Raw genomic sequence first — 72,089 nt, 5'->3', positions numbered from 1 at the left:
TACAATAGAATACTACTCAGCCATAAGATGACATGCTGCCATTTGCAACAACATGGATGGGTCTTGAGAATATTATGCTAAATGAAATAAGTCAGTCAGAAAAGGCTAAGAATCATATGATTTCATTCATATGTGGAATGTAAAACTGAAACTCATAGATTCAGACAACAGCATGGTGTTACCAGAGGGAAATTGGTTGGGGGGTAGTAAAGGTTAAATGGGGGCAAACATATGGTGACAGAAGATGATTTGGTTTTGGTGGTGGGGACACAATGCAATACACAGCTCATGTATCATAGAAATGTACACTTGAAACCTATGTGATCTTATTAAACAATGTCACCCCAATAAATTTAATTTAAAAAATAAAGGCAAGAAAAGTAGAGGTTTGTGATCAGTTGGCTACACTATCCCAAAACTTGTAAACTAACTTTATCCATCCATTCAAGTACTATGCCCCATTCAAAGGCAGTTGTCTTACCCTTGCATGTTCCCAACACAAGCCAGAAGGGGTGATACAGTTTGTGTGCAGTCTGATCAAAGCCAGATGAACACATCAACAACCATCTGTGGCTTTCCTGGGAGGCCATATTGTGCTTACATGTTCCAAATCATCATGGGTCTACCAGTCAGTGTGAGAAACTGTGCCAAGAAGTATTGATACTGCACAAAATCAATAAACTGGGGCCATGGCTAAATATTTATTGGGGCAGACAGTGATGCCATGTTGGCTTGGAAAATTCAATCAAGGTTTGTCCAATTATTTTGGGCTTAGATTTGAATGAATTAGCTCTTAGTTATAGAATCCTAGAATGTCAACAATAGGAGGACCCTTAGAATGCATCTGGCCCTGTGTAACCCTGATTTTTCAAACTTTTCTTTTGCAAGAAACACTTTATTAATCTGGTGAGATCTTGTGGTGCTCTTCTCATTCATGTGGTGGTGCAGGTATTAGATCTTGCTGCTTGGCCTTCCCCTCTCATCTGCATCCAACTGCAGAGGAGAACAGGAAAGTCCAATGAAGTTAAAAAGGATCATGGATGCCCAGCCAGTGTGTCTCAATGGTTGAGGGCCGGACTATCCACCAAGAAGTCACTGGTTCAATTCCTGATCAGAGAACATGCTTGGGCTGCAGACTTGATCCCCAGTGGGGGGCGTGCAGGAGGCAGCTGACAGATATTGATATTTCTCATCAATGTTTCTATCTCTCTCTCCCTTCCTCTCTCTCTAAAAAAACACACAATAAAAACATATTTTAAAATAATAATAACAAAATAAAAGGATCATGGAATAGTGGATTGGGGGAAAGGGAGTGTAGAGTCATTATCTTGGAGTAGGAGTCAAGACAGACTACAAATCTGCTTCAGCCACAGGATCTGATATTCCACCATTTAAATTCATGCCTGAAGGGGCCTTTTAGCTATGGTCATTTAAACTGGTTAGGGACATCTGTTTCCTGGGAAGGATGACACAATAACTAGCAGACTCATTAGCAGGAGTGAGTTTATTTAAATAAAACTCATTGCTACCTAAACTGACAAAGTAGATCCAGAGACATGGAAGCATGCTACAGAATGAAGACTCACAGGGAAGGGGGGGAGGTGGGAAGAGATCAACTAGAGAATTTATATTCATATATGCATAACCCATGGACACAGATAACAGTTTGGTGAAGGCCTGGGGAGAGGGCAAGAGTGGGGAGGAGTGGTCAATGGGGAAAAAAGTGTGTGTGGGGGGACATCTGTAATATTTTCAACAACAAAGATTTAAGAAAAACCACATTGCTACCAACTGTCAAGTCCAGAAGAAAAGCCTGAGGGCAGGAGACAGAGGGAAGTAAATGCTCTTTTTTAAAAAAATTCAACTCAGAGAGAGGAAAGAAAGGAGGGAGGGAGGGAAGGAGGGAGGATGGGAGGGAGGGAGGGAGGGAGGGAGGGAGGGAGGGAGGGAGGGAGGGAAAGAGATAAGTATCTATGTGAGAGGGAAGCAAGGATGGGTTGCCTTCTGCATGCACCTGACTGGGATCAAACCCCCAATTTGAGTATGTACGCCCACCAGGAATCAAGCCCACAGCAACGTTTTGGTGTATGGGACAATACTCTAACCTATTGAGCCACACTGGCCAGGGCATAAATTCCCTTTTTAGTGTACATTGTGGAGGCAAAATAAAGCAAAGAAAAGCAGAGATAAGGTGAAACTCCTCTTATCTTAGCTGGAATCCACCTCTGTACCTCTCTGATTGTGCATCTGTCTTTTTCTGTGCCTCTGTGTCATCTTCCACAGCAATGTATCTAGTTCCTTGTCAGTTTCTGTGCATTCTCATCCTTGTGTTCAGGTTGTCTATGCTGATACCTGTCTGATGTGAATCTGTCCCTGCCTATGTGTCAAGTCTTTCAGACCTGTGTGCCTCTTTGCTTCAGAATGTGTCTGTGTCTGCCTGATTTTGTACACGCATGTGTGTGCATGTGTTCTTCTATGTGTTCAGCACTCTATGTCTGTGGCTTTTATTTCAGTAGGTGGTTGTCTCTGCCTTTCTGTTTCTGTTTTCAATGCTTTACCCCACAAGAATGGCTAATGGTGGGAATGGGAGGAAGGGAGCTTTCTTAACTAGGAGGGAAATCTAGAGATTCTGACCAGGCTTAAGACCAGGCCTATAGAAACACATTGAAATCATGTGTCTCACAGCCAAAGAGAAAAGACAGAACAGGAAGAACAAAAACAAACAAGAAGACATTTATGGTACTCTGAAAGGCAAAAGTAAATGAATGGGACTATATCAAACTAAAAAGCTTCTGCACAGCAAAAGAAACTGCCAACAAAACAAAACAGCAACCAACCAAATGGGAGATGTTTCTCTAATTTCTTCATCTGCTTTTTCCCACCCAACCTCCCTTCCCCACTCCTTTTGCTTTCACTCTGTCTCTTTATCTCTGATTTTTCTATTTTTATATCTTTTTATTACTTCTCTATTTTATTTCTCCTCCTTTCTCTTCTTCTGTTTTTATTTGTTTTCTCTCTAGATTTATCTTTCACCATATATTTTCCTTTTAAAAAAACTTTTGGGTTTTTCCCTTTATCTTTTATTTTTCTTTTTTGCTTCTTTCTTAATCTGTTTTTATTTTTTCCTTTCCTCTTAGCTCCTCATTCTGGATTTATTTTTCCTCTTTTTCTCTTATTCCACTTGTATGTTTTTTGCGGTCCATTATTCATTTTCCTCTCCATCTTTCCCTGTCCCTTTTTTATCCCTGTCTCCATTTCTTTTTCTTTTTTTCATGTTTCTCTTCCTGTTGCCCATTCTTTTCATCTCTCTGTCAGCCTCTTTTGGTACTTTGTCTTCCCCAAAGATGTTTCAAGCACCAAGAGTTTTCCTTTTTTAACCTGAGCTGGGCTATGGGTGGGTGGGGTTCATTGTCTGTCATCTCATTTAATGGTGGGTGGGGTTGTTGCTGTTCCTTGGAACCTAACCAAAACATCCTCACTCCCTGCCCCCGGACCCTGTCTGCAGTCACACTGCGACTCCAGAGTGCCACTAGCATTCCCTGCACGTCCCATGCACAGCAATGAGCCCCCAGGTGAGGTGGGAGAATTCATCAGCCACCCGACAGGGCTAACAATTTACTCCTGAGAAATAATCCATATCCGAATAATGGATCACCCCGACTCCCTGAGACCATTTTTCTTGGCATTTAAATGGCACCAGAATCCAGGGGCAGAGCCAGGACTCTATCCCAGCTTTATTGGTAGATGAATAGGCTGGAATAATAATATTAAGGATTATGATAAGGAACACTTTGCATTTGCATGATGCTTTTAAACTTTATAAATTTAGAGGAGATTAACCTTCCTTGGCTCATCACTTTAGAATCTCACACACCGTGGACCCTGTTTGCAAATTCAGAAGCAGGGGCTTTTAAGTGACTCTAAGTAATTTAGCCTTTTACTGGCTAAAATGGGAGGAAAACTCTATTTTTATGGCTTCCCGAGACTCTCCTCTGAATGCTAGGTGGCCTTCTGATCTCTGTTCTGTCTGTGAAATGGAAGCCAATACTGAGAGACGGTAAAATGTAGAGGTTCATTGTCAGATAGACCTGGGTTTGAATCCTAGCCGTGATTTAGCTAGCTGTGTGGTTTGGGGCTAGCTAGTTACTCACTCAGAACCTCACTTTCTTCCTCTATAAAACAGGGATCCTAATAAAATGCCCTCATAGGACTGTTATGAGGATGAAGATAGATTATGCATGTAAAGTGCTTAATATAGTGCCGGGCTCATAGTAAAAGCTCCATGAGTGCTAGCTGAGATTATTACTACTGCCTGTCTCTTTGAAGGGTGTTGAGCTAACTCATACAAATGCATGAGAAAATTGGTCTGGGGGAGTTGAAGAGATAATTGATGAGCCAGCTTCCACAGAGGTGTCCCAGAGGCTTCTATGGGGGAAGGGACCTGGAAGGGTGAATTCTAATGATGGGAGGAGCTAAGGATTCTCCTTGGGCTTGGAGGACTGGGTGGCTTCTGGGGTTCTGGAAACAGGCATATAGAAGGGAAGAGGTTGGGGATCTGAGATCAGGTCCTAAACATGTCTCAACAGCATGTTGCTCACCAGGATCAATTGTTATCTGTCAATTCCAGCTGCCTAATGTTCTCCTTCTCAGGGTCTCAGTTGTCAGCTTCCCTGTGTCAGTTCTCTTCCATAGAAGCTGGACAGAGGACCACCCCACAACACACACACCTTTGGGGAATGTTGAAGCTAAAAGGATTTGCAGAAGGCCAGCAAAAAATAAAACTGATGAAATCTTGTGCAGGAGCCTTTTGTGTAAATGGAAAGTTCACTATACACATGTAAGAATAATTATTAATATCTCCGATAAAAACAGTAGCAATCAATCTTTAGAGCTTGTTCTACGGAGTGTGGCTGTTAGAGGTTGACACATCATCTCAGATGGCAAGACACATCCCCAAGGTCCACCTGCATGCAGAATCACAGCCCACATTCTTCTCCCCCTTTATTGGGACTGCATCTCTCAGAATCACGCACATAATTCAGCCTTCAGTGAAATGATTCTGACGTTATTCAGGCTCCCTAGAGATTGGATGCCGTGCGGAGGCGGGTAGTGTGCGCTACTGACTTCAAGCTGCGAGAAGGGGAGAAATTGATATGTCTTCCAAGCACCAAGGGCTTGATTCCTTTGGAAATGAGAAGGGCTTTGTCAAAGCCTGATGGTTTTTTAATAATTCTCTCAACCGAAGAGAGCACCGTGCTTATCAATTGACAAGTATTTAGTGAGAACCCTCTGTGTGGGACCTACAAAGGTTTGGCTGAGCTGACAATGTGGTTGAGGAGATAGACCACATACATAAAGATTATTGACAATATAAAGCAGTCCCTTCAACAAAGAAATGCAAGCAGCAGGAGCAAAGTGGAAACATATAAGATACAGAGTCAGAAGAATTGACGTCACAATCTCTCTGAGCCTTGTTTTCCCTATCCTTTCGGAAAAGCAGCGTAGTGGCATTGAGAGAACATTCGGTTTAGAGTCAGATCAACCTGACTTAAAATTTCAATCACCTCACAAACTAAGGGTCCTTGAACAAGTTACTTAACTACTATGATGCAGAATTATCTTATGTATAAATTGGGGTAGAATAGTAGCCCCTACCACATAGGGTGGTAGTGAGGATTAAATGAAAGTACACTTGTAAAGCACTAAGCATAATGCCTAGCACATGGTAAGCACTCAATAAATAGTTCCTATTATTATAATATGCAGGGAGAGGGAAAGGTAGGGAATGCTTAGAAATAGAAGGGTTTTAATTTTTCTTTAGCTCTTTATATGCCTGACATTACATTTTAGAGGAATGCAAACTCAAAAATACTTATATGTAAATAATAATTATACTATCACTCTGTGATATGTTTTATATGTCTCTCCAGTATTACTCACTAAATTTGGTATGATCAGATTTACAGAACAATGAAATAGCAGGGGAGGTAAATTATATACTCCTTGTGATCTTGGGTACCTCTCTGAGCTTCAGTTTTCTTATTTGTAGAATGTGGCCAAGAACAGCTACTTTGCAGCGTTGTTGTGAAAATTAAATTAAAATGTGTATAAAACACTTCGCACAGAATAGCTTCATTCCCCTTCTTTCTTCTGTAGAAATGGGAATAATAACCAACCTCACTGGGGTATTACCAGGATGAAGTCAAGTAAATATACAGGAAATGTTTGTAAACCCCAATAACAACCTTTACAGAACATTTGTTGTGCAATTAACAAATGTTAATTAATTATGTAAACATTTATTAAGTCTCTCCTATATGAAGTACACTGTTTTAGGTGCTGTGAGTGATCCAAAGAGATCAGGGACATTAGAGTGGATGATTTCCTTCACGCAAAAACAGTATTAAGGACAGGACCTTTAGGGATGCTCCCATGTAGGATACCAGAGGAGAATGCAAACCCAGAAGGAGAACACTGATGACAACACCAGTATAGCATTTCATCCTCAGAGCCAAGGGGAGAGTTTCAATAAGTGGGAAGCAATTCATAATGTAGCATTTTGCAGAGAAGGCAAATGAAATTAAGATATAGATGTGTCCCTTTGGATTATGGCTCCAAAAGAACACTGGTAGCTGCAGTAAAAGGAATTTCAATGGAGTGTGTGTGTGTGTGTGTGTGTGTGTGTGTGTGTGCATGTGTGTGTGGAGGGAAGAAGACACCATCTTGATGTGGCTTGATAAATGAGTGTATGAAAAGAAGTGAGGTGAGCAAGTCTACACAACTCTGTGAAGGTATTAAGGAGTTCCTATTAAGGAGACTGAGAAAAAGAAGATTGGATGATAGTTATAAGGGTCAGAGAAGGACTGTTTTCGTATAGGATTTTGAACATTTTTGTAGGCTATGGGGAAGAATAAGCCCATAGGGAAAGAAAGGAAGAATAAGCAGATGAAAGGGTTATTGAACAGGCAGAAGTCAGAGATGAGACCTGAGAGATACAGCTAAGGGAAGTGCTAGTTCTGTGCTTGGGGCTGTGACATTCTGATGGAGTCCTGAGGTGGAACCCTGTGGAAGGGGATGTGCCGTTGACACCTAGATTTTAGTATAGGCAGGTGGGGTGGCTACTTAGGTAGGAAAATTTCTCCGAAGTTTGTATTTTCAAACTTTTTAACATACAGTAAATTTGAAAAAATGGTACAATAAATGCTTGTACATGCTCTCCTTAACAATGTGCCATACTGGCACCCTCTCCTTCCGTTGTAAACGCCCTCTCTCACTTTGAAAGTATTTTGCTGATATCATGATACTTCACTCTGAAATACTTCAGCATATATATCTAAGAATAGGAGTTTGGGGAAGCTTTGTAAGGGCTCTAGAATTCTCAGCTAAGGTAAAGTCTCCAGTCCAAAGTGGGTCAGGAAGTATATACGGTCTGAAGACCAAATTCAGCTTGGATATGAGTAGTGTGAAAAGGAGCCAATTAGAAAGAAAGAGGCACAGACCCTGGTTCAAATATATGTTTCAAATCAAAAGAATGACGAGGGGGAGGAGGAGGAGAGAAGGAAGAGGAAGAGGAGGAAGAAGAATAATAATGATTCCGGGCAACGATTGGGGGTCACTTCACTTCCCCAAGCTTTAGTTTCTTCATCTATAAAATGGGTGCTATGCTAATCTTTGTCCTACCAACCTCCCAAAGCTGTATGGGGTTCAGATGTGGAAGGAGATATGAGAGCACACTGGTAGCTGCCACACTTAAACATATTAGAACAAATAATTTGCAGAGACGACTTTCAGAGTTAGTTTTTCTTCTTTCTGACATTTTTTGTTCCCCCTTAATTTCTACTATTACCCCACCCAACCTGGTTGAAGCTTCTAGAGTTGGAAAATTCTCACATCCTGCCTACCCCTAGCTCAAAGAGCAAACTGCTTTACAAAATTAAGAGAGCATTTGAGATTTTTAACTTGATTTTATCATTTCATTCAACCAGAGGGGTATGTGTGTGGGTGATGCACTTGTCAACTAAAAGCAATTTTTCTGCCTCCTTGGGGACTGAAGCATAATCGTAGTTCTGTCTTCCTGGTGTCAGAATGAAACTTGCATTTCCTGAGTGGTGTCAGCGCATTGACAGACAACTCCTGGGATCTAGTGAGGGGTACTGGAAAAGAACAGGCTGGGGAGGGTGATTTGAGAGATCTGGAAGCTGGTCTCAGTTCTTCTTTCCTCCCTTGGGTGACTTTGGGCTAGTCACTTATTGTCTTTTACCTCAGCTTTTCATAACTTAAAAAATAGGAATAATTACTTCCCAGTTCTACCTCACAAAGATGGTGCCAGGACCTTGTCAGGCTTCTGTGATATGAAAATGTTTGGAAGTAATAGAGCTACAACCGCAGGGTGGGGAATGTATCCTAGGAATGCTAAGTAGCTGGAAAGGAACTTCAGGTTTTCCTTGTATAACCCCATTTGAGAAGCGATGTAACCGAGGACCTTCTGAAGTTCAGAGAGATCATGCATAATTTTACTATATGTTCACTATGAACCCAGATAAATCTTTCCCGAACAGAAAAGCAGGGAGGAAGTCTTAAGGTCTTAAGGCTTGTAGCCCCTTTTAGAGAGCACATATAATCCCTGTACATATCATGTGTACCTTTTGATAGGACTCCTCAAGAGGGGGTTAGGAGGCATGGTTGCTAATCTACCATTTTTTCCCCATGAGCCTGGGAATAGAGTTCTTTGTTATCTTCTGAAATTGTGGAGAGCTTCATAACAACCTGTGGAGGGAGGTGGGCATGGGGACGGGGATCCCCATTTCATAGAGGAGGAGCCTGGGGCTCAGGTTGGAAAGCAGACATACTTGCATTCATCCAGCCGGTCAGTCAGCATGCCCATTCTCACTCCTAATATTTTAATTTTAAATGCCATGGTCTTTCCACTGTGCTTTAGCTGTTTCTTGCCTGATGCATGGAACCCAACAGGTAAGAAGTTCAAACAAGATAATCTGACATACACAAGGATTTTTAAAAAATCCAAATGGAATATGCTTATTTTGAATACTACTAGCCCCTATTAGGAATCAAGTTTCCAGGTTTGCTCAAGTTCTCATGCTATGTATTTACCCACATACCCCCCAAAATAGAGTGGGGTTAAAGAAATCAAATTTTCCTGATGTCTTCCCCAGTATTACTTGTAGCTAGAGTACAATGGGAAGAGACAGCGGTGGAGGGTTTTCAGGGAAAGATGTCTTTTCTCTATATTAGAATTTCTTTAACTTTATTTTGTATTAGAGCTTCCATAGGGAGCTTGCTAAAATGCTGTTTTCTGGTCCTATGCCCAAAAATTGTTGTTCAGTAAGTCTGGAGTGGGAGCATTGTTACAGCACATCCCAAGTGATTCTGATGTATCTGGCCCAATGGTTCATACCTTAGGAAATCCTGATCTCTAACAAAGTTTATGGGCCTTTGGTTATTGGAATCCCCTTTAATTAGAAACTGTTTACCTGGGGGCCAAAAACTTTTTTTAAGAAACTTGAAACCTATATAATTTTATTAACTAAGTACTTTTGAGTTTTAGAAAAAAAGATAGGAAGGTTTGAAGCCTTCCTTCTCACAGTCAATAAGCCTCCAGCTTGTCTTCATTATTGTGCCTTCTTCCAAGTGAGAACATGTTTTCTTCCTGCTAAAGACCTCATTGCAAACTATGACTCAAGTAAGGAGCAGGGTGTTTAGCTATTAATTGGATTGCAATAAGAGACCCTTAAGAAGCAGCAAGCTGTTGAGCTCTAGGCCTTGAGCTTTCAGGGTGAGGGCAGATACAACCAATATGCCCTTTGTGAACACCGACCTTGGGGTGAGGGGTTGCAGGTCCAGGCTAGCAGGCTCCTGGCTGCTCAGTTGGAGTGCTAGGGACCTCTGCATTCTTGGAGAGGAGGTGCCATAACTGATTATATGTTCCTGCACAAGAAGGGAGTACTGCACCATACCCACAGACCAACTTTTAGCTTTTTCTTGGTCACCAAAGCCAGCCCCAGTGCCCTGTAACAGTAGAACAACTCCAGCTTAAAAACCCTAGTCATTTTTTCAGAAAAGTCAAGGTTATAATTTTTCTATAGGTAGTGTTTTTTTTAACTCCAGAAAATGTTTAGTAAAGAAAATTTGAAAAATACTGAAATATGAAAATAATAAAACAGTTAAAAATTGCCCATAATTGCAATGCTCAAATACAATCACTATTAAGATTCTGGTATGTTTCCTGTTAGCTTTTCTTTCTATTCATAGGCTTATTATTTATTTCCACTGTTTATATAATAGTGTACATACATTTTGCATTTTGATTATTATTTTTTAATCTTCACATGAGGATGTGTTCTTTTAAATTGATGAGGGAGAGAGAGAGAGAGAGAGAGAGAGAGAGAGAGAGAGAGAGAGGAAGAGAGAGAGATTGGTTGCCTCCCATATGATCTCCAATGGAGGATCAAACTCAAAACCTACGTATGTGCCCTGATAGAGAATCAAACCTGCAAACTTTCGGTGTACAGGAGGAGGCTCCAACCAACTGAGCAATCCTGGCCAGGGTTGATTTTTTAAAATTTAACTATGCATTTAAAAATAATTGTGCAATAATTCATCGAGAGAATGGACATTATATACAGAGCACAATATCTTCAACAGAGAGGACATTGAACAAATATCTGTTGAATGAATGGATGGATTGATGAATGAATGCATTCCCTTATTATGTGACATTTACTTAAGGGCAAATATTTTCAAAGGAAACTTAGCACTATGTAATTAAGTGGTAGAAGAGGTGGGTCAAATAGGGAGGAGGGAAAACTGCTAACTTGACTGCTAAATAGTTTTTTTCTTTTTTTGAGAATTCTGTACTCTATTTCCCCTTTTCCCTTTTTCCCCAAAAAAAGAATGTACTTTGGCTTGCCTGGGGCTCATTCACACTGTTAATATTCCCATTTTACAGTTTGGGAAAACCAAGCCTCGGAGAGGTTAAATAATCTTCTTAAAATTACATAGCTAGTACATAGCAGAACTGGGCTTCCAATCTAGGTCTGTGAGCATCCTTAGCTTTATTCCTTTGCTACATCACACTCCTTGCAGAAAAGGCCAATGAAAAAGGATAGCTGTCATGAGTTTGTACCCTAGGTAGAACTACTCTGGAATCAGAGAAACTTTGAGAGGTAACTGAGCAACCTGGCCAGGGCTGATTATTTTTTATTTAATTATACATATAAAAATAATTGTGCAATAATTCATTGGGAGAATGGACATTATATACATAGCTCAATATCTTGCACAGAGAGGACAGATTGGATTGGAATGGGCAGATAGCCTTTAGGCTTTCAGGAACCAAAACAACAACAGCAACAAAAACAACGACACTTTCAGCTGGGTGGGCCTGAGGGGGGGGGGCACTGAGGCCATTATGAAAAATGGTGATGAGTAAGCTCATGGGAAGAGGTAAGGTCAAGGCTGGAATTTAAATATCCAGAGCCTGAAACGGGACATTTCTAGATGTTAGCCTTGTCTGGCTTGGAAGACTAGGTATTTGTACCACAAAAATTGGTAAAAGAGAAGGCCTGGTGAATATTTGTTGTCTTTGATTGCCTTTAGAAAACAGAGAAAATTGGAAATGATTTAGAAATTGATGCAAAGGCAGAGAAATAGCATGTTTCCCAGATAGGAAGAAAAATGAGTCAAAGCCCTTTAAACTATGACTATAGCTCTACTTTGCTAAGAATTACATGGCAAAATGCAGGCGATTTTTCCATTTTATGCACCCCTTTTGCCACATTAATGCAAATATCAGTGGTTAGCAAAGCAAATGTAATAACTGCTCTCCCTGAAGGACCTGTGATTGCAGCCTCCACTCCTCAGGCCTGGAAGAGGGATTTTCATATTTCTTTCTACATCCTCACTAGCATTTTGATAGACAGTGTCCCATTTTCCCAGTGGAGCAAAACAAGGCACAGAGTCATGTCTGTACAACTGCCAATGGAGAATTGAAGGGAGAAATTAAAATTTTTGTTTATAAGCCCTTCTTGCTCAATATGTTCCAACTCTGGTAGCGGCTTCCACCCAGGATTTGGGGCTATGCCTAATTTAACACCATCAAATGCCCCAAACACGGAACCCATTATGGTATGTGCCCCCATGTGTACTTAAAATTTAAAAATACAAAGCCATAAAAACAAATGTAATGAAATCCAAACAGTACCACTCCCCATTGAAATATCAAATATCAAATTATTCCTAAAAATAAATGTTGGTGCCCCTCCTATGCCAGTGCCCTGAGCAAAAGCATAGATGATGGAGTCCATACATCAGCAGATACTGGTGTGCACCCCATATTTATACATACTTTACACTGAGTTCTTTTATTTGGGAATCAATCCCCTCAAAACAAAAGTTCTCAGACAAGAAAGCATCTCCTGCTTCCTGAGGGAACAACAGGACCGGGACAGTAAAATTACTCTCAGCTTTGGGGTCCCTTGGGGGACAAAACTCTTTTCTCCTACTCGCATTCTTGGTTTTTCTAGAACGGAGCAGTTTTGTAAAATCACACCTGGAGCTACTAGGCTAGGGCTCAGGTGATGCCTCCCCCAGGACAGGGAGTTTCCAAAGGGTTAGAAGGTGCCTCCCCTTTCGGTTCAGGGCTCCCAAAGCAGACGCCCTTTCCAGCTTGGATTGGGCCTCCTGAGGGCTGAGATGATGTCTCCGCTAAAGCATAGGGTTTCTTAGGTCTGGGATACAGCCTCACCCTCAGATCTGAGGCTCCCTGGGACAGGTGCGCCATCTCGCCCTCAAATTCCAGCTTCTGGGGACAGGCCCGCTCTTAAGCGCCCGATTAAGGGTTCCTGGGGGCAGGGACCTCCCCTCCCTCTCAGATTCGGGGCTCACCAGGACTGAGATGGCGTCTCCCCTCAGACTCTGGGACCTCTGGGGTAGGGGAAGGGTCCTGCCTTCAGTCAGAGCTTCCCCGGACAGGAGCTGTGTCGTGGCCTCCCTCCGCATGGGGGAAGGGGCTGTGGGACCAGCGGCTTCCCCTCTGGCGAGGGTGGGGGTGGGTTCCCTGAGGCCCTGCCCCCTTCGTGACATGCCCGAGGTGTCCGGTGACCAAGACACTCTTAGCAGGGTGCAGGGTGCGGCTCAGGGCGTGGTCAGCGGGGGCTACTTAGGGCTGCCAGTGCGCGGGACAGCGCGGAAGCTAGTTTCCAGGCTGCCAGGCACTCAGCGAGGGTCATGGCGTGGATTCTGGACTGCCTGTTTGCGTCGGCCTTTGAGCCCCGCCCCCGCCGTGGTGAGTGGGGACCACCGAGTACGGGGCGGGGGGCGGGGGCTAGAGTGCTTGGCCCGGGGCGGCTTGGGGCTGCAGCCCCAGCTGGGAGCCCTGGAGATTGGCTGGCCTCCCCCTTGCCTCCCTTCCCCCTGGCTTTTAGCTAATTGTTCCTGGCTCAAGGGACTGCCCCGTCGAGGCCTGGGCATAAATCACCAGCTTTGCCCGGAATACCGAGCAATCGCGCTAATGGCTCAGCGGGACAGGGGGCGAACATGGGGGCGGAGCCTTTGGCTCAGCCTTCCTCTGGGACAGAGGGAGAGAGCTTTGAGGCCAGACCTGCAGAAGCGGCTCCGCAACCCAAGGGGCCTAAAGGCCCAAGGATGACCGTCCCTAGCAAGGCACACAGGACCCAGGGGACCGTAAGATGAAGGGGAGGGCCTTTGCCTTGAAGCTTGTCCCCCTTGTCCCATTCTTAAATACAGAATATCAACATGGGCCACTTAGAGTCGTGGAATTCAATCCCTTCAAGAGATGGTGACATTGAAGCCCAGAGATGGGAAAGGCCCGCTCAAGGTCATACAAGGAGTTGTCAGCAAATCAGGTCTGCTGAAGTTCTGCCAATTGCCCACTGCCCCAAAATTCCCAATGATGCAGGCCTAGGGTCTTTAGTCTGGTCCTTCCTTGAGTATTTGAGATTAATTCTTGGTTCCCCTATCCCTGCGGAGTTGAGTATATAGATGTGCAAAGATCACAGCACTAGTACGAATATGTGGGTGGCATTTCACCCGTTTCCTGGCACTGCTTCTATAAAGTATATTTTGGAAACCGATTATTTTTTTCCTCCTTACAGTTTCAGGAGACTGATATTTTCTTTTTGAGATTTCCCAGGACCCCCACACACACTGTCCTTCACTCCCCCTTCTAGGCCCCACCCCCTCCAGGCTGCCACCTGCCCCCACTGCCACCTGTTTTTCCATAGTCTCCACCTCCCAAATCTATATTGGTGATAGTGCGTCATTGGTCACCAGCCATAAACCAAACCTGGGGTTGTCTCCTCTTTCCTCTGCCCCCCTCATAGGCGGGGAGGGGAGGCAGGAAGAGGAGGGACTTCAGCAACTTAATTCAGCCCTAGTGCCCTACTGAGAACCATCCCAGGAGCCTGACCTACTGCTAAGGAACTGCAGCATGCTTAGCAAGTACAGTTGCTGACAGGCCCCAAGGTCTCTGAGAAGGAAAAAGATCCACATGCACACAGTTTAAATTTTGTTCTGTATACTTTTTTAAATGTGATCCTGGTGAGTGGAAAAAAAGGGGAGGAGTTATAGGATACCTTTTAAGACCTTATGGCTCAAACATCCAACCCTCGAAAAGGGAGTAGGGGGAACCATTACATCCCTGCCTGGCCTAGTAGGCTGTGGAGTGACTCCAGTGAGTTCAAGGGGATGAAGGATTTTTTATGTATAACCCCACCGGGAAAGGTTCAGTATCACACCAGCAAGTCCTTCCCCATCAAAAGACAGCCATGTCTATTAGGTTTAGAAGACTTTTCCTTAAACTGAACCCAAATCTATGTCCTTGCCCTGGACCTGGCCTTCATGATCTTCCCAAGGGAATAGTGCCGGCCCTTCCCATTCCCCCAGAATCTTCCTTCACCCTTGTTCTTATCCAGGCCAAATCTCCCCAGTTCCTTAATCTGGTTAACATGTGACATGGCTGCAAGGCTCCTATCCATATCTAGCTGCTCTTCTTTGAACATGTTCCAAGTTGAGACTACCCAGTGACCTTGCCAAAAGAAGATTTCCAGCTGTGCTCCTGTAAATATAGTCCTGGATGGCTGACTTTCCCTCTTTTGGAAGCCCACGTCACACTCATGTTACACAGATACAGAGCCATTAATACACACATATACACACATTCCCACACCCACACATACCCATATACAAAGTCACAAATGAGCACATGTACACACACACTTGATATGTATCACATACTTTTAGCACACGACACAATATACCCATTTGGCACATGCATACACCACACACAAATCCCATGTACATACCACACAGTTCACACAACTAGTTTATTTATATTGGAAGTATTTTCAACTGAAGCTACTCCTTTCTTTTCTTTTTTAAGTAAACCCAAGTTCTTTTCAGTTGCCATTCTGTATTTAGTTGGTGTTTGGACCCAAACACAAGACCTTATATTTACTATTTCATTTCCAGTCTGATGAGACCTATCCCCCCACATATGCCAGCGGCACACCACTGCCTACACCAGCTCTTTTGCTCATACAGTAGCAACTAATATATGATTCTGGGCCTTAGGCTCATTCCTTCTCATGTATGATCTCACTTAAGTCACAGAACATCATTTCGAAATAATTAGCCTTTTGATACAGTTTTTTTTTGTTTTGTTTTTACCAGGTAAGAACACATTCACTGTACTCCCCTTGATAAATGCTGTGCAACATGAAATAATAACTTTGTGAGAAATTATTGATATTCTTTAGGGCTATAATTGCCATTGGTACCTCTTTTCGAATGCCTTCCAGAAATCCTCAGTAGTCAGAGGTAGGGAGAAGTAGCTGGCCACTGACTGGGAAGAGTGGAGGAGGTATTCTAAATGTTCTATTACTGACCCACCCCCCTTCCTTGGAGATGGTTCATACGTCAGAGCAATCTTTTGAGGGTGACAATGGGCAATGGATGACCATATGAAAACATTTGGTAGAGGCATCATTGAACCCTGGGAAGAATGGAGGCCCAAAATGGTCTTTCTCAGGGAAAGGGATAGCACGATTGACCCACTTGAAAATTCTCTCCCCAGTTCACTCTTGGCATTGGATTGAGCCTCAGACAAAAGGACTTCTGAAAAGCAGCCAAAACTCTAAAGCTGAAGAGACCCTTGAGCCCACTTTACATACAAATTTGATCTTTTCTTGGAGATGGGATCTAATGGATTTGCTGAGGCCAGGTCTGGTTGAGCTGCAACAGGATTATTTTCTAGAGCTGAAGCGAGTTTGCCAATGAGACACTCCACTCACTTGTTATGGTATCAGATAAGCACCCCCATTCACCAATGGCAGGACTTCCCAAAGTTCCTTTGTAAATCACTTGTTTGCACCTCAACAAAACATTTTGCCATAGGGGGAAAAAAGTGACACTGTAGAGTTTAAGTTTACAGGTTAGCCCACACTTTACCCACCATGAGGATAAAATACAGAATCTGGGTGATGAAAACTGGCAAAAAAAATAGTATTCTTTCAAATGTACTATTTAGAGCTGATATTCATCACACTAAATATCAAATGATGGAAAACATATTGGGAATTGATAGAGCAGGACACCGGGTCCTGCAGGGTGTTTATGGCAATGGTGAAAGCAACATCATTCCTTTTTTACACTTATCTACTAAGACAACCTCAATGTCCAACAATAATGGAATAGATAAATAAACTATATGACATATCCACTTGTCAGACTAGTCTACAACTATAAGACTATGTTTATGAAAATTAGGTAGCAACATAGAAAATGGTATGATTATAACTGTCAAATATGCATTTCTGAAACACGAAGAAATTTTAGCAACAAGGTAAATAAAGTAAGAGATTCTGTTAAGTTGGTGGAGTAATAGTGATTTTTTTCTGATTCTTAAATTCTCTATCAGGGTTGTTCTTAAATCACTCTAATAAGTATCCATGCTTTAAAAAAATCTAATTGAAGGCCTCTGATATGCAAACAGTACATGCAATAATCTAGAATACCACTGTGTACAATTTAATATACAGAATTTTTTCCTTCTAATTGTAGATTAAATGCATTGGCTAGATTAGGTCAGCCATATGTGATCTTCCTAATGATCATAAAGTGTTCCCTAACAGTAGGCAGGAAGAAGAAGAAGGGTTTGAATACTAGGCCTTAATTTATAGTGTTACTATGAGCAAGTTATTCAACCTCTCTTCAAATGATTTAATAATGCTGACATTTCCAGACTATAAACATTATTATTATTATTATTATTATTATTATTATTGGTAACATTATATTAAGTGCATTCTATGGCTCAGGTATCAAAAGATGCATTTTATACCTTCTCCAAGTATTTACTATGAATCAGTCACTTTACATAAAAAATCTCATTTACCTTACCTTTTGTAACAACTCTCTGGTATTATTATCTTTATTTTATAGACAAAGCTGAGAGGTTTAGTAACTTGCTCACTGCCACACAGTGACTGAGCAAGGATTACAACTTATTTGCTCTGATTTCAAAGCTTGAGTGAGATCAAAATAGATAACATTTGCAAAGCTCCTAGCACTATGCTGATATGCAGTAAACATTTAGTAGGTGGTCAATCTGATGTTGATGGTGTTCCCTTGCCCAGAATCCAATTTTGGTTTTTAGCACTATTTGATTACTTATAGATGCCTTTCTATGAAAAGGTGCACATTTAAACTGGAAGATACAATGCAGATACCACATGTGTCCTCATCACTGGGGCTCTGAGTCACTAGGAAACGATTTCTGTTTCCTTCTGGCAGTATCATTTGTTCTCACATGTATCAGCAGAAGTAGGTAGATGGCATGTTTAATGAGCCTTGGCAGCTACTGTCACATCTCAGAGACACCTCTTGAAATCCATACAGCTTCCTCAAGATGGGAACCCAACACCCAGCAACCGGTAGGTCCCTGTGCTCAGGGAAGCTTCTTAAATGCAGGGGCCTATCCTTAACCCCTACTCCAACTATTCTTTGTGTGGTATAGCTGATCCTTAATTGATACCCCTCCTTCTTCTCTCCTCAAAGTGGAGGCTACAGGATTTCCTCAGAAGCAGACATGGGTAGGAGCTGGAGAAGTTTTTCTAAATTCCTAAATCCTCAGAAGGACTTGAGAATAGATTAATTTGCATGGTGGAGTCGATTGTCAGTGAGGGGTAGAATGCAGGATGAATAAGAGGGGTGAAGGAGAAAGGAGGAGTTGAAAGCATCTTCCATACACTTGAAACACCTGAAGCCCATTCTCTCAGAGCTTTTTCTGCCACAAAGCTCAATACTTCTCTAGTCTGTAACCTTTTATTTTTTTTCTTTTTAAATGTATTTATTGTCTAAAGTTTTACATATGTCTCCTTCCCCCCCTCCCCCCGCCCCCGCCTCACGCCCCTCCCCCAGCCATTCCCACGCTGGGCAAGCCCCCACCGCCCCAGTGTCTGTGTCCCTTGGTTATGCTAATATGCATGCATACAAGTAATTTGGTTGCTCTCTAATCCACCCCTCCCCTGCCATTTGTCTCTGGATCTATTCTTGTTCATCAAATTATGTTGATCATTATATCCCACATATGAGTGAGATCATGTGATATTTATCTTTCTCTGACTGGCTTATTTCGCTTAGAATAATGCTGGATGGAACTGGAGAGCATTAGTCTGTAACCTTTTTATCCCTCCTTAGAATTATATCCACCCCTACCCTCAACTTCTTAAACTCCCCCCTCCCCCCCACTCCCTTCTTAAATGCAGCTTTAGCTTTAGCTTGTAGTGACTTATTTGAAGCAACAGCATCCGGGAGGAAAGGGCACAGATTAGGGTCTTCTCTCACTTTACCATTTTTATAAAGAGTAGGTTTTATTTTCCTCTAACTGCAAACAGATGAATAACAACTAATTGGAGCTGTATGTAAGGTGCTGCAAAGTATATCTCAGAGAAACATCATCTTTTCCCTCATCGTCCCATCTACCCACCAAAATTGGTGACTGCTAGAAAAAGGGTTGCCTTGGGAGCACTTCTTAATTCCTAGAGTAGAGGTGAGAAAAACAAAACGAGTTGTGGGACAGTTCAGCCAGGAAATATTCATGCCGTCATTCTCTTGAACACATTGGTACATATTGAGGAGATAGGGTTGGGGCCGGGTTTGCAGTGAGGGTTGGGAAATGGGGTCAGGGGAAGTCTAGAAGGCAGTTTGAAACTTTCCAGTCTGGAGTATTACATCTGAAACCTGGCTCTCATTAACACTGCCAGGAGAAACTGCAGAGTGAGAATTGGACTTAGGGTCCAATTCTTCCGGGGCTGCATTAGGCTGAATTAGGCTGATCAAAACATCATCCTAAAAGAAGAGGGGCTATTTCAAGAGTGTCAGACAAACCAGTAATGAGGGAAATCGGCAACTCAATTTGTTGGCTTTAATCCCTGAACACCTTGGTTGAGAAAATCTAGGCTATAGGAGAAGGGGTGGGTGAGGGAGAGTAAATTGAGGGAGGGAATTAACTAACCTTTTCATGAGCATTTGCTATACATATTAACCATTAGGCTTCTGCTTTCCACATTTTACCTCCTTCAGTCGTCTGAGCATTTCTAAGGCAGATGTTAGCATCTCCAATTTACAGATGAGAAAACTGAGGTTCAGAGAGATGATGTAACCTTCCCAAGATCACCTAGCAAGTAAGTAATGGAGCTGGGATAAAAACTCAAAGCTGTCTCACTCTAAAGCTCCTCTGCTCCATGCAAAAGATGAAGGTCCTGAACTTTAAAGGGTTTTACTCTCTTGGGGAAACCAGGATCTCTTTTAATAAAATTCACACTTTGGTGCCCTGCTCCTATAAGTCCTTGTTTTTAGGGTGAAAATCTCTATTTACATTTGGCAGTAATGTGGGTTACTAAAGCATTTTTTCCACTTTACAATTCCCCATATAATCCTCATGTTATGGACTTTAAAGAGAGATACTTATAGTGGAGATTTTAAACTCCAGAGAAAAGTGTGTGTGTGTGTTTAAGTGTTGACAGGGGTCCTGGTAGCCCCCTCCTATCCCACCATTTATATGGGTTTTGAGGGAGGCCTTCCATTATACTAATTTAGAGCCTCTGGTTCAGAACTGCATCTTTGAAGCCACAGCCCTCGAGCTTTTGGCTTCTTCAAAATTGAAGTTTGTTCCCCATTTTACAGGTAGGAACATTGAGCTGAAGTAAAGCAGAATCATCATAAATCCAGGTAGGACTTATGGGTGGGACTAAACAACAGGATTTAGATAGGTGGTCAGGTGGTGTGGGGTTGAGGAGTGGGAGGCAGAGAGAGAACCTTCAAAGAGGGAGAGGAGGTCTCATAGAGACTGTGAGGGAGTGGAAGTGAAGCTAGTATACTCAGAGGAGAGTGAGAAGGTGTCAGGCTGGCTCCATACCAGCAGGGAAGCCAAGTTCCTGAGACCACATCCTGGGAGACACAAAAGTTTGCATGAATTCTTTGCAGGAATTTACCAAGGGGCTTCAGCTAGTCTGTGTCCTGGGTGGCTTAGACTGGCTTCTCTAGCCTTTTTATTTTTTTTATTTTATTTTTCAAAAGGAGACTTGCTGGCTACATAGTAGTTTAGAAAGTGTTTTTCCTTCTCACTCAGAATGAGATGCTGACCTAGGCCCAGCTAGGGGGAAAGCTTTATGGATGTTCCAGCTGCTTCTCCTCCGCACACCAGGCTCATTTGTGCCAGTTGAAAGGGCACAATAATAACAGTAGCAATTTAAATCGTGCTTCTCACTTCCCCCATGAAAAGTGGTGAAATGACTCACCACAGTCGAATTGTCTATCTTGATCCACCCCCTGACCTCTTCACTGGAGTCTAGGTTTGTTCCCTGGGAGCTGAGCTGGAAGTCAGAGTTTCCAGCGGCCCTATAGCTGTCACTGAGTCCGAACCCCCCCAATAAATATGGTCCCCCAAAATGCTATGTATTGTTTTAATTTGGATTTTTCAGATGAGGCTGCTTAGAAGGCATTAGAGCAGCATGATCCCCATTAGACAAGCTCAGTACTCCACTCAATCATGAATAATAAACAATGGGGCCCATTCAAGATTCTTTTCCTAAGAGGTCTCTGCTTGTTTTTCCTATGTGAAGTTTGAATTGGAGATAACTGATCTGCTTGAAATTTACCAATTTCTAGTGGTAATGCTATAAAGAAAGGTCTGGGGGAGCTGTGAAATAATTCCCTTACTCTATCCTAACCCTGTCACCCCCATTTACCCTCCATACCCAGTTCTCCTGACCCTGTGGCTAGAAAATGCTCATTCTCTGCTTTCTCTCAGCACCAGCCTAAGAAGAGCTCCCAGAACTGGAGCTGGTGAGGTGCTTATGAGCTGAGGATAATTACAGATTTTGAGGTGTCAACAAAGCAAGTAATTAGGTGGCAAAGGTATCAGCTGTCTGAGAGACAAAGAAAGAAATTATGCTGAGCACTCTTAGCGCTGTCAGTAAACATAAAATAAATATTTGTTGTGAAGTGATACTGTTTCATAGAGACTTCAATGCCTAGAAGGAATCAGGGGACTCTTGGTGAGGCTGCCTGGTACAGAAGAAAGTTTTAGAGAGCGTGGCAGACCTGGTTTCAAATACTAGCTCTGCCTTCTGCTGGCTGTGTGACCTTGAGGAAGTTTCTTAACTACTCTGAGTTTGATATGTGATGTGTAAAATAGAGATAATCACTGCTTTATCTACCTCATAGGGTCATTGTGAGGTCTCAAGGTGATAATGTATGTAAGAGCACTTAGCACAGTGCCTGGTACACAATAAGTGCTTAATCAATGGTAACATTATTATTAGGATCACTATTACTTTTCTTACTGTATACCACGCGTTCTCTACTGGACCTCAGAGTTTAAAAAGAGAGACAAATAATTAGTTATGTATGATCATGTTATGAGAAGTATGAAGAGTGTAACTATGTTGGCTCAAAGGAGAGAGTCCTCAACTGGGAGGGAGAAGTATAGTAAAGTAGAGAAAGTTTTGTGAGTCTTGAGTTAGGTCGGGAGGCCCAGGGGTTGTGGGGAGGGATTCCAGGCAACTGGATCTGCCCACACCAAACCAAGGAGGTGTGAAACATCCAGGCCCAGAAAAAAAATAGTTGGGCTCTGTTGGGCACAACCTGGGATCTCCTGGGGTGGGGGAAGTGACAAAGAATCTTTCCAGTTTACTCCCACCAGCCCCTGCCCCGCGCCCTAGGCTCCCTACCTGGCCAATCACGTGCAGCACCCTCCTCTTCTTTCTTCCAAGCAGCCAGGTAAGCACACACCTTGCCGCAGCGGGACGCACTCCGCGATGGGGTGGGCGGGGTCTGGGGGCAGGCTCAGAGCGGGTAGATCAAGTGGGCAGATCCAGCGGCAGGCGACCCTGCCCTGCTCTCGGGACCCTACTTCCTTCCTCCTGCCAATCCTGGCGCAATGCCCCCAACCCAAATTAAAAACAAAAAACACACCAAAAATCCACCAGGCACACGGTCACCTGGGTTCTTTAGATGACCCCGGTGCTTTCACACACCACACTCGTACACTCACGCGGCAACCCTCCCCCACAAGACACACAGTTTCCAGCTCTCCAATGCAGCACATACACTGACCACATGCATTCCCACCACACACATGAACACATCACACCCAAAGATACATACATACTGCACCCTCAAATACATAAACCTTTGAACACACACACCTTAAGTAGGCTAACATATAAAAGCACCTTACCCATGAACACACACACACACACACACACACACACACACACACACTATACACCACAGCAAACACCACCCATAAATCTACATTCACACAATACTTCTAAGGGTAAGCACACTCACCACAGTACGACCACCAACCTTTGCAGAAACATACATTAAACACACCCACATCCAGACCACACCCACATAATCACACTATAATGGGACAGAAACACAACCTGCAAGCATGCAAACACAAACACCACACTAGCACATGCTCCATGTCCAAGCATAAACCAAATACACTCCACATCAAGTACTCGGATTAAAACATGCACCGCACACACACCCCACACCCAGCCCCACACCGAATGAACATACAGAAGTACCGCACTCGCGCGCGCGCAAACACGCTAACATGCATACATACATACACACTCAGCCCGCCCCCTCCTTCCCTCCTGGCGGAAGAGAAGGGGGCGAGGAGGGGAGGAGGAGAAGGAAGGTGGGGGGATGGGCGAGGAGGTGCTGGCAGAGATGCTCTTTTCCCTTTGACCTGGGGTTTGCCTGCTCCCCATTCCCAAGCCAGTGGGGTGAGTTGGGTCCAGGCAGGGTTCAGTCGGAACCCTGGAAAACTGGGAAGTACTGGGATCAGCCGGTGGGCGACTGGCGCGAAAGCTCGGCAGGGACCCTGATTCAGCGTACAGTAGACCCCGCCAGAAGCTCCTCCTCCCTGCACCCTCCCCAGACCCTTTGCTGCCGTGACCTCTGCTCCCCACCCTTGGGGGTGGGGAGGTGGGGGTTGCTTCTTCCCCGCCCCCTACCCGAGAGATTGGGCAATTGTTATGGGTGGAGGACTTTATTGGTTTTAACAAGGAGTTTAGATCTGCAGACAAGCTTTTTTTCGAAACCTGTTATAATCTAGCTCGAAGACTCAATGGAGAGCTCACTGTCTTGCAAAGCAATTACTTTTCTACTTAAAAGGCAATGGCTGTGAGAAATCACTGACACCGTGCTGGACACATAGTAGGGAGTTATAAACGTTCCTCCCTCCAGCTTATGTCACCAAATCTGTCAGGGTTTTCTGCAGCCCAGAACCAGCCCCAGACAGCTTTTGAACAGTAGGTGAGCTTTTTTGCCTTAGCACACAAGCCCTCAGAACATAGGTCTTGGTCCGGGAGCCACTGGCGGTAGGGGGCGGTAAAGTTACCAAAGGTGTTTGGCACTTTTGGTAGTGTAGCGCCCTCAGGGAAACTCTGAGGTACCCGCCCACTGCAGCGGGCTACATGATCACTCCAGAATTCTCCGCAGCCAGATGACCATCTGGTTCCTTTTCTTGCCTCTTTTCTGTTGTGAGGCACGGCGGGTGAAGGAGAGGTGGAGGAAGAGAACCCCCGTCCACTTCGTCGTCTTGCAGTGCAAAGGGCACAGGCTTCGAGTCATTTTAGGTTTGAATCCCATCTGTGCCATCCCCAGGCTGACTACCTTCGCAAGTCACTGGCTTAGGTCGCAGAGTGGTTGTGAACTTTAAAGGAGGAAACACGTAAAGTGCGTCTCAGTTAAGATCCCAAAGATTTTTATTTCCCTTTCCTCTCCTTCACCTTCATCAAAGATAAAGATTGCATCTTGGAAAAGGAGGGATCAGAGGCTAAGATGGAGATGCCCCTCAGCCCAGAAAGGCAGCAGATGGACAGTGGTTCATTTAGCATTCAATATCCTGCTGTATTTAAGGGAAGTGCCTGCACCAGTGATTTTAGCGATGGCATTCACTAGCCACAACAAATTCCAGGTCACAACCTAGTCCTTGGGACTGCAGTGAGGACATTCTGCCCATCACCTCCACCCCTCTCAGGGACTTTCTAATTCTCTCCCCCCGAATTCTTCTCTCCCTTTTCAAGTTTCCCATGTTATTTTTTTATATTTGTAGTGAACACAAATTGGGTGTCAGGGATATCTCCTCTTACTTATGTCTCCCTAATGCCTAACACAGTGCCCGACACAGCACAGGCTGTGTACATGAGGCAAAGGGATGCCCTGGGTGCAATCCCTTGGAAACACTGAGACCTGAGGGCCCAGAAGGAGTTATTATTGTATGGAATCTATACAGAGGTCTCCCCTAGGTACTGTGAGAATGAAGGGTAGTGGTTTTTGGATAGGGAACTATTCCATTGCTTCTCAAAGCTCTCAAACTCTAAGCCTGCCTGGAAGGGCGTTGTCTCACTGCAGCTGAGGCTTCTGCAGTCAATTAAGAAGAAAGCCTCTTTCCTGGAGGGCAGAGACCCTGGCCAGCTAGAGGGTGAGTCACTGTCTCATAGCTGGGCAGCAGAGGTTGCGCTAAAGTGGCAATGAATCAGTCCAAGATGGCATGGGGAGATTACCTGAGTGATGATGAGAAAGGGGATGAGGCAGAAGCCTGAGCCCTTGAGACTGGGACTGTGATAGAGTGTCTATAGAAATCTGCATAGAGTCAGCTCCAAACACTCCTTCAACTTCCACCCCCACCAAGTCTAGAAAGATAGCCCTGACAGACTTCTCAGCAGAGGAAGTAGAGTGGAAAGCACCCTTCCTGGGGGGGGGGGGGGTGTTTGGAAGACCTGGGTTCCAATGCTGATTCTGCTACTTGCTATGTGACATTGGCAAGTCCTTTTCCTTCCTGTATACAACACCAAAGGGAAGTTAATGGAGCAAGGGGCTCTGTGCTAGGCCTTGTGCTAACTATTTTACCATGCTTTCAACAATAAAGATTTTTTAAAAATTTAAATTTATATACACAAATAAAATAAAACAAAATAAATACTTTACCAATGCTATTCCACACACTCTTCCTCATACTGCTATGGGATGAGCATGTATCCCCCTATTTTGCAGCTGAAAAAACTGAGGTTGAGTGATATTCAGTCATCCACCTTTTCTCTAATATATCATGCAGTCTTTTTGCATTTACGTTACCAAGCCAACTACCTGCCAGTCCTCTGTCTATTGGCTCCCTATGCACTCAGGTTTAAATCATGTCTCCCAACGGCCCCCAAAGCCAACCCACTTTTCCAGCAAGGTAACTGGATACCTGGTTGGGTTTCTGTTTTCATCTTCCAGGATGCCCACCCATCCCTAACTCAAATCTTTCACTGGTATATTAGTCTAAAAATCCCACATTAGAAAACAAGCATCACCAGAAAGATGCACCCCAATATTAATATGCCTTATCACAAGGGTGAGAGAACTGGCTGCAGGATGCTACAGTGAGGAAGGGGAGCAGAGCTGCCAGGGCCAGAAGGAGGAGTTTCAGAAAAACCCAATGGGAGAGGGGGAGAGAAAGAATGCCAGGGACAAATTGGATTGGCTTCAAACTGCCACTTCCTCCCTTTCTCCCTTTCCATGATTTGGTGCTCTGAAATATATGAAGGGGCAGCACCAGCCCATTTTCAGTAGGAGGAGAGGGAGAGATCCTCTCCTTCAATGGAAGGGAAACCCACCCTGACCATTCAAATTACATTCCTGTGCTGGGTAAGACATTTAATTACTGGAGGTGGGGGTAGAAAAAAGGAGGAAAGAAAGCAAGCATCTTCCTGGTAGTGATGGTGATAGGTACTTAAAGAGCGCCACCAACGCTGCTGCCAGAGCCAGAAGTTCTCTCCCTTTGTTAGGGGATAAGAGAGACTTGCCATTGAGCTCTGGATCTTACTTCCAATTCAGGTCCCTGAAAGCTACATTTCTGAGCCTTTGGTGGATAAGTTCATGTCGTTTTGGGCTACCCCAATACCTATGTATGCCTGGAGTCAGCAGTTCAGTATGTCTCTAACCTTTCCCCTTCCATTCCTTCCATCTCTTTTTTTTTTGCCTAGGCTCTGCTTCCCTCTTCTTCCCTCTGCCAGGCTCATGCATATTCCTGTCTTTCTGTGTCAATAGCACTCTCCTTTTTTCCCACCATTTACTTCACATAGGAGAGGAGAAATTTCAATTGGGAAGGGGTATAGTTGTGTATTTGAAATTTTTCCCACTTGAGATCTTGCATTTGTAACCCAGTATTGCCTTTGTTGTGTCAGATGAGAATATTTAGTGCTTACGAATAATATTTTTTGTTTGCTCGAATAGTAATCTGTTTATATGATTATTGGGCTGCAGATTAGAAGGCAATTTTGGAAGAGGTATTAGAAAGTAAGATGGTTGGGGCAGGTGTGGATGGTTTTCTGACTTCTCCAGATGCCAATAATATAGAAAAAGAACCATGAAGACTATAGGTTTGTGTGTGTGTGTTATGTGTGTGGGGGGAGGGGAAAGGGGAGAGATTACTGAGACCATTCTCATCCATATGTATAGAGCACTTTGTGATATTAGTTTCTGTTTGCTCTTGTTGCTCATTGAACTTTGAACAAAATGATACTTTTCTCTCTGAGTTTGGAAGAGCTGAGTACCTGGATAAGATGGGAAACAAGGAGCAGGAAGAGTAGGGCAAGGGCTAAAGGGGTTGTCCCTTGTGTGAAAAGGGCCAACAAGGGATGTTCCCTGCCCTCAAATGCCTTACAAGTCAGGGAACAAGGGAAGAAATGAGGGGTAGCAAAAAATGTGTTCAGCTGGGATCCAGGAATGATGGGCCTTCCTTTTGGCTCTGCCACTAATTAAGTCTGTGTCCTTTTGTAAGTTTCTTAGCCATCTGCACCTCCAGGTCTGCCTTTCCTTTACCTGTAATGTGAGACTGTATGGCATGGTCAGGGGAGAGGAAAGTCAGAGCACTGAGAGGAAGAGATTCTTGGGCTGAATATTGAAGGAAAGATCAGCTATGAATAAAGAGAGAGAAGCTTGTGGGGGTACAATGACAAACAGTGGGCGTAGCCAAGGGAATTTAGCAAACAGGTATGCGTAAGGCAATGAGCTGGCTGCCATGTGGAAAATTGCAATGAATCAGCCCCTGCCCCTCCGAGGAAGGCTTTACAGGGAATTGGGGAAATCTGAGCAGCAGAGCTAAGCGCTAGCAGCGCTAGCAGCACCAGCAGCTAGTCACAGGACAGGCTGTGGCCGCACCACCGCAGGACTGACCAGCAGGTAATGCCACCGCTATTCCCTGGCAGGATTAGGAGAGTCGCCAAGAGGTAGTGTAGGGACAGGGCTCTAGGCGCCTGAGTACAGCCTGTTGAGGGGCTAGAGTGGGAGGTGAGGGCACTCCAAGTGGACTTGAGGAAGGAGGTGGGTGAGACAGGAAGCTTGAAAGTGCTGAACAAGTTGCCCAGGTTTTGGGGCAGGCAAATTATTTAATTTTTAAAATTCTCCCTGGGGGTAGGCTTGAATGGGACTTTATTTAACTTTAGGTTCTATGCTTTCTCGAGCCACTTAGGGGCAGGACATGCATGGTTGAGCCGGGCCAGCTTGGCAGCATAGAGGCAGTCAGGGGCCCATGACTACCTTCCCAGACTGAGGGCTCAAAGTCATCTGCCAGTGGGTTCCTGTCCCTCTCCCTCTCCCCCTCCCCAACCCCTTCCCACTGCCACCAGTCAGGGAGCCCACCCCTGCAGAGCTGCGGGGCTGGGCTGGGGCTCTAGTAAAGAGGGAGAGAGAGACTTGCTTAAGAATCTCCCCCCTCTGGAGCCCTGAAGCCTGTGGAGCAGAGGGGGTGCTTTCTTTCCAGCTGTGGACAGAGTCAGCATGGCTCTGTGTCCTAGGGTGGGCTAAATCCTGTAGAAGAATCAAGGACTCTGCAGATGTGAGGGCCATGTTTCTACCTTGCTCTTAGATAAGCAGGATAATAATAAATTACCCAGGTTGTGTTCAGAGCTTGGAGATGGTCACTGACTTGCCCAAGGCCACTCAGCTGCTTAGTAACTAGGCAGACCTCCAGTCTGACTCCTGGTCTAGGGCTTTTTTCACTGCATCATAGTTAAGACAGTGGTCTAATTTTTAAGAGGGATAGGTAGGTAGTTAGACAGGCAGGTTTTCATGTTTTTTAAAATATGGTTATTTTAATGTAGTTTTAAAATATTATTCCTTTCATGAAAACTACTGGGAAGACATTTCCCGCAGCCCCAATTCCCTCTGACAATCACTCAGATAGGATTTTGAAAAAAGAAAACTGGCAGAAAATTGGATGCTTGTTGGGGAAGATACAATTCATCAGAGAACAGAGAAGCAGGTGGGGGTATGGAAACAAAGATAGAGGAGGAGTAACACTCAGCACAGATTCTGAGAACAACTTTATTCTGAAGGTTTCCTTGATAGGCATTTGTCCAGATGGTTATGGGAGTGTTCCCATTGGTCTTTTCTCTCTCATTCCCACGTTGTAGAAACCCTAGCTGTGGTCTTGGGGCAGGGGCGGGAGGGGGCGGGGGGGGGGGCTGGCGGTGGTGGTGGTGGTGGTGGTGGTGGCGGCGCAAATGCTTGATAACTCTCCCTTTAATCCAGAGTCTCATTTCCCTTTTCCTCTCTGTTACAGTGAATGCATTAGAGAGATCTATTTTCTCTCTCTCCCGCTCTGTAAAAATGCATATGTGAGGGAGCATGAGGACGCATGTGTGCATAAATATCTGTCAGAGGGAATATGTGTGTCTGAAAGGGAGTGTGTCTTAAAGAGGGGGGCTTATGGGGCCAAAGGAGTTGAAAGGATGGGGAAAATGAATGAGAGTTTACTGAGAATATACTGAAAACCTACAACTGAGTAAGGGTCTGCTCAGAGCTGGTGGACCTGAGGAAATAGTCAATTCTTAATATTCCTTAAAGGAACAAAGGAGAGGAAATGTATTTAAATTAGTTCTGGGAATGATGATGTTATGCCCATGGGCCATTCTCGACAGTCTTTCAGACTATTGATATTTATGGGACCTTCAAGTAGGTTGTAAAATCCCAAGGGCAGGAAGTGGGGCTTTTCACTCCAGATGGCTCCCTCTTTCCTCCACCATGCTTGCATGGATGGCTTGCACACTGTGCTGAAGAAGCCAAAGGAAAGGACTAAATCTCTTTTTCAAGCCAGTTAACTTTTTTCTGCATTCCACAGCCTATATTAATCCTCCCACCCCCACAGTTAGGTGACTTGCATATCTGATTATGAAACAGTTCAAGTCATCCTGCTAATAGGATATAAGTACCCATTTTTGCCTCCAAAGGATGGTGCAAGGGCATTTTTCAATGGAGGCACTATCTGCTTCATTCCAGATAATAGCACTTTCCCTCAGTCTTCCTCTCAAATTTGACTCTCAGGTATTTTGGAGAGCAATTCCTCACCTTGCTACACTTTGTAGGATTCTTTAATTCCACTCTCTCTTTTATTTAGTCTTTACCACAGCCATACCTAATAGGTATCATGGTTCTTATTTTGTAAGGTAGTGGAAATGAGATTCAGAAAAGTGAGATAATTAATTTATCTAAGTCACTTGGTTGGTGAGTGTGAACTTACATGTGGTGAAGCTGGGATTTGAACTCAAGTTATAGTCCATACCTCAGGACCTTTAACAGGATGTCGTGCTGTCAAGCTTGGGTGTGGACTGGAGTGAGAGATGTTGTGGGAGGAATACATAGGACTTTTGGTGCCTTTCTCCTCTAGTCCTCTCCTATATCTTTCATAATAGTCTTTGTCAAAACCGTATATCTGTATCTTTATACCTATGTGTTGGTATATCTACCTCTCTAACATCATCATTTATCTAATTTATCTACCTTATCATTCAATTTAATTTACCAATCATCTACTTTTATTTCTATTTCCCAAGAATAGTGTATGTAAACAAGACCTCAAAAATCCAGTCACTTTCTTAGGAAAGAAGGTAATCTTGATTCAGACTGTCCCAGGTGCAGACAGCAGTCTGTGATGCATACCAAGAAATAACAGTTTGGTGGGAGGGGCAAGGCCAAGCCTGAGTATATGTAGGGACAGCTGGTTCTCTGATCATATACCTCCATGGCAATTTTGTGCAACTTAAGGTAAGTCACAGCCTTTCCAGAGCCCTAGTTTGTTATTATCTGTAAAATGGGGAAACATAACACCCAACCTACGTCCTTCCCAGGAGTTGGTATGAGAATAAAGTGGCATGATTCATTTATTCATGAATCATGAATAGCTGTCTTAAATATAAGACCGTTATATTCTCTCAAAACCTTCAGAGTTTATAATCATGTGATTCACCCAACAAAATCTTGTTGAACACCTGCTATGTGTTAGGGTATGGAGATCATGGACATATGGAAAGCTTTTGAGAACATGAAAAGCACAGGGCATTTAAAATTGTTTTACCTCTTATTGGTGGAATATCTTACTTTTTCCTTTTTCTGCCACAACATAATAGAAGCAGCAGCCAAAAGGAAAAAAAAAAGATTAAATGGTGTCACAGCTTGTGATGCCAGCACTATCATGCACTCTGACACATACTGCAGATTTTAGTGAGAATATCTAAATCTTGTTGTAGTTGATGTCACATTCACCTTGTTTATACTATCCTTTGGGATGTTTATAACATAAAGACTGACTTTCACTAATCTGAATTTGAGTTGTTTCTTTAGTAAATAAAGTTTTAAAAGGGCATCCCACATTCTATAGAATGAATACAGTACTTATTTTACAAACAAGTTGTAATTTGTGGTGGCTGTCTGCTTTTGGATATGACCTGGCCTGGCTTATGTAATCAAGTTTTGATTATGTATCCATTCTTTTTATTTTAATTATCTAGCTATGCAATATTTTGCAGATATTAAGATCAAAGGTGGACAGGACAGAGGAAAGAGCCTTAGAATTGAGAAGAACTGGGTTTTTTTCTACAATCTGTTGTCAAACTGCCATGTGACCTTGTGCAAACCCCTGTTCCTGTCTGAGATTCAGGTTTCTGAATTGTAGAACGGAAGCTTTGGACTAGGTGTTAGCCAAGATCCCTTTTATCTCTAAGTCATTCTAATAGTCTAAGAAGTTAATGAAGCATTCTTTTCTTTAAAGCAGAGTTTTTCTCAATATATTTTAACAATATACCTCTAGTTTGTGAGCTTCTGCTATGGCATGATGGCCTGACTCCACATATTTAAGAACACTGTCCCCAAATTTAATTATCTTCTAGCATTATCACGGCATAGGATAAAATGAGCCATTTCATTCATTCTGCTGTCTTGCTGAAATGGAGGTTATAGGATAACAACTTAAAGGCTAACTCATTAATGCTCAGGGATGAATGAGATGATGTGCCAGTAGACAAAATTGGTGCTCAAATGTTTTCATCTAGAAACCTGTATCTTTTTCTCAAACTGTGATAAATCAATGGAGAATGTATCTATTGTCACAGCCTATAGACATTTGAATAACATAAATGCAATGCCTTCTGGGCACCCAGCCCTGTCCACTATCAATATCTTAAACTCTGAGGAGCTCTCAGAGGCTTGGAGCAAAATCCTGATGTGGCATAAAATGACTAATTTATAAAAATTCAGACAATGGCATCAATACAGCCCCCCCTTTTTTCTCACAGAGATTTACTAGTGAGCACTGCACCATCCCTAACTATTGAATTGGGGCAATGGAGTTAATTAGTCTTCCAAATTCTGAAGTCTGTGGATTTATGCCTAGCTGAGAGCATTTCTGTCCTGGCAATGTCAAAGCAGGTGACCTTTCTGACTTTAATTTGTTTCTCCAATTGTACCATGCATTTTGGGAGGATGTGAGGAACAAACTTGATGCCACTCATGTGTTTCCTCTTTTTGAATTGCTGGGGACTTGATCTGGTTATGCCTCTGCTCTTTGTTCAAATTCTTTCTCTTGTATCTGTTTATATCCTAGTTCCTTTATTGATCCAAATGAAATTATACATTCTTTTTCTAGTGACAATCTAAAATTGGATGGGTTGAAAGAAATATATTTTGAGACATGTAAACATTTTACTAATCTGAATAATAGCATTTGAAAGATTGACTTATGCAGTTATTTTTTCTAAATTTTGTAAAATTATTTTTTATACTTGACCCTGATGCCATTGGAGATTGATGAAGAAAAATCTATTCCCAACAACCTCTAAAGATGTCTTTACCTGTTTTAATATAATTCAAATTTAGTAGAGATAGATAAGAGTAAGTCCTTGGATGTATTTATAAAAATTCTAATTTTATATGTTTACTTTTGAAAGTTGATATTTTCTGATAAAGTCAGGCCCTCTGCAAAAAAAAATCTTCATTATCAACATGTTTATTAAAAACCCCTGCTAAATATCACACATACATTATTCATTTAATTCTCACACAACTGCTGAAATGGGTACTGCATCATTTCCTCATGTTTTAGAGGAAGCTACTGAAGCTCAGAGAATTCAACTAACTTTCTTAAGGTCACACAGCAAAGAAGTCATAAACTTTGGCTTTGAACCCAGTTCCATTTAGCTCCAACTCCAGTGGTCACTACAGATATTTGTCTAAGGATACTGTTTTTGAAAGACAGGGCTTGCTTTCATCTTTTTTCTTGAGTATCTTTTTGATGTCCTGGTCACTTTAGGCCAGCACCATGTTATAGGGGGAAGGGGAAGACACTTTGGAGCAAGAGGGGTCTCTTGGTAGTTAATTCCCTGTGAGGAACCTCCGTTTGTGTTCAGTTTAGCAAGTCAGGCTCCAGTGCAAGTATTCAGATCTCAAGAACCTGTTATGCGCTTCTCTCATAGTGTTAAGTCTGTTTACTCATCCCCCTCCCAACCCTACCCATCTGCTTCTTTTTTGGGCACATTGGCCTTTCTAACTCTGCTTCTGTCGTGTATTCTTCTAGTGTCTTGAGAGGGTTGAAGGTAAGCAAGACAGTGTCAATTTTGCTGGCAGAACTGCAGCATATGATTGCTCTTAAGTTTAACTCTGTATCTTTGAGCAGGAGGCAATGACAAACGGTTTATTCAAGGCCTTTGATTTCCATCAGAATTGTAAGCATCTAGGCTGACTCATCTCTCAAAGGCTTTTCTCTCTCTCTTTTTGGCGGGTGTTGTTTTGAGGTTTTCTTGTTTTTTTCTTACCTTATTTGAGTGGGGGGAGAGGGATTGATTTTCATCTTGATTTTTTCTGGTGAAAGAACCAGCTATACTCTTTGGAATACCAGATGTGGCAAGTCTCAGCAAGAAGAAATAGCTGCAACTACAGAACAGGTACAACAATGTCTGAATTGGGGCAAGGGGAGGGAGGGGGGCTATGTTAGAAAAATGAAGCCAGAGCTGGGTTGTGTGTGTGTCTGGATGAGACCCTTGGCTAACAGGTTCTGGATCTGCTATTGTGAATGGGGGATTGCTAGAGGCTTACTCTGGGTCTGTGGTTAGGTTATGTGCATGTACCCTGGGTTAAAATGGTCATTTTGTAGATGCAGTTTTTTGATTTGGCTTAGGCATTCTTTTTGGGTTGAGGGGATGGTGTTTTGCAGTTGAAGGACCTTTCAAAAAACCTAGGGTAAGAATTAAAAATCCATAGAAAAACTTCTCATCCTTTCTCATACTGCACTTTAGTTATCCAGCCAGCATATATTTCTAACATGTGTGGCTTTGATCATTAAGAAAAATGGGCAAATAGAATTTTGGAAACAAAAGTAGGGTGGAATTTTTTTTTTGGATAGAGATAATTTATATAGATTGTTGAATGATAAACTTCTACCTACCTTTTCTCTGGCAAAACAACATTATCTAGTCTTTATACTCTAAGCCCCATCCCCAATAATATATAGAATATTATCATAAAAGTCCATGGGAAAGATAATCTCAGAAAAATGGCATGTGACAACTTCCCTTCTTGTCAAAAGGTTTATTTCCTCATATTCCAAATTATCTTCTCTGTCAGGAACCAGCATGCACACACTCACCTAAATCATAAACTTCAGAGCTGTCTTAAATCCTTTCCTTTTCATTACAATAAAAAATTCCCCTAAGTCCTGTCAATTCTACCTATAAAATCCATCCCCTGCTTTAGCTCTAGTGACACTTGACTTGTGTCAGCATCTCTTGCCTCTTGGCTGATCTACCTACTTCAGGCTCTCTACCCAAACCAGGATTTTCACTACTGTGTGTGATTTTTCCACGCTGCAGCTCGGACTCTGTCACTCCCCACTTAAAACCCTGCAGTAGTCCCCTTTACCTTCTGGAGAAAGTCCAGATTTTTATCATGGCTAACAGGGACATTCATGATCTCACCCCTGCCTATCTAGATTTATCTCCTTCCATCTCCTTTATACAGCTTTAAAAAAATAACAACCTCTCTCCCATCTCCTTGCCTTTACACACTGCTATTTCTGCCCCCCCCCACTCCCCCTCCATCCCTCCACCCTTGTCTCCAGTCAGACTTAGATGTTTAGATGTTTCCAATCCAATGTTTCCTCCTTTCTGCTCTCACAATACTTTGTTTATATCTTGGCCAATTGACTTATCACAAGGTTTTGTAAATTGTTGCTAACCTGTGTATCTCTTTCACTGCACAGTTAAACTCTTTATGAAAGAGTATTATCTTGCTCATATTTGAATCTTCAGTGCCTGGTACAAAGTGGGCATTTAATGCAGGTTTATTTTTATGGATAAATAAAATAGCAAAGGAGTTATAGAGGTGAGGATGTGTAAGAAAGGATGCTGTGTGGGGTCCAGGCAGATCCCACTGGGGGATCCTGAGCAGTTTGGGTGCAGTATGAGATAGTGGGCACCATGAAAAAGGGACAGGTTTTCCAGTACACTAAGACAAACTTCACTCTGATCACCAATCCTGAATAGAGAGTCTTACTAGAATTGTCCTGGAAATGATGTTTGTTTGTTTTGATACAAATGGATGTTTTTTTCATAAAAAATAATATCATCAAGTTGCAAAATTTTTGGTAAATAGATAAAAGGCAAACAAATCCCCACCACTGAATATAGATACTGTATGTTAATATTTGAGTACAATTCTTTCAGTCTTATTTTCATGTGTGTTTTTCTTCATGTAGTTGTAATCATAATTAATACAACTCTGTATTTTGTATTTGTGGTTTAAGAGCTCTTTGTAAACATCATTTTTGGTGACTAACAGAGGGAAAGAAGGAGGAAGGGGAAGTAGAAGAGGGTATAGAGGGGATAAATGAAGATGGAAGGAGACTTGACTTGGGGTGGTGAACACACAATACAATATACAGATGATGTATTATGGAATTGTACACTTGAGACTTATATAATTTTATTAACCCATGTCACCCCAATAAATTCAATAAAAAACAAACAAATAAAACATAATTTTGATGATTGTATAATTACCCATACTGTGACCATTTCCTAATTTATATAATTAGTCTCATTGCTGGGTGAACTTTTTTACCCTTAATTTTTTACTCTTATGGCTCATGTAAATATGGTTTTTCTTGTCTGTAGGAAGATTTCATTAGGATAGATTCCTAGAAGGGGAATTACTGGTCAAAGGGCCTGGGGATAATTTTTGGCTCAAGACTCATGTATCCAGTTTGCTTTCTGGAAGAATTGTACAAGCATACAGGGCTCTTAACCTAGACCAAAGTGCTATTTTCACCCAACCTGGACAACATCGAGTATTACCATTAGAAAATAAAAAATAAATTGCATCAGCATTTGAATTAATGGAAAAATATTACATTATTCTTGTGTCAATGTGCATTTTAAAATTGTGAGTAAGGTTTCTCTCTCTCTCTCTCTCTCTCTCTCTCTCTCTCTCTCTCTCTCTCTCTCCCCTCTCTCTCTTTCCAAATTATATTTTCTCTTTTCTGGACTGTCGGTTCAGGGCTGATTTTTTTTTTAGTTGGATTTTTTTTTTAAAAGCAACCAGAGGCAGCTCTGCTCCAGGGTGAAGCCGCCTCCCAGTTCCCCCCCCCTCCCAACCTCCCCCCCACTGTTCCCTCCACCAGGTCCAGTGACAATTGGATGATGCAGCCTTGATAATCATCCGATTCCAGAATGGGTGGCTGCACTCCTTTTCTGAAGGCAGCCAGGACAAGGTGCCCCAGAATCATGCCCCCTTTGCTGTTGATTTCCGCCTTCATTTTTTTAGTGAACGTCCTGGGAGGAGCCCCAGGACACAACCCGGACCGCAGGACGAAGATGATATCAATACACAGTCTCTCAGAGCTGGAGCGCCTGAAGCTGCAAGAGACTGCTTACCACGAACTCGTGGCCAGACATTTCCTCTCTGAATTCAAACCTGAGAGAGGTAAGCAGTACCCCGGAGTGTGGCGTCCTCGCTCTTCCGCGAGTGGACCCTCCGGGGCAGGAAGGGGCGAGTTGGGGGGTCTAGACGGGTGGGTGGGGGGCACGATCCTGGTCTCAGATCTGTAACGGGGGAAGAGTGAGTTGAAGGGTGTTTGTTGAATTGCAGAAGAGATAAGATTACTTGAGTTGGGTCAAAGGCTGGGAGTTTGAGGGGCTGCAAGTCGGACCCGCAGATGTTTGGGACAGACAAGTTGATAGAGCACAGGTGAAGAGACAGACGCACCAGGTGCGGTGCTAGAAGGAGTCAGAGTGGGAGCGAGGCGCAGAAAAACACTCCGAGAGAGGACTGGGAGAGACAGAGACAGCGCGGTTGAGAGACAGAGAGTAAAGGAGACGGCGAGACACTGAGAGAGAGACACGCACCAATCCCTGCGTAGAGCAAAGGCGGGAGGTGCGCTAAGAGCGCAGCCCAGCTCAGCTGGCAGGGAGCGAGTGGGATCCTGCAGTGGACGGGGTTCGAGTGTGCCTGGGTTCTCAGGAGGTAGGGGCTCAGATGAGCAGTTGAGGGAAGTGGAGGGGGTCGCACCGGCCGAGAGGCGCTCCTGCATTAATATAAAGCGCAGGGGCAGCAGATTTGGCAGGCGCGCACAGCGGACGCAGCCGGAAAGGAGCGAAGCAAAGGGCGAGGAGACCCCGCAGGCAGCCGCAGCTGCTGGTGGTGGTGGTGGTGGTGGTGGTGTGTGTGTTTGTTGGGGGGGGGGTTGGAGCGTGGGGACAGCGTGGGTTGCTGCTTCTCCTGCCGCAGCTCGTGGAGCCGACGGCATCCCAGCATCACGAGCGTGAGCGTGTCCACAGTAACTTGGCAACTCCTACAGTGGAGGCGCCACAGGCTGAGCCCTTCGCTTCGCCTGTTGCACTGTCCCAATGTTCAGAGCCCTGGAATTTATGTTTTAAGCGTTGTGTTGAGGTACTAGTGGTGCATAACAACATGCACGGTGCCACACGGCGCCTAAAATTGTTTGGTTTGGTTAAATTCTTGGAGTCTCCTACGCGGTACATAGGATTAAACCACTGTTAAACGGGGAAACTGAGGCTGGGAGAAAGCAAAAACACTTTTAGCGGCCTGGATAGCGCTGTTTAACCCCCGCCCCCCCTCCCCGTCCCCCCATTCCTGCTGATCAATGCATTGTGGTGCTTTAGTCACTTACAAAATCCCATTTGTGTGTGTGTGTGTGTGTGTTTTCTTTTTTCTTCCCATAGCTCTCCCTGTTGACAGTCCAAACACCTTGGAGAACAGGTTTCTGATTCTAAGAGGACAACAGAGGGGTGAGAAGCGCTTGTACTTTTCCTTAGGAAAGAAATGGGATGCTGCATCCTTTCTGTATTGTGCCCCTGGGTACTGTAGACTGGGCGGTGCTCACTGCCCCTGGGGACTCCTCCCCCACCCCCCCTACCCCCCACCCCCCGCCAAGAAATCGCATAAGGGAAGATTTCAGGAAATGGAGCAGTAACTGCAGGGGTGCGAGGGGCGGTCCCATTAGATCTGCCTAAGCCTTCCTTCTTAAGACCCACCCTAGGCTGATCTTCCTGAAGGTATTTTCCTCATTGCTTCAAGGTAGTCATACCCTGGCAGGACTTAAGGAAGGGATCTTGAGCTATATTGGGGTAGTTGAGTGAAGCCAAACCACTGCAAGGTCTTTGGGCTCACTCACGGCGGGGGAGGGGGGGGAGGGAGGAGGGAGGGGGGAGAGTGGGGGAGAACGCTACGAGTCTGGAGGCGTGGGGGTTGGCTTTGAGAGGTTGCTTAGAGGAGTGTTACAGCCTCTGCAGTCCCTCCTGATTAGAGTGCTGCTAAGCGTTTACACATCTCATTCTTTCTCTCCTAGGCTCCTCAGCTGCATCACTCAAGACATTTGGCATTCGTCTGGAAGAGGTGCTGGTGAATGAGTTTACCCGCAGCAAGCAACTTGAATTAAGAGCCGCGATGCAGATTGAAGAATCTATCAGTCAGGCTGCAGGCCGCCGCCGTCGTCGGGGAAACGTGGTGCAAAGGATGTTTGGCCGCATCAGGCGCTTTTTCAACCGAAGACGGGAGGAGCCCTCTTTGCCCAGAGAGTTCACTCGCCGTGGGCGTCGAGTGAGTTAAACCTTCCAGGTTTCAGGCAGGGGCCCTTCCAGAGATGTTCAAGGTTGTGGGGCAGGAGGGTCAAGGCCTGTGTCCTTGGAGGGAGGGGGAGCTGAACAAAACATGTTGTAGGGATGTACTTGGCTTGGCACAGAAAGAATGTCTCCTATCATGAATGTGATACAATACTCAGGAAGGTTTGAAACCACCCCCCTGCTTCCCCATTTTGAGATACTCTGGATTCTCCACAGGGTGCAGTATCTGTGGATAGCCTGGCTGAACTGGAGGACGGGGCCCTGCTGCTGCAGGCCCTGCAACTTTCCAAAATTTCCTTTCCAATTGGCCGTCGACTTCTGGGATCCAAAAGGAAAATGAGCCTCAATCCGATTGCTAAGCAAATCCCCCAGGTTGTTGAGGCTTGCTGCAGCTTCATTGAGAAACATGGTAAGGGGGACCAAAAAAATGATGATTAAATTAAAGTAGAAAGCAATTAAAGAGAAAAAATGATGTTCTAGAAATAGGGAGAGAAAAGAGATTGCAGGATGACAGGCTTGGAACATTCGCCTGCCACCAGTTGGGTTCAGGATGCAGCTGGGAGGGGAAGGGAAATGCCCTGGGGAAGGGGATCAGAGATTCTTAGCATACCTGCTCTTTTCTTTCAGGCTTAAACACAGTGGGGATTTTCACCCTGGAATACTCAGAGGAGAGAGTGCGTGAGGTAAATTGGGTTTGTTTACACTATTGTTTTTTGAATAAGAAAAAGCAGGTGAGGTGGGGGCTCCCCAAATTCCTGGAGTTTCATGTAGCAGGCACAGCATATTGCCAGCTTCCTCCACTGAAGCCTGAAACTTATTGAAGAAATGACCAGGAGGAAGCCTGTGGTGGGCAGGACAGGCAGTCCATGGTATTCTCTCCCCTTTTATAGCTCCGTGAAGAATTTGATCAAGGTGTGGATGTAGTGTTTGACGACACTCAGAATGTGCATGATGTTGCCGCACTTCTCAAGGAATTTTTCCGTGACATGAAGGACTCTCTGCTGCCAGATGATCTATACATGTCCTTCCTCCTGACAGCAAGTGAGTCTTCTGCTCTCCCTTCTTCCTTGTTTGGCAAGGAAAGGAAATAGTACAGGGAGTGTGGGGGTGTAGGGACAGAGCTCAGGCTGCAAGACCCTAGGAACTAAGACAGAATAAACATCTAAAGATGAAAACACCTCTTCAGATTACTTCCCTTATATCTTTTAATAGTCCATTATAAGTCTGCCTTTAGAAATTTCTCCAGAGTTTCTTGAAGCTGTGTGTGTCCTCTCAGGATAAAGAAGAACCTACTTTCTGCAGAAGGCATTTGATTTTGATGAAAACCTTTCTTGTTTTGGGGGCTTCTGGGATCAAATGCTGTGGTAATGAGCAAAGAAAAGATGCCCCTTGGACTTTCTCCACAGCCTTCAGTGATTTTTAAGCAGAATCACATTTCTCTTGGTTTTAGGCTTCTGCCAAGTCTAGCCCCCTGAGCCAGCCCTTATTTTTCTTCCTCTAGCTCTGAAGCCACAAGACCAGCTTTCTGCCCTGCAATTGCTGGTTTACCTGATGCCACCCTGCCACAGTGACACCCTGGAGCGTCTGCTGAAGGCCCTGCATAAAATCACCGAGAACTGCGAGGACTCCATTGGCGTTGATGGACAGTTGGTAAAAAGCTCTGGGAAAGGGTAATGAGGGCTGTGGGTGGAGTCATGTGTGGGAGTATATGAGAGAGACAGAGCTGGAGAAACAGAGGGAGAGGGAAAAAAGAACAAAAAGATGTTTTCATTTATATGACTTTCATTAATACCTTAGAATCAACCACTTTCTGCTTTGTTTTACCTAGGTTTTTGGCAACCGTATGACTTCCACCAACTTGGCCCTGGTGTTTGGATCTGCTCTCCTGAAGAAAGGGAGATTTGGCAAGAGGGAATCCAGGAAGACAAATCTGGGGATTGACCACTATGTTGCTTCTGTCAATGTGGTTCGTGCTATGATTGATAACTGGGATGTCCTCTTCCAGGTATTTGGAAATTTTGGACACACTTATTTCATGGCTCTCTCTCCCCTGTTCACAAGGCAGGGATAAGTTGTGCATATGTTCCTGAGGGTGACCAAAGGTACCTCAAAATCTCGCAGTCTAGAAGTTGTTCCCACATTAGATGGTCATGGTGCCTTCAATCCTGGGTAACTGATAGAACTGAATATAAAATTTTAAAAGTTGTATAATAGAGATTAACTTGATAATTTTACTCCCAGGTGCCTCCCCATATTCAGAGGCAGGTTGCAAAGCGTGTGTGGAAATCCAGTCCTGAAGCCCTTGATTTTATCAGACGCAGGAATTTGAGGAGAATCCAGTGAGTGTTTTCTTGGTTTGTTTATGCTTAGCCAGAAAAGAAACTTTTGTGGGGGTTTGCAATCCAGATAAACTTTTTGTTAATCCATCCAAGTACACAAACTGACTTGCTTTTTCAAATTCAATCTCATTCAGGAGTGCACGTATAAAGATGGAAGAGGATGCTTTACTTTCTGATCCAGTGGAAAACTCTGCTGAAGCCCGGGCTGCTGTCCTTGCTCAAAGCAAGCCCTTTGATGAAGGTCAGTTCCCTGCTGGAGATCAGACCCTAGCTGAAGGTCAGGCCCTTGCTGAAAGTCAGTCCCTTGGTGAAGGTCAGGCCCTTCCTGAAGGCCAGGTATTTGCTGAAGATGAGCCCCTTGAGGAAAATGAGTCCTCTCAGGAAGATGTGGCAGTTAATGAAGAACTAGTATTTGAATATCTCAATCAAGGAGCAGTCTTTGGAGAAGTCCAAGGTCTCGAGATCCCAAATGACTTTGAGATTCAAGGTCCAATTCTTGAAGACATACCAGAGCTTGATGAAGAAGATGATAATGACAATGAGGATGATGACGATGATGATACTGTGAATTTTGATGATCTTCCTCCTCTTGAGGATATTCTAGATCCAGATGATGAAATTCCAGAACTCATTGAAATCCCAGACTTTGAAGAAATACCATATTTTGATATGGTCCCAGACCCTGAAGGAGTTCCAGATGTGCAAGAAATCCCAAACCCTGGAGAAATCCCAAACCATGACCTTGAAGAAGGACCAAATTTTGAAGACTACCAAAACCTTGTCCTTGCAGAAGTTCCCTATCTTCATGTAATCCCAAATTATGAAGAAGCCTCAGATACTGATGAAATCCCAGACCATGCAGATGCCTCAGATAATGATGAAAACCCAGATTCTGAAGAAAACCCCAATCTTGAAGAGGTTCCAGCTCTTGATGAAATCCCAAATGATGAAGACTCAAATGCTGAAGATATTTCAGACCACGAAGAAACCTTAGAAGTCAATGGGACTTCAGACTTTTATGAAGACCTTGATTTTGTAGACGTCCCAGCTCTTCATGTGGTCCCAAGCCCTGAAGAAGCCCCTGATGGTCATGAAATTCTAAATCATGAAGAATCCCCAGAGGTTAATGGACTCTCAGACTCTGAAGAAGTTCCAGCTCTTGATGGAGTCCCAAATGATGAAGAAACCTCAGGTACTGAAGAAATTCCAGGTCACAAAGAAACTACAGAGGTCAATGGGATTGCAGGTTCTGAAGAAGAATCCAACCCTGAAGAGGTTCCAGCTCTCCATGTGGTAACCAGCCCTGAAGATGTCTTTGATTTTGATGATATTCAAGACGAGGAAGAATCCTCAAAGATGAGTGGAGTCCTAAACAATGAAGAAGCCTCTGATGTCAGTGGAATCCAAGACTCAGAAGAAAATTCAAATTTTGAAGAAGACTCAGTTCTTGGTGTGGTTCCAGAGCCCAGGGATGCTCAAATTCACAACGAAATTTCAGGTTCTCAAAAATACCCAGACAACACTTTTGAAGAAGATGAAGTTAGCAATGTGATTCCAGAGCCTGAAGATGTCTCCATTTTCAGCACAATTCCAGACCCTCAGCCAGACCCTGCTGTCAATCTTGAAGAAATCATGAATATGGAAGCAGTACCAATGCCTAATTATCTTGACTCTAAAGAAGTTCAGAATCCAAAGGCAATCCAGTTCTATAAAGATGCCAATGTTACATTTTCCATAGATACCACCCTGCTTAAAAACAAGTCCCAGACTGGTCAAGTAATGAATTACAAGCCCTTCCCAGAGTCATTGAAGATCGACTCCTGCTTTCTCCCCTCCATGAAGTGCTGTAAGCTTCCGGCTCCAGCTTTATTACTCATTTGCTTAGTTAAATTAGTTAGGCTGCTTGTAGGGTGGTGGTGGTTGTTTGGAGGCCACATTCTTCCCCACCTCCCAGGAGATAATGTCTATTTGCTCTAAGCATGGGGTATCTGTCTAACTCTTTCTGTTCTCTAACCAAGTTCTTTTCCCCCACCCCCAGCTTCCACAGTGGGCCTAGATTTATAAATCTATATTCTGCTCTTAGGCTGCAGTTTTCTTACAATTCTAATGGGAATAACCATTCCTGCCCTAACTTCTTGCCTCATATTGTATTTGAAGCTCAAAATTAGGTCTTAGTCCTTGGGTGCTGTGCAAAGTAAGAAGTTAACATTGTTACTATTTTCCAGGTTCCTCTGAGGAGCCAGCTGTGCCTCCCGGCACTGCCCGTTCCCATGACGATGAGGAAGGAGCGGGTAACCCCCCCATTCTGGAGCAAGACCGCCCATTGCTCCGTGTGCCCCGGGACGAGGCCAAAACTGGCATCGGCTATTTCTTTCCTTAGATGTTTTTCCTTCTATAAGGTGCCGGACAGGGGAAAAGGGTGGGAGATGTTACTGGAAACATTAAAGAGTGTATCTTGAAGGTAAAGATCTGAGGGTGAGAAGGAGTTCCACCTGATGCTCGGGTCAGGCTGAGAAGTCCAAACACACTGCCAGCCCTTTCACTGGGGATGCTTGGTCCCTTCAACTGGTAAAAGCAGAGATATTTCTGTGTCATGCCCAGGCTCCCTGGTGCTACCTTGCCTTTCTCTTTTACCCCTGATCCTGGCTTTCCAACATTACAACCTTTCCTTTAATTGATGTGACATTTGTGGTAAACGCCTGTTTCAGAGAAGCTCACAAATCTCGAGGTGCTTTCCCTTCCCCAAAGGAGATTGCATGTTTTTCCTGACTTTCCTACCCTACTCCCAAGAGCTTAATAGGAAAGGCCCTCAAGAGGCATGCTAGGATGTTAGGTCAGCCTACTGACAGCTGACAAACAATTAATGCTAAATCATGTCACACCAACTCATAGCCGTGTCCCCGCAGCAACTCCACCACCTCAGGATATTTCTTTTTCCCCAAATTATTTAGACCAATGGCTCGTCAAACAGCCACTCCCAAAATTATGTGCAGTTTGGCTCAGGGCAATCTCAAGTATAAGTCTAGCTAGCTTTTCTTTGGTCAAAAGTTAGAGGAAAAATTTGATTTTACCTTGATTTGTTTTACAGACAGCTGGCATTCACACCCTGTTGTCAGCAAAACGGTTAGATATGGACACATAGTTCCAACTAGTTAAAGTCACCTGATTACAAATATTCTTATCTATCGTCTCTGTAGTTTCTCTATGCAGGACGGTACAAATTTGGGGGACACACTTTGGTAACACAGATATGGGTTATGTATGACATCCAAAATTAAACCTGATATCGAGGGATAACAACTGCTAAGGTTTATAGAATGAAGAATGTATTGTATTGAGGGATAGAAATTGATCACATTTTGGGCAACAACCGCAGAACTCGATGATTTGTGATTGTTAAAACTTCTCTGGCATTTAATCATTAATAAACATCTGTATTGTGACAGCAGCATATTCATGGTTTACTGTGTGTGTTTTTTTCATTTAAAACATTGTTGGGAAAGCTCTGGCTGGAGCTGAAGTGGAAGGAAAGGTGGGGAAGAGGAATAAAAGATAAGAGGGTGATGTCTACTAAGGGAGAAAAGTGACATGGTATTAAGGGGTGGAGTGAGTAGAATAAAGAGGAAAGGGTGATGTGAAACAAGGGGATGGAGAGATCGAATAAAGGGGGCTGATGTGGACTAAAGAGGAGGAGTTGATTTAGAATAAAGGGGAGGGGTGATGTGGAATAAAAGGGTAAAATGGAAGAAAGGAAAAAGCTGTAGTTGAATAAAGAAAATGGAAGGGTTAAAGTAGAATAAATGGTTAAAGAAGGGTGAAAGAAGTAGGGGAAAGGAATAAAGCTTAAGAAGGCCTTTAGAAGTTGGGGTTGGGGGAGATTAACCCAGGAATTTATATGCATATATGCATAGCCCATGGACACACAAATAGTTTGGTGAAGGCCTGGGAGGGGTGTGTGGGGTGGAACGGGTCAATGGGAAAAAAAAATCAACCAAAGGACTTGCATGCATACATATAAGCCAAACCAATGGACACAGACAACAGGGGGATGAGAGCATGAGTGGGGGGGGGGGGGGGTGGGAGGTTGGAGGTTGAGGACACATTTGTAATACCTTAACTAGTAAAGAAATTTAAAAAAAGAAAGAAAGGGGCATCTGTAATACTTCAAACAATAAAGATAAATAACAAAGAAGAAGGCCTCTAAAGAGAAAGGAGGGGGGATGGAGAGATTACTAGGTATCCTCAATTGAGAAAATCCCCTTGGGTTGGTGAAAAATAAAAATCTAAACATCTGAAGACATGATTTATAAGGATAAGAGAAGAATGTGCTGCTGTTTGATTGATGGGAACTCCAACCTTTCTTGAAAGCTTGAGACATCATAACATGATTGGAAATTTCCTGTTAGGGGTAGGGCTCCAGAAAAGGGAATGATGTGTATTATTTATTTTTACACACTTTTCTTTAGAATATTTCTTATGGATAGATATTTAGAAATATAATATTTGGTCCCTCCTGTAATAATTATAATGATAGTTAACATATTGAGTTTTTAAAAAGTATCTGAAACTGCTAAAAGCTTTACATGCATCATTTTATTTAATATTTACAACAATTCTACCAAATACATGCTACTGTCATCCTTATTTTTTTTCTTGAGGAAAATTAGATCCAGAGACACCAAATAACCTGACTAAATTTCAAATGTGGTTAATGGAAAACAGCTATAAATATCCAAAGCTGGGTCTTTAACCACTAGATATACTAGCCCACCAATTTTATGATTCTTCATTGACACAAAGATGCATTGTGATATCTGCAATCAATATTTTTTGGATAGAATTTGAACTTTTACAAAGTAAGCTATAGGTTTCTTCCTAATAGGTCCTTTCTTTCCAGATAGGACCAATTGTAAGAGAATAACTATAATATCTCTGGCATACCCTAGCACCATGTTCGGCAAACTGCGGCTCGCAAGCCACATGCAGCTCTTTGGCCCCTTGAGTGTGGCTCTTCCTAAGCCTTAGGAGTACCCTAATTAACTTAATAACAATGTACCTACCTATATAGTTTAAGTTTATAAAATTTGGCTCTCAAAAGAAATTTCACTCGTACTGTTGATATTTGGCTCTGTTGACTAATGAGTTTGCCGACCACTGCCCTAGCAGTTGTATCTAGAACAGCCGTGGACAAACTACGGCCCGCGGGCTGGATCCGGCCCATTTGAAATGAATAAAACTAAAAAAAAAAAAAAGACCGTACCCTTTTATGTAATGATGTTTACTTTGAATTTATATTAGTTCATACAAACACTCCATCCATGCTTTTGTTCTGGCCCTCCGGTCCAGTTTAAGAACCCATTGTGGCCCTCGAGTCAAAAAGTTTGCCCACCCCTGATCTAGAACCACTACATATTAAAGCCAATGAAAAATGTAAAGCACATCCATTCCAACTTTCTTGTTATACGAATTGCCACGCTAGTGCCCATAATAACTTACCCAAGTTCAGAGATCTGGATAAAGATCCAGGCAGGCTTTTTTATTGCCATTCCAGGACTATATGGGACCAAAATAGTAAAATATGTCTTTGTGCTTTTTCCACTCAGCTTAAAAGCCAACAAACAAATCAGATGACAAACAGGAAATTAGATTATTTCAAAATATTCCCTTGACTTCCTGGTCTTACCTGAAACCAGCTTTCCTCCTGACCCTATTGATTCCCCTATATTTTTTCCCAGTGCTGACTACTAACCAAGAGGTTGGGGCTGAGAGTGATGAATAGATGTGAGCATTATCTTCACTATTATTCGTACTCTAAGGACCAGCTCAAAAGGCATGAGACTCCAAGTCCTGCCCTTATCTTAGATGCCTTCAACAATATACACATGAAAAACCCATCCCATACATGCTGGCCTCACTTTCCTGCCCTTTAACTTCTTAATACTCTGACCACCCTCCGTCACCTGGCATCACTGAGCATGAATTCACTTCTGAAAGACAACTCCAATATCCCATTGTCACTCAAATCTCCTAACAACAACTGGGTCCCATGTCATTTGTTTTTTTACTTCATTTAGGTGTTCAGTGCCTCCAAGTCCTCCCTTTTTCTCTTCACTCCTTTCCTTATCCAGGCAGGATCTCAGGGCAACTTGATTTAGAGCTCACTGCATCTTTATCCCTGTGATCTCCAAATACATCGTCTGCATTATTTCATCTCAGTTTTGGGTCCCTCCAAATGTCTGATTTCTTCAATCTTATAATAACCACTATGAAAGAAAGTAGTAGTAGACTGACGAACAGGGACAGATCCAAAGACAGAGAAATAGCGATCAGACTGTCATTCCCCAGAGGGAAAGTAGGGGAGGGAGGGGGCAAGGGGAAGAAATCAACCAAGGGACTTGTATGCATGCATATAAGCCAAACCAATGGACATGGACAACAGGGGGATGAGAGCATGAGTGTGCGGGGGGAGGATGGGGATTTAATGGGGGGGATGAGGACACATTTGTAATACCTTAACTAATAAAGAATTAAAAAACAAATAAAAAATAAAAATAAAATTAAAAAAAGAAAGAAAGTAGTAGCACTCCAGATAATGGTGCATCTAATAGAATTTTCAGCCTCAGCTGGGCTCTCAGACCAATCAGCAATCATTTCACATGCCCCACGGCATCTCCTTCTCTAGCTCTCCTCCCATTTATATTCCATTTCTACATAATTCCCCTCAAATAATAGTCTCTTTCACTTGAATGGGCAAATATTTTCTACCATTCAGTAGGTATGGAAACACCCTAGGTGTCCATTGATAAAGGAATGGACAAACAAGTTGTGGTATAAGTGTATACAATAGAATATTATTCAGCAATTAAAAAGAATGAAATCTTGCCATTTGTGTCAAGATGAATGGCTCTTGAGGGCATTATGCTAAGTGAAATGTCAGAAGAAAAAGACAAATACAATATTATTTCACTTAGATGTGGAATCTAAAAAAATACAAATGAACAAACAAAACAAAAACAGACTTATAGATACAAAGAACAAAACTGATCATTGCCAGAGGGGGTGGGAGTAGAGGGATGGGTGAAAATTTTAAGGGGAATAAGAGGTTAAAACTTCCAGTTATAAAATAAATAAGACATGGGGATGTAGTGTACAGCACAGGGAATACGTCAATCCTATTGTAATAACTTTGCAGTGACAGATGGTTACTAGACTTATTGGGTGATAATATTGTAAGGTATATAAATGTCAAATCACTATGTTGTACACCTGCAACTAATATTGTATGCCAACTACACTTGAAAAAAAAGAATGAAATATTCATATGATCATCTGAGTAAATGCAGAAAACATTTATTTTTATTTTATTTATTTTTTATTGTCTAAAGTTTTACATATGTCTCCTTTTCCCCCAATTGACCCTCTCCTCATCCCTTCACAGCCCAGGCAAACCCTCACTGCCCCAGTGTCTGTGTCCATTGGTTATGCTAATATGCATGCATATAAGTCCTTTGGCTGCTCTCTAACTCCCCCTCCCCTACCATTTGTCTTTAGATCGATCTATTCTTGTTTATCAAATTATGTTGATCAATATATTTCACATATGAGTGAGGTCATGTGATAGTTATCTTTCTCCAACTGACTTATTTCGCTTAGCATAATGCTCTCCAGTTCCATCCATGCTGTTGCAAATGGTAAAAGTTCCTTCTTTTTAATAGTGGCACAGTATTCCATTGTGTAGATGTACCACAGTTTTTCAATCCACTCATCTGCTGATGGGCACTTAGGCTGTTTCCAAATCTTAGCTATGGTGAATTGTACTGCTATGAACATAGGGGTGCATATATGCTTTCTGAATTGCAGAAAACATTTGATAAAATTCAACATCCCTTCTATATAAAACCCCCAACCAATGGGTATAGAAAGAACATACCTCAACATAATAAAGGCCATATATGAAAAACCTACATCTAATATTATATTGAATAGTGAAAGATTTAAAATTTTCCTCTAAGATCAGTAATAATACTAAGATGCCCACCCTCACTACTCTTATTCAACCTAATGATGAGCCTTAGCTAGAGAAATCAGACAATATCAAGAAGTAAAAGGCATCAAGATAGAAAAAGAGGAAATAAAATTGTCTTTATTTGACAATTATATGTTTTTTTTGAATCTCTACATTTTTTATTATATAATAAAATATCAATATATTTTTCCAGTAATCAGACTTACTGAAGAGTTTCAAGAATTACATATTGTAAGAGAGAACTCTATTCCATAAAGGGAAATATCTGTCACAAAGTATATGGATTTTATTACACTATTATTAGCTATAATCCCTATGCTGTACTTTATATCCCCATGACCATACTGCAACTACCACTTTGTACTTCTTAATCACTTCATCTTTTCCACCCATTTTCCAGCTCCCTCCCATTTGGCAACCATCAAAATGTTCTTTGTATCTGTGAGTCTGTTTCTGTTATGCTCGTTTGTTTATTATTTTGGGGGAATTCCACATATATGTGAAATCATCTAGCATTTATATTTATTTGTCTGACCTATTTCACTGAGCATAATACCATCTAGGTTCATCCATGTTGTTGCAAGAGCAAGATTTCATTCTTTTTTAAATGGCTGAGTCATATTCCATGAAACTACTAGAAGAACTCATAGGGAAAAAAGTCCTCAACAAAGGTTTTGATGATAATTTTTTTTGGATATGACAGCAAAAGTAAACATGTGGGATTATATAAGACTAAAAAAACTTCTATACAACAACAAAAATAATTAGCAAAATGAGAAGGCAACCTACCAAATAGGAGAAAATATTTCCAAATAATATATCTGATAGGAGGTTAATTTTCAAACCATGTAAGGCACTCATACAACTTAACATAAAAAATTCTATTAAAATTAGCAGAGATGACTGGCCAGAGTGGTTCAGTTGGTTGAACATCATCCTGTACACCAAAAGGTTGCCAGTTTGATTTCAAGCCAGTGCACATATTTGGGTTGCAGATTTGATTCCCAGTTGGGACACATACATAAGAGAACCAATCAATATTTCTCTCTCACATCTCATATCAACACTTTCTCTCTCTCTCTCTCTCTCTCTCTCTCTCTCTCTCTCTCTCTCTCTCCCTCTTTCTTGGGTGAGGATTAAAAAATATGAGCAGAGGACCTGAATAGACATTTTTCCAAAGAATACACAGCAATGGTTAACAGACATGAAAAGATGCTCTTTCTTGAGCAGGGAAACACATACAAAACCACAATGAGATACCACCTTACCTCTGTCAGATGTCTATAATAACAAAAGTCAATAATATGTTGGCTGGTATGTGAATAAAAGGAAAGCTTCATGCACTATTAGTAGGATTATAAATTGGTACAGCTATTTAGAAAATGGTATCAAAATTTCTCAAAAAATAAAAATAGAACCACCATACAACTAAGCAATTCCACTTCTGGTTATTTATCTAGAGAAATAAAAAAAATACTAATGCAAAATGGTATATTCACCCTATACAATAGTCAACATCATATGATTTCTATCTTCCATTTTATTAATGTAATGCTTATAAGGATGCTCTAAGAACTTAGTGAGAATTACAAGGAACTTAGTGGGAACTAAAATGGCATGAACAATAAATAAAAACCATGAATAAGAACAAGTTGGAAATCAAGAATAGCATATCTGACATTAAGAATACACTGGAGGGAACTGAAAGTGCATTGAACAAAGCAGAGTATCGAATAAGTGATTTGGAAGACAAGGTAGAAAAAAAATCCAATTACAAGAGCAAAAAGAAAAAGAATTAAAAAGCAGTAGGATATTTTAAGGGAATTTTGGGAGAACATGAAATGTAACAACATCCACATCATAAGGGAACCAGAAGGAAAAGAAAGAAAGCAAGGAATAAATAATTTGTTTAAATAAGTAGTAAGAAGAAATTGCCTAGACTGGTGAAGGAAAAGGTCCCACAGTTTCAGGAAGCACAGAGAGTCCCAATCAAGATGAACCCAAAGGGACCCAAATCAAGACTCTCCATAATTAAAATGACAAATATTAAAGACAAAGAAAGAATCTTAAAGGTAGCAAAAGAAAGTTAATTACAAAGGAGTTCCCATTAGACTGCCAGCTGATTTCTCAACTGAAGTACTTCGAGCCAGAAGGGATTGGCATGAGGGATTCAAAGTAAAAAAAAAAAAAAAGCAAGGACCTAAATCCAAGACTACTCTATCCAGCAAGGCTATCATTTTAAATGGAAGGCAAAATAAAGAGGTTCCCAGACATAAAAATGGTTAAAAGATTGCATTACCACAAAATTATCATTGCAGGAAATATTAAAGGGATGGCTGTCAGAAGGAGAAGAAATAGAGATAGAGAGAGGAACATAGGTATAAAGAAAATAAAAAATTGTCAATAAATAAACACCTGCCGGGGTCCAACCCCAGCAGGTCCAGGGGTCCCCAAAGGTGTGGACGGAGTCGGCGAAGACTATCCACCCTCTTCCTATGGTGGAGTCCTATCCATCCCGAGAGTGGGGCTTACCTAGGGGTCCCTGTTTGGGCGCCAGATGCCGGGGTCCAACCCCAGCAGGTCCAGGGGTCCCCAAAGGCGTGGACGGAGTCGGCGAAGAAGGAATGACACGGAGACAGCGTTCAGTTGATCAGCAGCCTAGCCAGGATCTCTAGCCCGGATCTCCAGCCAAGTTCTGGTCTGGATCTCCAGAGAGGTTCTGCTTCGGATCTCCAGCCAGGTTCTGTGGCCATGTTCCCTCGCTAGGTTCTCCAGCCAAGTTCTGTCCAGGTTCTCCAGCCAGGTTCAGTCACCAGGTTCTAGTCAGGTTCTCTTGCCAATTTCTGTAGTCAGGTTCAGTCCAGGATCTTTTGCCATGTTCTCTCCAGCGAAGTTCTTCTGTCTGTAGGTTCTGTCTTCTTGGTTCTCTTCTAAGCTCTGTCTCTTTCTGTCTTGTTACATCTGTATTTATACCAGTTGATTCAATCCCATCAATCTCTATTCCAAAGGTTAGGGCGTTTCTTATCTCCATTCCAGGGAGTAAAGATTATGTAGCTTAAGCATGATTGTTTGTAGTTAAAGTGATTAATTACCCGCCTGGCACTTAGTTAAGGGGTTTTATTCCCTCCCTAACTTCAGGGGAAAATCCCTACCTGGGGAAACAACCTTTCTCAGAGGTGACCTTGGTTAAAACACATAGTGCCAAGAAGGTGAGCAAACATATTAAGAAAAGTATGCCATATATGCCAGGTCCCTTGAAACAGCAAGCATGGACCGGCTCCCGGCAAACACCTATCAATTATTAAACTTAAATGTAAGTGGATTAAAAGTTCAAATCAAAAGACAAAGGGTAGCTGAAGGGCTAAGAAAACATGACCTATATATATGCTCTCCACAAGAGACCCATCTCAGAACAAAAGATTCACATAGACTAAAAGTGAAGGGATGGAACAAAATATTCCATGCAAATTAAAATGAAAAGAAAAAATCTGGGGTAGCAATACTCATATCTAACAAAAATTGACTTCGAAACAAAGGCTATAACAAGAGACAAATAATGTCATGGCACAATACAAATAGGATTGATCCAACAAAAAATATAACCCTTGTAAACATATATGCATCCAATATAGGAGCATATTAGTATATTAAAAATATTTTTTATCTTAATGGAGAGATTGGCAGTAATAATGACATGTGCCCTTGGCCGGAATCGAACCCAGGACCCTTCAGTCCACAGACTGAGGCTCTATCCATTGAGCCAAATCAGCTAGGGCAACACAGTTTGTTTATCCATTCTCCTACTGAAGGGCATCTTGCTTGCTTCCACATTTTGGCAATTATGAAAAAAAGCTTCCATAAACATTTGTGTGCAGGTTTTCCCTGTGACAGAGATTAGGTTCTGAGCACAAATAGGAGTGTGAAGATTTCTTTGTGTTCTACAGACTGCTGATCACTTCAAGAACTATGTAAAATTTCTCTCCACTTCAGAACTTGGATGTCAGCTTTTTGGTTCTCCGATTAGTTCTCTTAGCTCTCCAGTCCTGCCTCTGTTTTTCTTTTTTTTCTTTGCTTCAGGATATGTCACTTTACACTGATGCTCTGGCATTAGTCTTTAGAGGACTACTTTGGCTGCTATCTTGTACTAGTTAAATGTTTAGAGTATTCTGGAGAAATGTCTTTCAATAATCCTGACCCACCCTTAACTTTCATCAGCCGCTCCCTTGTACTCATAGAAGACCTGCAGTGATTTATAATGGATTCTATCAGTTCTTTTGCACGCACAATTTAGGGTGAGTTATCCCTGTCAGCTTTTACCTTGTCACCAGATTTTAGTGTAGTACCCCATGCACTTAATGAAGGCTTTGGTTGATGGGTACAAATTAATTCATTAAATGAGACTCCTTGGGAATCTAAAATGTCACACCAGTTAACATGGGACATTTACTGCTTCTTTAAGAAGTTTGGCAACTTTCTCCTTACCCCCATCCATGGCATTCTTCTATGCATAAAATGACCATGGGTCTCCCAGGATTGGCTGAATATTTTCTGGAAAATAGTTCATTTTTGTTACTTTGCAGCACTTTAAGTTTCTGATGATATTGGAAAAACATCATACTTTTGTATATAATTGAGCTCATTTTCATTCATAGGGTGGACAGGATGGTCTTTTGTTATTTTATACATTCCAACCTGAGATGTAGGATCTTCTGAGTGTTTTATGATGAACCGGTGATGGATTTTGTTAAATGCTTTCTGCATCAATTGAGGTGCTGTTTTGTTCTTCCTTCATTCTAATAATGTGTATACATTGACTGTTGTTCATATGTTGAACCACCCTTGCATTACAGATAAATCTCACTTGGGCATGGTGTATAATCCTTTTAATATGAGGGTGAATTGATTTACTAGTATTTTGTTGAAGAGTTTTGCATTTGTATTCATTAAGGGCATTGGTGTGTAGCTTTATTTTCTAGTGATGCCTTTGATTGGGTTTGATAACAGGCTAATGCTGGCCTCAAATAATAAGTTTGGAAGTGTGTACTACTCTTCTGTTTTGTGAAAAAGTTTGATAAGGATTGGTATTGATTATTCTTTACAAGTTTAGTAGAATTCATCAATGACACTACCTGGTCTTGGGTTTTCTTTTTTGGGGGGGCAGGGGAGATTTGATTATTGACTCAAGCTCTTTACCTTTTAAAAGTCTGTTCAGATTTCTATTGCTTCTTAAGTCATTTTTGGTAGTTTGTGTATTTGTAGAAATCTTTCTTTTTAATCTAGGTTATCTAATTTGTTGGTTTATAGTTGTTCATAATATTCTCTTATAATATTTTATTTTTGTAATATAATTAGTAATATCCCAGTTTCATTTCTGATTATATAGTTACTAGAGGCCTAGTGTATGAAATTCATGCATGGGTGCGGTCCCTAAGCCTGGCTGGTGATTGAAGTGTGAGCATCTGTTGTGGAAGAGCAGGTCCCAGCTGATCTCTGGGCCCTGGGCAGCACCTGGGCCCCCTGACCCCCATTTGGCCCCCTCCACCTGAGTCATGGCACTGGAGTCCACATGTGGAGATGCAGTGAGCACGACAGGATGCTGCAGGTCAGGGAGCAGCATGGGCCTCTGGACCACCCAGCAGCACCACATGGAAGCTGGGTGGGCAGTGTGCTCTTTCCCAGCCAGCCTTGCAAACCCAGCTCCTGCGCAAACCCATGAGGAACTCTATGGGCCCCTGCATAAGGATACTTATAGTTTTAAGCTACTTAATATTTTTTAAAATTTCCAAATTTTCTACATTAAATGCCTCAGGTCAATAACTAAAATTATATAAAATTTTAAAGTTTCATTTTCAAGGTGCCTATATACTTACTCTTTCCTCTTTTCTGAAGCTCAAAAAATAACGAAAACAGATAAACTCAAACCTCTCATAGCTCTATGAAACAGAAAAAGAGCCCATGCAAAAGCAGAGACAGCGAGGAATCTCGAATGATAACTGAATGTGAGCCAGGTGATGGAAGTCTGTTGAATGACGAGTACTTGATATACAGAATGAGAGCATAAGAGAAAATCAAGAGAGTGAATTGCCTATAAACCCCACAAACCTTAAAGTCATCCTTGACTTTCCTCCTCTCATACTTCATGGCCAATCCTTCAGCAAATTCTGATCAACCCTTTCACAGATGTCCAGAACTGAGCACCTTCACCATCCTAACCAACATCATCTCTCATCTTATCTATTCCAATAAACTCATAATAGACTCATATTAATCTTGCTGTATCAACCCTTGCCCCTAGGCTGGATTTTCTCCTCTTGTCTCTTCAGTTCTACACTTCTTGTCTCTACTGAACATTTTTTAAATATATATTTTTATTGCTTTCAGAGAGGAATGGAGAGGGAGAGAGAGAGAAAAATTTTAATGATGAGAGAGAAAATCATGGATCAGCTGCTTACTGCACGCTCCCTACTGGGGATCAAGCCCTCAACCGGAGCACTTGCTCTAACTAGGAATTGAACCATGGCCTGATTCAAAGATTAATGCTCAACCACTGAGTCACACCTGCCAGGCTCTACCCAACATGTTTTGAAATATGAACAACCTTTATGGGCTGTGCCAATGGATATCCTTACACCCTGATCTCTATAGTCCATGTTAATGGACACTCTCTGATTCCCAGTTGGGTTTGGCCAAGGGAGATAGAGGCAGGAAAATGGGAGGCATGAGGAGAATGAGCTAAGGGGTTTAGAGCAGGTTGGCTGTATTCCTCCACCTAAGGCCATGGCACCTGAAAGAGGCCCTCTGATTGGTCCAAAGAAAAGGATATTAAAAAGCCAGTCCCATAAGTGAAAACCTGAATGATCATTAGAAATATTAAAGCTTCTCAAACCTGCTAGAAATCAAGAAGATTCAGAGTGAAACAATGAGGAGATAACATTTCACATACATCAGATTGAAAAAATTTGAGATTCATAACACCAAGTGTTGGCAAGGCTGAGAAGAAATGATAATTGCACATGCCATTGATGGAAGATATGCTGCTTCAACCATTTTGGAGAATAAAATTGAAGTTGTGCATCATGTAGCCTGCCACAAAATGTTGAAATTTCATGTGCTCCACAATATGGCAGGCCCACTCCCAATGTCATCCCTGGGGAGACTCAGCACACACCATGACGTAAGAGTGGAAATTTTAAAACAACCAAATGTTAGAGAAAGACAAATACCATGTGGTTTCACTTATATGTGAAATTAATGAACAAAATAAACTAAAAAAACAAAGCACAAACAGACTCATAGATACTGAGAACAGACTGACAGCTGTCAGAGGTGAGGGGGGTTGTGGCTGGGTGAAAAAAGTTAAGGGATTAAGCAAAAAAACCCAACTACACAGAAAAAAAAGAAAGTGGCATATTTAAGACATTTGATTTAAAATCTGTTTTTAGAAAGTTCCATGTTGAGGATTGCTGGAAGCCAATTCCAGCATGTCAGCAGGACTGAATCATCTGGAGATGGCTGAGGGCACTTTCCAGACCTGAAAAAGGTGCATTAAATGATTGCTTGCTGCCAGACAGCTCAGGGCATTTCAATCTACATGTTATTGCCTCCTATTGGCCAAACACCTAAACAGCCCGTAGGCAATTCCCCAATCTGACAATGGACTGTGTATACAAAACCCTACCCTTTGATGTGTATATCTCCACCTTGCCTTAGGACAAATTGTGTTAATAAATAGCAAGGGGTCCTGAGACAAGGAGAACTTAGTTCCTTTATCTAAGTCTTCTCTGACTCCCTATAATGCCTTTCAAAATTATGTTTTGTCTCTGGACTCTTTATTGATGAACACACAGTGCCTTCTCCAGATTCCTAAACCCTTCTAGATGCTGGACCAAGAACTCTGGCATTAGAGGATCGTTCTTTCTTTTTTCCTCTTGTGAATGGGCCACAGTATTTTTTCTTTTTCTGCCTTGTAATTTTTTGTCAAAACCTGTACATTTTGAATATTATTTTTTTATAAACTCTTTCAAAAATAGAAAACACTCCCAAGTAATTTGTTGAAGCCAATATTACTTTGATATCAAAACTAGAATAAGAAAATGTAAGAAAATAAAATTACAGACCATATTCCTTATGAATATAGATAAAAAATCCAAAACAAAATACTAGCAAACTGAATCCAGTAACATATAAAAAGGATTATACATCATGACCAAGTGGGATTTATTCCAGGAATTCCAAGTTTGTTTAATATATGAAAATCAATCAATTTAATATAACATTTGCATTGAATAAAAAAACCCCACATGACCATATTGATAGTTGCATCTGACAAAATTCAACACCTGTTCATAAAAAAACACTTAACAAAGAATAAAAGGGACATTCCTCAATCTGATAAAAAACCATTTATTAAAACCCACAGCTAACCTCATTTGCCATAGAACTTAAGGAGGACTTTTCTTATGGGTATTTTTCCTTGGCTCTCTTTAATACATTTCTAGCTGATCTACCCTTTAGTTTGTTGTTATAAGTATCATGGAGCTACAAGTTTTCTCTTAATTTGAAAAATCAAATTGTTTTCAACAATGCCCTTGCCTTTAAACTTCCCCACACTCTTTTCTTTCTTTATTGATTAAGGTATTACATATGTGTCCTTATTCCCCCATTGCCTCCCCATGCCCCGACTCATGCCCTCACCTCCCTGGTGTCTGTGTCCATTGGTTATGCTTATATGGATGCATACAAGTCCTTTGGTTGGTCTCTTCCCCTTACCCCCACCATGCTATACCTTCTCCCTGAGGTTTGATGGTCTGACGGATGGTTCTCTGTCTCTGGATCTGTTTTTGTTCATCAGTTTATGTTGTTCATTATATTCCATAAATGAGTGAGATCATGTGATATTTATCTTTCTCTGACTGGCTTATTTCACTTAGCATTATGCTCTCCAGTTCCATCCATGCTGTTGCAAATGGTAAGAATTCCTTCTTTTTTACTGCAGCATAGTATTCCATTGTGTAGATGTACCACAGTTTTTTAACCCACTCATCTGCTGATGGGCACTTAGGTTGTTTCCAAATCTTAGCTATGGTAAATTGTGCCACTATGAACATAGGGATGCATATAGCCTTTCTGATTGGTGTTTCTAGTTTCTTGGGATATATTCCTAGAAGTGGGATCACTGGGCCAAATGGGAGTTCCATTTTTAGTTTTTTGAGGAAACTCCATACTGTTCTCCACAGTGGCTGCACTCTCACTAGCAGTGCACGAGGGTTCCTTTTTCTCTGCATCCTCACCAGCACTTGTCATTTGTTGATTTGTTGATAATAGCCATTCTGACAGGTGTGAGATGGTAATGCATTGTCATTTTGATTTGCATCTCTCAGATGATTAGTGACTTTGAGCATGTTTTCATATATCTCTTGGCCTTCCTTATGTCCTCTTCTGAAAAGTATCCATTTTTTTGATTGGGTTGTTTATCTTTCTTTTGTTAAGTTGTATGAGTTCCCTGTAAATGTTGGAGATTAAACCCTTATCGGTGATAACATTGGCAAATATGTTCTCCCATGCAGTGGGCTTTCTTGTTGTTTTGTTGATGGTTTCTTTTGCTGACAGAAGCTTTTTATTTTGATGTAGTCCCATTTGTTTATTTTCTCCTTAGTTTCCATTGCTCTAGAAGCTGTATCGGTGAAGAAACTGCTTGAGCATATATCTGATATTTTGCTGGCTGTGGATTCCTCTAGTATTTTTATGGTTTCCTGTCTTATGTTTAAGTCCTTTATCCATTTTGAGTTTATTTTTGTGTATGGTATAAGTTGGGGGTCTAGTTTCATTTTTTTTGCATGTATCTGTCCAATTTTCCTAACACCATTTATTGAAGAGACTGCCTTGACTCCATTGTGTCCTTATCACCCTATTACCCCCTAACCCCCAACTCATACCCTCACCCCCTTGTTGTCTGTGTCCATTGGTTAGGCTTATATGCATGCATACAAGTCCTTTGGTTGCTTATGTTATTGTAAACAGTCGAGTTTCACTAGAAAAATAGAACAAGTAAAAAATATATAGAGAGTGGGGGGAGGGAGAGGGAAAGGAAGAGGTAGAGAACAGTTTATGTGAATGTGGGAACTAGGCAAGTCTAAAATCTATAGGTAGGCTGCTGACAGGCAGACTGTAATTCTTCAGCACTCACTCAAGTTGCAAACCACAGGCGGAACATCTTCTTCATAGATACCTTAGTTCTGCCCTTATGACCTTTCAAGGGACTCTCCTTTACTTCAAGTCAACTGATTATAGATGTTTATTACATCTACAAAATATATTCACAGCAATATATGTAGATTAGCATGTAGCAAAGTGGACACAGAACTGCAGTCAATATCATTAAATTTCTTTTTCAATTTAAATGATTGTTGCTGAAATAAATAAAATTGATTCTTGTATATTGACTTGCTAAATTCACTTCTTAATTTTAATAGTTTTGTCATAAGTTCCCTGGGCTCTTAGGGTATTCAATCTTGTGTGCAAGTAATGAAAATTTTATTTCAACCTTTCTAGTCCTTATGCTTTTAATTTGTTTTTCTTATTTTATTGTGCTGGTTTGGGCCTATAGTTCAAATTTGATTAAAAACGATAACAGAGCTCATCCTTGTTTTTCTTTTTTTTTTTTGGTTTTGTTTTACTAATCATGGTAAAATATTTAATTTTAACCATAAATATGATTTTGTTAAAGTTTTTGGGGAATGTATTGTCTCAGAGTGAATAAGTTTTCTTTCATTCTTATTTTACTATAAGTGTTCATCATGACCAGATTTAGAATTTTGTCAAATACATTTCTTCTTTTTTTAAGATGGTCCTAAGTTTTCTCTTTTTAACTTTGGTAATATTGGAACCAGAATGTGGGGTTTGAATCCAAGTTCACTGCCTCACAAAACTGAAGAATTGATTCACAAACAAAAATGGTTAATGCAGGCAAAGTTTATTGAGAGAAGCCCGTCCTGGAAAAAGTGCAGCTGGGGTTCCATGTTGCAGCTGGGTGTAGTTCAGCATCCAAACAGATTATCCACACATGGCCATAAGCCACGTGGGCTCAGGGGAGCACCTCACCTGCCATCAACCCAAGAATCTAGCGTGCCAGGGGAAGAGAGAGAGAGAGAGTGAGAGGAAGTTCACAAACAGTTTTTAATTTAGGGGGTGGATACAGCCTTGCTAGCTCCTATTGGTCTTTTTAAACAATTTTGTCTTAGCAACATCCTTGGGATTAGTTTATATGTCTTATTACCTTGTGATGGGTTATCTGCAAGTTGCTTGTCTCAGCAACAATCCATACATTTTAAGGTTCATGTCTCCTCCTTACAAACTTTCCAACCAAGTTTCATGCTTCCCCATATCATTTTTAGTAAGATTTTTTTTGTATCTATATTAACAAGAGAGATTTTTCTTTCTTTCAATATCCCTGTCAGATTTTTTTGAAGGAAAATTATGCTGGCTTCTTAAAAAGAGTTGGTGCCGCATCCATTTGCAGCAAGGGTTCAGGATCTGAAGAAGGGACTGTGCACAAATGAAAACACTAGACAAGAAATATGAATTTAGAAGGCATGGGGGACCAGGTGAAAAACCTCTCTCTAGTGGAGAAGCTCTCCAAAACCCTGGATCTGTCAGGTTTTATTCAATTTTAGATATACATATTTGCTCTCAGTTAAGCATGGCAAACTGATAGCAGACAGACTATCTCAAAGGTCAGTAAAAGATCAGTAAAGATGTACTTTGAGGCTATTAGGTCAGAGAATTGCTTCGAGCCATTGTTATCTCAACACAGAACAATCGGTGCATAGCTTTAGCCTGCTAAAGCTCAAGGTTCATCAGCCTTCCGAGTTTCTTGTTGCACTTTCATGATAATGTTGACAATGGATGGCTTCCTGCAAGCTGGGATATCTTTCTTCTTATTTAGGTCTGTGTATGAATTTTGTAATATTAATGTTCTTAAAAACTGGTCTGGCATTTCTTCATGGGAAGGTTTTAAACAATGGAATAAATTTCTTTATATATATTACACTATTCAAATTACCTATATATTATTATTTCAGCTTTGGTAAATTATATTTTTCAAGAAATTTGCTGTTTTAGTCTGAATTTTAAATTTAATTGCATAAATCTATGTATATAAAAGGCTAATATGCAAAGTGTCCCCTTGGGAGTTTCATTGGGAAACTGGGAGTTTAATGGCTCTCTATGATGTGCACTGACCACCAGTGGGTGGTGCAGAATGAAGGAAGGCCCCGGCTGGCAGCCAGCAGCCAGGGAAGGGAGGCCCTGGCCAGCAGCCAGAAGGCCCCGATTGGTCCTGATCGCTGGCCAGGCCTAGGGACCCTACCTGTGCATTAATTTCATGCACCAGGCCTCTAGTATGTTCATAATAACTTCATTATTTTTAGAAAATTTTAGGATCACTTATGATGCCCCTTTTTATTTCTGATAACAATTCCTGCTTCCTTTTTTTCTTAATCAATCTTACTAGATATGTATTAATATTATTCAGCTTTTCAAAGAACAAATTTTGCCCCTTTTGTTTTTCTCTATTTTATACTTATTTTTTATTAAATTGATTTATAATCTTTGTTATTTCCTTCCTTATAAAATTCTAAGGTTAAATTTATTGTTTTTCTAATTTCTTGATATGTAAGCTTAAAAATTATTTTCAGTGCTTCCTCAATTCCAATGTGATTATATATATACTAGAGGCCTGGTGCACAAAACTTTGTGCACTCGGGGGGGAATGGAGGGTCCCTCAGCCCAGCCTGTGCCCTCTCACAGTCTGGGACCCCTCGGGAGATAACGACCTGCTGGCTTAGGCCTGCTCCCAGGTGGCAGAAGACAGGCCCAATCCCTAGGTGCAAGCCCCTGGTTGGGCTCAGAGCAGGGCTGATTGGGGAGTTGGGGCGCCACCCCCTGTCATGCACAGAGCAGGGCGAATAGGGAGGTTGCGATGCCACCCTCAGTCATGCTCAGGGTAGGGCCGATTGGGGGGTTGGGGCACCGCTCCCTGTCACACTCAAGGCAGGGTCAATGGGGAGGTTGCGGCGCCACCCCCTGTCACGCACAGAGCAGGGCCAATCAGGGAGTTGGGGCGCTGCCCCCTGTCACGCACAGAGCAGGACCCATCAGGGGGGTTGGGGCTCCGTACCATGTCACATACAGAGAGGGCCAATCAGGGGGATGGGGAGCTCCCCCCTGTCACTCACAGAGTAGGGCCGATAGGGGAGTTGGGGCACCGCCCCCTGTCACACACAGAGCAGGGCCGATGGGGAGGTTATGGCTCTACCCCATCACACACAGAGCAGGGCCCGTGAGGGGGGGGGTTGGGGTGCCACCCCCTGTCACACACAGAGCTGAAGGGCGATCAGGGGGTTGGGGAGCTCCCCCCTATCAGGCACAGAGCAGGGCTGATCAGGGGGTTGGGGCGCCTTCCCCTGTCACGAACAGATCAGGGCGGATAGGGAGGTTGTGGCCCCGCCCCCTGTCACACACAGAGCTGCAGGGTGATCAGGGGGTTTGGGCGCTGCCCCCTGTCACGCTGATCCTAGGTGCCAGGAGGCCTAGTGGCTCCACTGATCCTGGTGCTGGGAGGCATATTACCCTTTTACTATATAGGATAGAGGCCTGGTGCATGGGTGGGGGCTGGCTCGTTTGCCCTGAAGGGTGTCCTGGATCAGGGTGGGGGTCCCCACTGGGGTGCCTGGCCAGTCTGGGTGAGGGGCTGAGGGCTGTTTTCAGGCTGGCAGGTGACTGAAGCTCCCAACTGCTCCTTTTTTTCCTTTTTGTTTTTTATTCTGGGACAGCTTTAGCTCTGGCTCCAGCTCTGAGGCCTCTGCTGCTGAAAGCAGGTATCTGGTTTGTTTGGGTTCTACAATCGAAACACTGTATCAACTCCAGCTCTGAGATCCTGGCTGGCTGAAAGCAGGTTTCTGGGGTTTTGTTTAGTTTCTATATTTGTTACAATGTTTCAAACTGCAAGTTCAGAGGCCGGCAAGGCAGGTGGGGAACGTTGGTTTCCTCTGTCACTGAAGCAAGCAAGCCTCATGTTCGCTTCAAGCTGCCTGGCTGCCGGCCGCCATCTTGGCTGGCAGTTAATTTGCATATAGCCCTGATTAGCCAATGGGAAGGGTAGCGGATGTACAGCTAATTACCATGTTTCTCTTTTATTAGATAGGATATATATATATATATATATATATATATATATATAGTGATAAATATATACACTAATATCTGTTAAAGCTGTATACAACAAATATTGATATATTTATTGTATTTATTATATTTCCTTTGAACTATTTTTACTTATGATTTCATCTTTGATACATTGATTATGTAGTAATATGTTGTATAATATAGTCTATTTATTGTTCTGTGGTTGGTTTCCAGGTTACTTCAACTACGGTAAAAAAAAATGATCTGAATGATTTCAATATTTATAAATGTGTTGGGGCTTTCTGTGTTGCCAAGAGTGTGATCAAATTTTTTAAGTACTTTCTGTAAACATTTAAAAAAATGAATGCTGCTATTTTTGGTTGGAGTGTTCTATGTATGAAAATAAGGTCATGCTGTTTCATTATGGTGATCATATTTTCTTTGTCCTTACTCATGCAAATGTGTATGTTAGTATGTTATCCGTTTTTTTCTGCAGTGTTTTTGGCTGGAGTGCTTGTCAATCCCACTAGGAAGCAGAAGTCCCTCCACTCTTTGTAATGAAATACCATCTACACATTGCCAACTCCTAAATATATTTCCAGCCCAGACCTTTTACCTGGATCCAGGCTCATATATTTAATTTTCTACTGAGTATCTTCACATCTCTCAAATACTTCACATTCATGTTTGAGTTAAAATGATTATCTTCCACCCCAAACTTCCCTTTACCTTTCCCTTTTACAGAAAGAAGTACCATCAAATAAGTTGTTCATATAGAAAAAAGTAAGAGCCTGACTCTGTTCTTGATGTCCATAGCACATGCAGAAAGTTATTACATTCTACCTTTTTGACATCTATCTCCTCTCCATCCCCATCGATACTACTTCATTATATTCTACTGGAACTCTTTCAGAGATTTTGACTGGCTTTATTGCCCTCAGAAAGAGTCTTGCTCTAACTAATTTGCCCTCCATGTAACTGCCAGTGTTATCCTTATAAATCACAAATCTGACATTACTTATCTGCTTAAAAGCCTTAAATTGCATCTTATTACCTGCAATATATTTTTCAAACATCTAAGCTTTTGCAAAGATGTATTTTTCTGAAATGTCTTTTTTGTATTCTACCACACCCTTTTGTGCAGTTGGAAAACATCTTTTCCATTTTGTAAGAATAAGCTCAAATATCAAGTTCTTTGCCCATCCTCCACTAGAATGGAATACTTCTACCATTGTTCCCTTACTAAGTCCAATTACGGCCTTCTATCATAAAACTTTTAAAATGTTATTTCACTTAATTTTACATTTCTGTGACATCCACCTACCCCAAGACTCTGAACAGCTCAGGATAAAGAACTTTGACAGGTTTATCTTTGTATAATTCAATATGGAACCTGGCAGTTACTGGACACAACAAATATTGGTTGATTGAGTAAATAAAAAAGAATTAGAATACACATAAATTGCTATATTTTCACACCTTTAATATTAAAATAATATTGATGTTAATAATCTTAATCTATTAATGTAGTTATCTCCTTATTTGATGAGAAACAACCTTATTCTGTGCATAGCTCTGTTCTGTCTGTGAAGTCTTAACTGCTGTAGGCTATGTCTGGTATTTCAGTTAATCAATAAAGCTACCATAGGAATAAGTGAGGGCATAAATGATTTAGACAGAATCTTTAATGTGACATCTCCCATGAGAACTGGTTCTTTATTTCACCGTGTAACAGAGCAGAGAGACCAATACCAACCATGTAGGATGATCTGAGAATAACTCTTTAGAAATCCTATAGATTAAAGTCATCGTCTTCCCTCAACAGACTCCCTTTTTCCATTGTCTATGAGTGACATTACTATCCATGTAGCTGTGAAATCAGATACCTTAGGGTCATTTTTAACTTTCTCATTTCCTTCATCCTACATCTTCTAATCCACTATTAAGTCCTTTGGACTTACTTCTAAAATATATGAAAAATCTGTCCATTTCTTTGCATTTTCACTGCCACCACTCTTGTCCAAGACACCACTTATAGCATATGTAATTTCTTACCATAATACTTATTGTATATTTCATTTTTTCATGTCTTTCACCAATAGACTGTGAGTTCTCTAAGAGCAATGCATATTTCTGATACTCTATCCTTCCAGGAACATATAGCCATCAAATATAAAAGTGGGTATTAATATGTTACTTTTCACCATGTATTTTATTTGCATTATAACAATGGCTTTACAGAGATAACGCCTTAGAAAAATGTTTCCCAAATGGTGGTCTGTGGAGCACTAGTTAGCTATTCCAGGTTATCTCCTTCTTGGATAATTATAGTACCCATTTACTAGATTAAAGGTTTCAAAAGCATACAGCTTAATTGTATATAGCCCAGCATTTTCCATACTTATTTGACTAGAGAACCTCTTTTTTAAAAATATTTTTATTGATTTCAGAGAGGAAAGGAGAGGAAGAGAGAGAGCGAAACATCAATGATAAGAGGGAATCATTGATTGGCTGCCTCCTGCTCGCCCCCTACTGGGGACTGAGCTCACAACCCAGGCATGTGCCCTTGACCAGAATCCATCCCTGGGCCCTTGAATCCACAGGTCAATGCTCTATACCAGCGGTTCTCAACCTGTGGGTCGCGACCCCTTTGGGGTTGAACGACCCTTTCACAGGGGTTACCTAAGACCATCGGAAAACACATACATAATTACATATTGTTTTTGTGATTAATCACTATGCTTTTATTATGTTCAATTTGTAACAATGAAAATATATCCTGCATATCAGATATTTACATTATGATTCATAACAGTAGCAAAATTACAGTTATGAAGTAGCAACGAAAATAATTTTGTGGTTGGGGGTCACCACAACATGAGGAACTGTATTAAAGGGTCATGGCATTAGGAAGGTTGAGAACCTCTGCTGTATACCCTGAGACAAATTGGCTAGGGCTAGAGAACCTCTTTTTCATGGCATATCTATTAATGTCTGCTAAATGGTGATTTTTGGACACAGTCTATAAAATGACTCTTAAAGGAGCAACTTCAGACACTAACTGTCCAATGCAGTACAGTTATAAAGGGCAGGAAGGGCTTGGATTACCCTGACATTATCTTGAAAGGCTGATGATGTCTCCCAAATGATCTCTTAATAACTAGGTATGACTGCCATCCAAGGACCTGCTCCTTAGTGTAACTTTTGATCTAGTGTTGTTTTATCTGAGTGTACCCTTGGTGACTTTACACAACAATATATCATTTTGAAATGGCCGGTGATCCATTCTATTTCTTTTTATCATAAAAATGAAGTGTTGTTTTTTTTAAAAATCCTCATCCAAGGATATTTTTCCATTGATTTTCAGAGAGTGAAAGAGAGCGGAAAGGACAGAGAGAAATATCGATGTGAGAGAAACATATGGATTGGTTGCCTCCTGCATGCACCCTGATCAGGAACCAGGCCATGGAGGAGGCTGCAACCGAGGTATGTACCCTTGACTGGAATCAAACCCAGGACACTTCAGTCCACTGAGCCTAGAAAGGAACTTTGAGTTCCTTTTCAACTTACTTTCTGATTATCTACTATGTATGAGGCATTGTGGGATCAGATCTGGAGTTATCAAAATGAACAAGACATTATCCCTGCCATTGGGGAGTTAATTTGTCTCATGGGGAAAAATGTTGGCTAAATAGACAATTACAATACAAGGAGATGATGTTGTTACTGGTGGATGCAAAACTTTGTGAATTCACAAATGAGAGGCAATTGGTCAAAGTGGGGATAAAAAGGATTCCTGCATGAGATGTCACCTGAGGTGAATCATGCCAGGTGAAGCAAAGTGGTCTTGTGAATGGGAGCAGTATGGTTGTGGAGCTGGTGGTACTTTGTTATGGCAGTCATAGTAGACTAATGGGATATGTACAGCAGGGAAACAGGATAGGGAGTGTTGGGGTGGAATTAGGGTTTCAATTTTACCTAGAGAAGTGAGGTAACATTTGAGGGGAAAATTTAGAGGAAGTGAAGGAGTGCCACACAGAGATATCTGGAGAAGAATTTTCCTGGCAGAAGAGACAGCAAATGCAAAGGCCCTGGTATAGAATTCCCCCTGGTAAGTTTGAGGAGCAGCAAAGGAAGTCAGGATGGCTAAAGCAGAGTAAGGTCAGAAAGTTAATAAATGGTGAACCAGATCATGTAGAGACTTTCAGATTATTGTATAGAATTTTGCTCTGAGTGAAATTGAAATCCAGCCACTGTGGAAAACAGTTCATCAACACGCTAAAGATTGAAACATCATGTGATAATTCATGATCTTAACTTAGATCTTTTGTAGCACTGAGTATGTCCTGCTTATATTTTTGTTCTTATATTGCTATTATTGGTACACTTATCTTTCCTTCCAGCCCCAACCAGACTACAACTCCCACTTAAGAACTAGGACTATTTCTGGAGACCTCAAAGTGTTTGGCAAAGTGTTTAAAAGTTGTAGGCGTTTGTTTATGTAGAAGTAAGTTATCTGATGCTTGATTACCCAGATATACATGAGGTTGATGAAATAAGTCTTAGTTCATAAATTTAAGTTATGTTCCCCTATCTACTTCCTAAAGGCATTCTTTACATCCTTGCTGCAGGCTATAGATGATGGTGTGGAGCATGCGTGTGATGATGCCATAGAAGATAGCAACGAACTTGTTTTTTTCTTGGAACACCTTTCAATGGGGTTTTAGATATATAGAGATGGATGTGTCATAAAAAACGACCACCAGAGAAAATAGAAACTATAGATTGAAAACACTTTGAGATGCCAAGGTGCATAGTGGAGGCAGGCACAAGGGTCCATGGGACGTGAAGATGAAGCTAAAGGGCTCAAACAGGCTAATAGTTCTATTGCCCACCAGCAGCAGTATACTAAGGCTGGTGTAAGAGAATGTCAGATTTAGCACAGTCTGGAACTTACAGGTAAAGTGGTTGAAGATATTGGAGATATAATAGAGTGGCGATGTGGTGGACATGAGGATTCCATGGAAAGTGTTTACTATCATCCAGCAACTGACCACCAGGTCCATGCAAACACTCTCTACATAAGTAACATATTGGCACAGATGTCTACAGCCCAGACTTAGGTCATGGAAGCCAGGTGGAAGCACTCCATAAGGCCAAGGAAAGAAGGGTTTTGTTATCTGGAGAAAACAATGGGCCAGAAATACTAGTAGAGTCAGGATAGAAATCAGACCATTGGCCAGTATGCTTGGGCTACTACTACTGCAGAAGCAGATGTACAGGAAGGATAGATTGCTGATTAAAAGATACATAAGACTTTACAGTTGGTTAAGTCAGATGGAGAATGAGGTGGGCATTGCCAACCAGGGAGATAAAATAGACTAGTAGTATTGTGCTTAAGAAGAGTATTTGTACTTTTGGATAGTTGGATAGACCCAGGAGCAGTTATAGCTATATAATTCCCTGTCCATTCTCTTCTCCAGGGTTGATTTTCTGGGATAAATAATTATAAGATCATTTGGTGTTGTCTGGACTGATGATCTCCTAGAAACTGGCCATATACTGAGCCCATAAAAAATGGCCAGAGATTGGGTATACTTAACACAGACTAAGCCCCTGACTAAGAGAGTTGAATTCAATCAGAATTTGAAATGGCTTTGTTCACATATTTTCAAGGCTTTTGAAAAACCTTGTTCTCTCCTGCAAAGATTTAGATACTATTACAAGAATTCACAGTGGATGTGTTTCCTCCCATAACTTCTTTCTCCCAAGACATCAAAGTGCACAAGAAGGGAACAGTGACTTGTTGAAATGAAAGTATGAATGAATTGATGCAGAAGTCTCTGAATTTTTTAGGCCTTGTCTGAATTCAGATAAATTTTGAGTATAATCCATTATTATGTAACTTTCATTTATCTTCCAAAGCCCACCAACCCTCCTGTTATTTTTTTTTAATTGGTAGTTTATACCTTCTATTTAGAAAACTTAGGATTTCTAAGGAAGTCCCTGCAGAGGTGAGGAAAAAGGAATGAGAAGAACAAACAGATCACTGACCAAAGTGACTAATTCAATCAAATTGGTACAGATAGTTGTGTCAAGTGATTGAAAGTTATATTTGATAATTTGGTGTTGTAGTGTTATGAAGATATGCAAGACATAGCCTTACAAGGAATCAATAGTAAGGGCTTTTTTTCCTTTTATATTGAATTTATTGAGGTGACGTTGGAGATTATTATGCTAAGTGAAATAAACCAGTCAGAGAAAGACAAATAACACATTATGTGTGGAATCCAATGAATAAAATAAACTGATGAACAGAGACATGGTTGCATGGAATAGACTAACAGATCTAAGAGGGAAGGGGGGTGGGGGTGGGGTGGGAAGAGATTAACTGAAGAACTTATATGTACACTAGTGGCCCAGTACATGAAATTTGTGCAAGGGTGGGTGAGGGGTGTCCCTAGCCCGACCTGCACCCTTTCCAATCTGGGACCCCTCGGGGGATGTCTGACTGCCAGTTTAGGCCTGAGCCTAAACCGGCAGTTGGACATCCCTCTCTTAATCCAGGACTTCTGGATCCTAACCGCTAGCTTGCCAGCCTGCCTGATCACCCCCTAACCGATCCCCTGCCAGCCTGATTGACGCCTAACTGCCCCACCCTGCCAGCCTGCTCACCCCCAACTGCCCCCCCACCAGCCTGCTCGCTCCCAACTGCCCCCACGCTGCCAGCCTGCTTGCCCCCAACTTCCCCGCCACTGGCCTGATCACCCCCAACTGCCCTCACCCTGCTGAACTGCTCACCCCCAACTGCCCCCCCCCCTTGCCTGCCTTCTCACCCTGCCAGGGCTCTGTGACCAAGGCTGTGCAGAGGGAGGCCCTGCCCACCAGGCCTGAGCTCTGGGATCAATGGTAGAGCAGAGGCATGTGTTTCCCACCTGGCCTGCTCTCCACTATTAATCCCCTCCCACACGGAGGCCCTGACTACCCTGCTGGGGCTCTGGGATCAATGGCAGAGCAGCAGAGCAGAGGCAGGTATCTCCCACACAGCCTGTGTGCCGCCATTAATTCCCACCCACAGGAAGGCCCTTTCTACCCTGCCAGGGCTTTGTGATCAATGCTGCACAGAGGGAGGCCCTGCCCACTCTGCTGGGGCTCTGGGATCAATGGCAGAGCAGAGGCAGGTGTTTCCCACCTGGCCTGTGCTTGGCCATTAATCCCCACCCACAGGGAGGCCTGCCCACCAGGCCTGGACTCTGTGTTCAATGGCAGAGCAGAGGCAGGCGTTTCCCACCTGGCCTGCACTCCATCATTAATCCCCGGACTGTGGTCCGGAAGGTCTCCTGGTCTAATTAGCATATTACCCTTTTATTAGTATTGACTAGAGGCCCGGTGCACAAAAATTTGTGCACTCGGGGGGGGGGGGAGTCACTCAGCCTGGCCTGTGCCCTCTCGCAGTCTGGGACCCCTTGGGAGATAACGACCTGCTGGCTAAGGCCTGCTCCCGGGTGGCAGAGGGCAGGCCCAATCCCTAGGTGCAGCCTCTGGTTGGGCTCAGAGTAGGGCCAATTGGGGAGTTGGGGCGCCGCCCCCTGTCATGCACAGAGCAGGGTGGATTGGGAGGTTGTGATGCCACCCTCAGTCACGCTCAGGGTAGGGCCGATTGGGGGGTTGGGGCACCGCCCCCTGTCACACTCAAGGCAGAGTCAATGGGGAGGTTGTGGCGCCACCCCCTGTCACGCACAGAGCAGGGCCAATCAGGGGGTTGGGGCGCTGCCCCCTGTCACACACAGAGCAGGGTCGATCAGGGGTTTGGGGAGCTCCCCGCCCCATCACGCACAGAACAGGGCCCATCAGGGGGTTGAGGAGCTCCCCCCTGTCACTCACAGAGTAGGGCAGATAGGGGAGTTGGCACACTGCCCCCTGTCACACACAGAGAAGGGCGGATCAGGGGGTTGGGGCGCCGCCCTCTATCACCCACAGAGCAGGGCCGATCAGGGGGATGGGGCGCTTTCCCCTGTCACGAACAGAGCAGGGCGGATAGGGAGGTTGGGGCCCCGCCCCCTGTCACACACAGAGCTGCAGGGCAATCAGGGGGTTTGGGCGCTGCCCCCTGTCATGCTGATCCCAGTGCCAGGAGGCCTCTCAGCTCCGCTGATCCTGGTGCTGGGAGGCATATTACCCTTTTACTATATAGAATAGAGGCCTGGTGCATGGGTGGGGGCTGGCTGGTTTGCCCTGAAGGGTGTCCTGGATCAGGGTGGGGGTCCCCACTGGAGTGCCTGGCCAGCCTGGATGAGGGGATGATGGCTTTTTGCAGCTGGTCACACACCCTTCAGGGTGGGGTTCCCCACTGGGGTGCCTGGCCAGTCTGGGTGAGGGGCTGAAGACTGCTTTCAGGCTGGGACTGAAGCTCCCAACTGCTCCTTTTTTTCTTTTATTCTGGGCCAGCTTTAGCTCTGAGGCTCCAGCTCTTAGGCCTCCGCTCCTGAAAGCAGGTATCTGGTTTGTTTCGGTTCTCAAAAC

At 42.5% G+C, this 72,089-nt stretch overlaps 1 protein-coding gene across 1 annotated transcript; it reads left to right on the top strand.

The window, feature by feature from the left end:
* Window positions 1–36,605: 36,605 nt before the first annotated feature.
* Window positions 36,606–44,793, top strand: ARHGAP36 (Rho GTPase activating protein 36). Its single transcript, XM_059678472.1, has 11 exons — window positions 36,606–36,858; window positions 38,118–38,183; window positions 38,744–38,994; window positions 39,234–39,426; window positions 39,645–39,700; window positions 39,908–40,058; window positions 40,519–40,667; window positions 40,846–41,022; window positions 41,259–41,356; window positions 41,491–41,597; window positions 43,582–44,793. Exons 1-11 carry the CDS (start codon window positions 36,606–36,608, stop codon window positions 43,734–43,736), a joined length of 1,656 nt encoding a protein of 551 aa, XP_059534455.1. The 3' UTR covers window positions 43,737–44,793.
* The last annotated feature ends 27,296 nt before the right edge of the window (window positions 44,794–72,089 follow it).

The sequence above is a fragment of the Myotis daubentonii genome, chromosome X (genome assembly GCF_963259705.1).
Source record: "Myotis daubentonii chromosome X, mMyoDau2.1, whole genome shotgun sequence".
Taxonomy (NCBI): Eukaryota; Metazoa; Chordata; class Mammalia; order Chiroptera; family Vespertilionidae; genus Myotis; species Myotis daubentonii.
The sequence above is the reverse complement of the archived record's forward strand: the minus strand, read 5'-3'. Positions and strand labels throughout refer to the sequence as shown.

Coding starts and splice junctions, on each gene's coding strand:
- ARHGAP36 (XM_059678472.1), top strand. CDS start 36,606: ATGGGTGGCTGCACTCCTTTTCTGAAGGCAGCCAGGACAAGGTGCCCC. Junction 38,995..39,233: donor TCACTCGCCGTGGGCGTCGA/GTGAGTTAAACC, acceptor GATTCTCCACAG/GGTGCAGTATCTGTGGATAG. Junction 39,701..39,907: donor CAGAGGAGAGAGTGCGTGAG/GTAAATTGGGTT, acceptor CCCCTTTTATAG/CTCCGTGAAGAATTTGATCA.